This window comes from Carassius auratus, chromosome 50 (assembly GCF_003368295.1).
Source record: "Carassius auratus strain Wakin chromosome 50, ASM336829v1, whole genome shotgun sequence".
NCBI classification, from domain to species: Eukaryota; Metazoa; Chordata; class Actinopteri; order Cypriniformes; family Cyprinidae; genus Carassius; species Carassius auratus.
In genome coordinates, this window is record NC_039292.1 from 11,463,760 (window position 1) to 11,535,848 (window position 72,089).

A 72,089-nucleotide genomic window follows, 5' to 3' on the forward strand; every position below is an offset into this window, starting at 1 on the left:
CACAAAACTCCTGACCTCGGTTTGATTTTTTGGCACCGGCCACTGACGCACAGCCTCCACTTTGGCAGGATCTGCTTTCACCCCCTTTGAGGAGATGATGTGTCCTAAATACTGCACCTGAGTGGCAAACAAGTTACACTTCGTGGGCTTGACTTTGAGGTTAGCCTGGCGTAGTTTTTTTAAAACTTCATCCAGACGGCCCAAATGTTCCTGAAAGGTCCGTCCAAATATAATAATATCATCCAAGTACACCAGACAGGTCGTCCACTGAAGATCTGCCAGCACCAGATCCATCAGTCGCTGAAATGTACTTGGACTATTACAAAGACCAAAACTAAGGACATAGAATTCAAACAGACCCTGGCGAGTGATAAACGCAGTCTTGTATTTATCCACAGGATCCACCTCAACCTGCCAGTAACCACTGGCTAAATCAAGAGTTGAGAACCAGCAAGCTTTATTCAGACTGTCAAGAGCATCATCAATCCGTGGCAACGGATACGCATCCTTCCTGGTTACATCGTTTAACTTCCGATAATCCACACAAAAACGGAGGCCACCATCACGCTTGCGTACCAAAACTACCGGAGCTGCCCAGGGACTATGAGAAGGCTGAATTATGTTATTGGCCAACATTTGCTTTACATGGTCCTCTACCTCATGTTGCAAGTGGAGGGGAACACGACGGGGTGGCAACTTCACAGGCTTTGCATCCCCTGTATCGATCTGGTGCATTGTCAGGTGTGTTCTCCCCAAATCCCCCTCCCCCTCACTAAACACAGACATATTTCTTTGTAACAGCTCACGAATATCTCTTAAATCAGATGAAATAAAATTCTTCTGATGCAACCCAAAATGAGCAATAAGCTTGTCAACAGACCAAGGCTCATTTGGGCCATCCTCATCCTCACCCATGCCTACAGGTTCAGCCTTACAGCCCACCTCGATGACGGTATGCAAAGTTCCCAACCTCATACCCCCCTTTAATGTAAGGGCATCTTTAGTTACATTAATCACTCGTACTGGCAGTCTACCCCTCGCCACTCTACAGACCACCCGAGCTATCATTACATCACATTGATTTGATAAGGTGTCTGATGGTTCCAACATACCCTCACAACAGGCCACGAAGGAACTGTCCACCTTTCCAGCAATGATTGCCTCACTACGTGGGGGAATTACAGTATCTTCCAAGACAATCACGGTCCGAGGCGTATCAATATCTGCCGGAACAATCAGGGGAAGCATTTTACCCATAATTCGACATTCCTTTTTACCAAAATCCACAACGACACCATATTTACTCAAAAAGTCAAAACCCAAAAGAATATCCTGGGATGGCACATCAGCTACCAAAAACTCAGTGATTAATGCCAATGAATCAAACTGGCAGATGGTTTGCCATTTTCCCAAAATCCCCATCAACCCTCCATTAGCTGCCGACACCTCACCATGATGTCCAGACAGGTCTGTTCCCCCTTTAGTGATTTCAAGCCAACGTTGTTTTGGTATAACTGATAACGTTGCCCCACTATCTACCAAAAGGAGGGAGTCTGATGCACCTATTTTGGCTCCGATGTATCCAGAGCCACCCTGGTTGCTTGCAGAGGCCACATATGTACCAACACGCCAGGGGGCAGGCAGTGGGCCTACAGTACCTGCCCCCTGTAGTTTCCCTGCGAGTATGGGCAATCTCGTTTTATATGTCTAGTACACCCACACTCCCAGCAACCACCCCCCGCCCCTCTGGCTCGATCTATGGCCCCTTGTGAACCACTATTCCTGGGCTCTCGTACAGGTTCCCTAAAAAATTGAGGAGTAGGAGGGTTTACCATAGACTGTTGAATGTTGCTCACTGTTGTACGAAGAGATTTGACTTCCTGCCTCAATTCCTCCACCATTCCTAACATCATTTGCATTTGTTCTTCGCTTTTAGTTTTATTCTCTACCACTCCCCTTACTTTTGCATCAGACATTAGATGGGTTTGCTCCATATTCCGAAGAAGCTCTAATTCTGAAGCAAGATCAAAGATCAAGATCATCAGCTGTGGGGTAAGCTTTAGTGGCGAGACGCCGTAGGGCATTTCCGAATTCCCTTACAGTCTCATTGTGCATACGCCGGCGGGCTGTAAATGTAGCCCTACTCCAATCGCTACTATCACAAGGCTCGAAACATCTAGCCATAGCAGCTTTTAGCAGCCCATAATTTCCTTTAGCCTCAGCGGACAAACCACTATAAATATCTCTTGCACGCCCAGAGAGTAGAAGAGACATAAATTTAAGTTTTAAGGGTTCATCCCAATTATTAACATCAGCCGCCAAATCAAATTGTTCAGACCAATCAGACCACTCCCGGCCTACACCGGTGAAAGTTTCAGGCATAAATACTGGCCGTGCATTAGCTCTTAATGTTCCCATCTCCCTTACATGGCCCCCACCTTCAGGCCCAACATTATCATCCCCTTGTAGCATTTTTACAACAGTGTCTAGGTTTTAAGGTTCACAATAACAAAAAAAACAAAAAAAAAAAAACAAGATCCCACCGCTGCCACCAATGTAGTAAACCTAGACTTTATGTTGTGGCTAGAGGAGTCTACTCTACAGACCAAGCAACACCACAGGGGTAGAAACAGTAATCTTTATTTTATATAATTCATGCAGTTACCAAACATGTCAGACGGGGTCAGGTTCTGAAAGTCCCAAGCACTAATGTTAAACAAATCTGGGCGAACAACACCACCATAGAAGCTGCTAAACAGAGAACCGCAATAAATAGGCCATAAAAAACCTAGCGCACATGCAATAAATAGGCAAAAGTTATGAAACACATATCACCCCCGCAGGACATGGCACACGTTCACACAACACGTCACCGTCACACAAAAGACGCCATCAGACTGCCACATAAGAATTTAGTTCATCATAACCCTCCCACCCAATCATTAAATGGCTATACTGCTAGATTTAAAATTACACACACACACACACACACACACACACACACACACACAAAGAGTTAAAAACTTAACTCTCCCGGAATGCGAGACCCTCCCCCGGGGTCTAGGCTTTGCGCTGGTTGGTAGAGGGGAAAAAGCAGACACCAGTCCAGCGCTCGCGAGGCCTCCGACTGTAGCGAAAACGGAGCCCCCCCTTTTCTGAGAAGCCGCGTCGCCTGACGCACTCCTATACCCGGCCTTATCTACAGGTTAGCCCGCTAACTATCTTCACCGCCGGCAGCCCTAAACAGCATGCGAACGGCACCCACCCCCCAACCTTGAGTGCCACTCGGCGTTTAGCAAAAACACTGCTTCCCAGAACCTCTCATGCTTCGCTATGCCTCTCTATTTATTGTTCTCTCTCCTTCACGCTAATCAATGGTCAGGTGCAACAATTATTTACTCAACCCCATCTTCCCTCAAATCTCTCCCGCCCACACGCAATCATAACAATGCATCTTTACCACGTCACTTCATTACAAGTGCAACACAGTGCGCACAGCCTGGAGACAGATCTCGGCTTGTTCGCAATGCAGCCCCCATAAAAAAAATAATATATATATATATATATTAGGGATGGGCATTTTCCGCAAATATCACATTCGAATATTCATTTATTTAAATTAAGTTTAATGAGACAGACGTTCTTTTTCTGCAACATTTATTGTTTCCGTCATTTTGAACAAGCTTACACACAATAAGCTTGAACACATCGTGTTTTGTAGCTGAAAACCTTTAACAATGCGTGCAAACCAACAAAAGTACAGATTTAAAAATAAAATAAAAAAAGGGAACAAAGAAAAAACAAAGCAGCCTGCAGCAATAGGGTATTGTAGAACATAGCCTACACTTAAAGGGTTAGTTCACCCAGATAGCAAAATTATGTAATTAATAACTTCCGTTTATCTTTGGAACACAGTTTAAGATATTTTAGATTTAGTCCGAGAGCTCTCAGTCCCTCCATTGAAGCTGTGTGTACGGTATACTGTCCATGTCCAGAAAGGTAAGAAAAACATCAAAGTAGTCCATATTTTGAAGCATTGAAAATACATTTTGGTCCAAAAATAGCAAAAACTACGACTTTAATCAGCATTGTCTTCTGTGTCTGTTGTGAGAGAGTTCAAAACAAAGCAGTCTGGATATCCGGTTTGCAAACGAATCATTCAGTTCACCAAATCTAACTGAAACTCTAAGCATTAACCCACAAATGACTTAAGCTGTTAACTTTTTTTAATGTGGCTGACACTCCCTCTGAGTTAAAACAAACCAATATCCAGGAGTAATTCATGTACTCAAACAGTACATTGACTGAACTGCTGTGAAGAGAGAACTGAAGATGAACACAGAGACGAGCCAGATAATGAACAAAACATTGACTCAGTCACAAACATGACTCAGTCAAAGTTACTCTTCTATCAGCTTGAATCAGTCTGCCCATTCTCCTCTGAACTCTAGCATCAACAAGGCATTTTCGCCCACAGGACTGCCGCATACTCTATGTTTTTACCTTTTCACACCATTCTTTGTAAACCCTAGAAATGGTTGTGGGTGAAAATCCCAGTAACTGAGCAGATTGTGAAATACTCAGACTGGCCCATCTGGCACCAACAACCATGCCACGGTCAAAATTGCTTAAATTGCCTTTCTTTCCCATTCTGACATTCAGTTTGGAGTTCAGGAGATTGTCTTGACCAGGACCACACCCCTAAAAGCATTGAAGCAACTGCCATGTGATTGGTTGATTAGATAATTGCATTAATGAGAAATTGAACTGGTGTTCCTAATAATCCTTTAGGTGAGTGTGTGTGTGTACACACACTCACCTAAAGGATTATTAGGAACACCTGAACTAGTGCTGTCACGGTACCAAAGTTTCTGTTTTCAGTACCGATACCAGTGAAACCACACGATTCTTGGTACCAATTTCGGTACCAAAGCAAAACACAAAAACTTGCTAATTAATTTTTTTTACTATACTTTAATTTGATCCAAACTGTGTAGGCTACATATTTAATTTTAAAGGGCTTTTGAATTTTAAAGCCAAGAATAACAACTAAGTTAGCTAATAATAATCACAATAAAAACACACGTTTGTGACTGATATGACACAAACAATGTTAAGCATTTGTACATTCTCTAACACGCATATTTTAGATCCAGAATTTATGTAAAAGCCTCTGATGTGTAAAAGTAGTAAATATCATCATGTCCTACTGTTCAATCAGGTCCACTTCCGTCAAGTATATTTATGACAATTATAATTGCATACAGTTAGTGTTGGCGGTATGGTTAAGTTCTGGGCAACACTCCACATGCCTGTCCATGCAGCCATGCTTGGACAGAGCGGGGAGAGCAGCAAGACAAACCCCCCTGGGGCACAGAACATAACCATTATAAGCATATATAATTACAATTCACAATAACATGAGTTGTAAACACAATGTCATAGAGACTGTATGAAGAGACTTCCAATGAAGAGACTGTAAAGAAAGAACAAGTTAGATCGGATCACAGGTTCAGTTGGTGGAGTTGGGGTTGGAGGAGGGAGTTAATTGCAAGCAGCAATGCGATGGAAGAGACACTGAATAATGGGAATTTAAATAGACCACAGGTGATAGGTGTCAAGACTGGATTGGTACACGTCAGGAACAGCTGACGCAAGCGTGACTAACATGGCCTGACTTAACTAACGCGATGATCGATTTATAGGAGCATTAAATAGTTAATAAAGAAACTTCATTCTTATGCTCATTATGTTAGCGCTAGCCACGTTTATGCTAACGATGAACTACTCTAATAACAGCATTAACAGCCTGCGATCACAAACGCTGCTCAGGCATTACAGGCAAGATGAAATGAAAATGACAGCCATAATTAAGACAGTCGGATTCCTTCAGAAATACAGTGATATAAAAACACCTGCACCAGGTTTCGACTTTTTTGAAAGGTTCCTTTTTGAAAATCTATTTGTGGCAGTCAGTTTTTGGCGGGCACCACAAATAAATAAATGTATGGGAAACACAATAAAACGTACTTGCTTGAACTCTCTCATATGATGGGTGTCTGTCTTTAAAGTTTTTTATTAGTTTGGTGTGTTTCCTCCTTTTGATGTCACCACGCCTCATTGCTTTTATGAAGAGACTTTTCAGATAGCGCATCAAGAACCGGGTTGACCGGGTACTCGGTACTACTGGTACTTAAAAAAAACATGGTACCGTAACGTTTTTATTTTTTTAGTACAGACTTGGTACTGAAGAACCGGGTCTTTTGACCACACTAGGTGGCAGTAATGCACTTATAAGTCTCAGATCCACCATAAAGCAAGAAGAAGACGCCTCACGCAACCCCTTGAGAACGCACTAAGGAGAGTTCTAACAGCTTGAACATTGTGTGAATCAGAGGTAAAAATGATATAAGTACTGTTCACTTTCTAGCACAGACCATCGCTGCTCCATACTAAACTGTTATAAAAGAAGGTACATGTGTACACAAAGCCTTTCAGTTGAACAAATATAGCAACAATGCACTGGAACCATCAAAAATGATTAATACATGTAATCCAACATGTCTCTTTCAGTGGTGTTGGTGTATTTGTGAACCCTATGACAAGCCCTGTAAACACTGTTCACAAGCCAGGGCCCAGACCTGTCTCACCTGTCATGCAAGTTTAACCATACATTTCACGGAAAGTTCTGGGTTCTGGGAAAGTAGTTTAGTTTTTTGTGAGGAATAGATGGATTGGAAAAAAAGAACTAAAGACTTGGAAAAATAACTGGAAAAAAAATGGAAACCAACAGTTTAATTATATCTGTCTGTCTGAGACATCATTGCCATTGCCATTGGACAATGTAAAGACTTGTATTCCAAGTGTGAGTCATAAATTGATTGAAAACTATGTAACCACTGTCTGTTAAAACACTGTCACTAGCTAAAATGAAAGATATAACTCTCTGCAAGTCCCTGTTTGTTTCTGTTTGCTCAGCAGTCATCCATGAGGGGCTGCCATTCACTTTTTTTTGTTTGTTTGTTTATTTTGTACTTAAAATTTGTTTGCTGGTTCCTGCCTCATTCTTCCCTTGACACTGAACAGTGTTACGGTCACAAAACACACACTTACATTGTGTGCACTAATTTACTGCCGAAAAGTTATATATTCTTGATATGTTTATTCTTAAACACATGTATACATTTATCTGACATTGTAGAATACTGCTGAATATATGGCTATGCTTACACTGAAAAAATAAAAAATAAAAATAATAATATATATATATATATTTAAATGTAAATGTGTATATATATTTATATACATATTTAAAAGTACATTGGCTAATGGTGACAGTGCTAGTACTTACATTTTTTTTTTTTTTTTACTTGGTTACATAGACTTAAACATTGTAAACAAAATCTTTATAAATATTTTTGTTAATACAAATAAGCTTGTCATTGTACCAAATTCTAAAGAGAAAGCTTTTAAATCCCCAGTCCTGGTGTTACTGGTAATACTGGATTTGATGCTAGATTAATCCCTAGTCTAAACACATACTTTTCCAAGCTGTCACAAGGCAACGGAGACACACTTGCCCACAGATAATTTTTCTTTATGTCAGATTATGAAGCAGATCTTGCCTGTATGTGTTCACACAAAAAGTTGACTTATTCTATTGAGGCGGGGAGGTGGTTTGAAAGCAATTCTTTTATCTGATTTTTACAGATGCATATCAGTCTGAACTAGTGTCGTCACGGTACAAATATTTCAGTATTCGCTACCGATACTGGTGAAAATCCATGGTTCTCGGTACCAATTTCGGTACCAGAGCAAAACACAATAATATGCTAACTTTTTATCACTAAAAATAAAACTAATGTCATTCTTCATACTTATTTACAATTTTGTTTAAAGGTTTTCTACAAGTAATATCATTATGAAAAACAGTAAACAAGTTTCACCCAAATTTAATTTGCCTTTTAATTAATGAAATTTAAACACATTTTATTTTTTTGGTAAACAAAGGGGATTTGCTATTAAAATTAAAACATGGAAGAAATATTGTGATTTATTACTTTAAAAAGTTTTATGAATTTTTTCAACAGTAGCAGTATCAGATACATTTTACTAAATAATAGTAATATTTCACAATGCCTTTATGCAAAAATGAACTTATTTTGACGGGGTTTCCATGAATACCTTTAAATTGACACTGGTTTTACACAAATTAAACAGTAAAATGCTTGTGAAGTGACTCAGAACAGTTCTGGTGATGTTGTTTATGTATTTATATCCTCATTGAGACGGCAGATCCTGAAATTACTGCAAGCGTCATTGTGCTTCAGTCTATGTAATAAACAAACTCGCACGTCTCTGCCATTCCTTCATTCACAGAGATGCGCAGAATATGCAGGATTCATATTTCAACCAACTTTTGCGGCTTAACATTTACAGATACTGGTCCATATGGAGACTGTCCATGTTAAAATCTTAGTTTAATTTTCATGACTGGATTTTGAGATTATGTCTGTGTTTTCTTCTTTGCGGAAATCATAGCGCTGTATGCATGAAGAACCGGGTTGACCTGGTACTCTGTAACACCTGGGCTTAAAGAAACCTGGTACCGTGACATTTAAATTTTTTTAGTACCGACTTGGTACCGAAGTACCAGGTCTTTTGACAACACTAGTCTGTATGCTCTGGCTGCTCAAATGGGATTTCAAATGGTCTTCATCATTCTTAACATAACAATATTGTAAAAAAAAATAATGGTGATGCACGGCGAAGTCAGCCATGACTTCATGGACATCACAATATCTACCAGAGTTCTGCACCATGACTCAACATCCCACTTATTGATGGGAGATGATGCACCTACTGTAGCCGCACTAGGTTGTACATAATAATTAACTCAAATTATATATAGGGAATTTGAATAATTAATCAGGAATATGATTAATATATATCTCATATGACAGTTACACTAAATTTTATTGAAGATGAAAAATAGCTCAATTGCCTATACCAATAACTCATTACAGGGCACTGTAATTTACTCATTAATATGTCAATATTCCATTCTTCATATCAGTTATAGTGATATCTCTTACTGTAAATTACTGCAAATCAAACAGTGGTTTGTCCAGCAAACGGCCTTAAGATTAACTTATCAATTTTCAATAAAGTTATCACTTCTTATAATTCAAGGAAAAATATTCTCTGGCCATGAAAACATTATCCTATCATTATGATAAATTTAGTTACTCAATTTAAACAGCATGTAGCTAAGATCAGACACTTCATTGACTCGTAATGTGAGCGATTCGGAGGCAATCATGAATATATTGGTCTTTAATAATTGAACTAATAATACATCAAACTACAAATCACATAGAGTAAATACGCGTACGACAATACAGAGAGTAAACTTTGTACAAGACATAACGGAATCCAAATGAGGGAGAGAGAGAGAGAGAGAGAGAGAGAGAGAGAGAATGAATGAGAGAGGAAGGGAGGTGAGAGAGAGAGAGCATGGCATGGTCACAGAATGAGCTCAGTTATGCAAACTCACAGACAGTAACCTTGAAAGACAACACGAATCAAATCATAGACCAACTTTAAAGCAGCATTTAAATCTCCATAGAAAACGATACTTGCATGGCCCAGCGTGCATGAGCGTGGTCTTTTGAAAACAGCGTGCGTGTGCTGGAGCCTGGCGTGAGCGTGGTCTCTTTGTTTGTGGTTCAGGTCTTCCGGGGGTTGCTGCGGAATCGCGCGGTATTTGAAAGGTTTAACAAGGCAATGTTTCAGGATTCGTCTTCCTCGTGTGGAGAGGCAAATAGGTGAATAAACTTAGTAATGAAAAGAAAAGAAAACAACGAAAACGAAAGCTTCCAAAGGAGCCATGAGAGGGCTGAGAGGGACGGCGATATTAGAGTGGCCCGAGGCTGCTCAGAGGGACGAGCGGAAGCGACCAGGGTCGAAGCAGGAGGGAAGAGAGTAAGAGAACGTAAGCGAGGGCGGACATTCTGGGGTCAGCTCTTATGGCTTGAAATGGTTCACGCCTCTGTTCCCGTGAACAACCAATGAACGTCCGCGATCTGAAGCGGGAAAAAGTTCCTTTGTCTCTGTGGAAACACCCACCCTAATAAATTTGGGCTTATCAGATTTCAGCAGTGATATTCTAGCAAGTTCGTAATTCAAGATTAATACATTTTTCATTAATTTGCTTTAGATAAATGGGTCCGTCACAACGATTAAACAGATACCAAAAATAATATATATAAATGATTAAAACATGAAGTTACATTCAAATGCAGAATTACACACATTTAAAGATTTGATTAGCACATGATAAAACTGCAGATAGTCCCAATTTATATGGGAAACATCTAAAAAAAAAAAAAAATACTATATACATTTAGACTACATTTGAGTACATTTTACCATTCTTTTGTAAGAGTTAGCTTTCCTGTCCTGTTTCCCAGTGGGATCATAAAGTTTTATAACCTGGTCAGGAGTGGGGTTACAACCCATGGCTCTATTTGAGAACATTAAAATTAGGAGACATATTTCCAATTTATAAGTCAGCAACTTTAACCATTTACACAGGATTAACCATTTTTATGCAATACACAAACATTCAAAATACATATTAATAAAATGACGAAGATAAAGAACCTTAAGAAAGGTTTGTTTGTGTGTGTGTGCTTATGTGTGTGTGTTCAGGAATGTGGGTGGGGGTTTCGTGTCTCCTTTGAGGCTCGCACGGTTATCGTAAATAATTTAAGTCCAGCCAGGCTGGCGCCAGGCCAGGCATTTAGTGTAAAAAGGTTTCATTTGTATGCCTGAATTTATCCCATGAATCGATGACCTGCATATCTGTTACACTACATTTTGTCTGCATCCGTTATGGAAGCTTCATTACATACGTTGGTACCCAATAATTTAGTTATGTCTGGACACACTGATCTGTTTTGCTAATTTGCTTCCAAACAACAGTAATACAACAGTTACCATGGTTACCCATGTAAACAAAGCAGTGCTGTGAATCTAAACACTATTTTATTAGTTATAAAGGGAAAATGTGATTTTTTTTTTTTAACAAAACATTACCGAAGAAAGACAGTTATGCTTCCCCGTTTAAAGTTTTAAATGCTCTTCTTTCAAGTGGACATTTCTCTGAGTCAGCAGTGAGTGACACAAAGAGAACAAAAGCATTCAAGATCTGACAGAATGAAATTCATTTGTTTTCCTAGAAGGACACATGAGACTTTACAAATGTACACACAATCTTTCTCACTCATCTTGTTTTGTGAGCTTCACATTGTTCCTTTTTAATGTGCCTGATGTATTTATTTCTAGTTTTGCGGTTTAAAGCAAGGCTGAAATCTTAACTTGGGCAGCATCTTTGTACAACAAAAGTGAAGTGAAGTGAAGTGAAGTGAGAAGTGAAGTGAAGTGAAAAGTAGGACACAGAACAACACAACTGCAAACTCAAGTTAGACAGCAAGTTTATAATGCATCACATAAGTAAATCACCTAATTTAATTACATTTTTTGTGTCCCCATATCTGATGTAGAAATACTTTTTTTAAAAAGAATGCAGAAATGCTATTAATGGCAAACAGAGTGACATAAGAGAGTGGCAAAAGGTTCAAACCTTCAATACAAAGTCAAAACATACTTTAAAGCATTGGTTCCAAACTCAATTCCTGGAGGGACACAGTTCTGCACAGTTTAGCTCCAACCCTATTCAAACACCTGATCCAGCTAATCAATGTTTTCAGGATTACTAGAAACGTCCAAGCAGGTGTGATTTTTAAGCTGGTTGGAGTGAAACTTTGCAGAGCTGTGGCCCTCCAGGAATTGAGTTTGGGTCTCAAAGTTTTAAAGGGATAGTTTAGTCAGTATTTTTTTTTTTTATCCCTTTAAAATTAAACTCTTGGGCAAAAAGCCACAGATATGGTAACCAAAAGATAAGATCCTCAGTTTGTAAATCCATGACATGATGTGTTACAATCCTCTTTGTTTAACCATTTTTTTCTCTTATTTTTAAAACCTTTTTGTTACACAAAGTTTACTGACTGTAGTATCAGAAAATCAAACCCTCTAGAAAGAAAAAGCCACACCTCTACTGTGTTATAGTTATTATGCATTTTGGCAGAGGTCAGCCCTTCCTTTCTGTACATGACTCTCTCTCTTTCAGTTCCTGCCTCATTCTTCTGGTATTTTAACAAGAGAGGCTGTTTCATACCTTACTGACACAGGTTTCCTCTTGTACTTGTTTTTGGCAGGCAATAATCTTCAGGAACTCAGCATGGGACTTAACAATCAGAGGTTTATGAAAATAATCCCCATCCTTTCTGTGAGTATAACCATGTTTGTCATCGTGCTGAACTATCAAGGACAAGGGATAAATTGCCCTCATAAGGAAGAGTCAGTCTTCAATAACTTACTAAAGCAAGATGCTGGAGAACTACAAGCTTGTTCTGCTATTATCCAAGGAGACATGGATGGAGTGGACAAGGAGGCTTTCAGGAAACTCCTGGCCTCTAAAAAAAGAAAATCCCAGCTATCAGAGTCATTCTATCTCAATGCAACCAAGGATTGTCCATCCTACATCAGAGACAGAGGATTTCTGACTGTTTCTCTCAGTAAAGAGGAGAAAGATTTCCCCATTGCTTACTCCATGGTGATCCATGAGAAGATTGAGATGTTTGAAAGGCTCCTGAGAGCCATTTACACTCCTCACAATGTGTACTGCGTTCACGTGGACCAGAAGTCTCCTGAGATCTTTAAACAAGCAGTAAGAGCCATTGCATCCTGCCTGACCAATGTATTTGTGGCCAGCAAACTGGAGAGTGTGATTTACGCCTCCTGGTCTCGAGTTCAAGCGGACATCAACTGCATGCAAGATCTGCTCAAGTCACCTGTCCAGTGGAAGTATCTGCTCAACACCTGTGGAACTGATTTCCCCATTAAAACCAATACAGAAATGGTCCAGTCTCTAAAACACCTGAATGGAAAGAACAGTTTGGAGTCCGAGGATGTAAAGGGCAAACATTGGCGCTGGCAGTATCATCACAATGTTACGGACGTTGTGACTAGGACAGATGTCAAAAAGTCGCCTCCACCAATAAAGAGCCCCATGTTCTCAGGAAATGCTTACTTAGTGGTTTCAAGAGAGTTTGTGGGGCACATCTTCAAAAGCAAAGAGATTCAAAACTTAATGGAATGGGAGAAAGACACGTACAGTCCAGATGAGCACATGTGGGCTACGTTACAGCGGATGCCTTCAGTACCAGGATCCAATCCTCCAAACATCAAGTACCAACAATCGGACATGAACGCGATTGCTCGTCTGGTGAAGTGGAGTTACCATGAAGGAGATCTAAACAGTGGAGCTCCCTACCCACCATGCACTGGGATACATAGACGGGCAGTTTGTGTCTATGGAGCTGGAGACTTGAAATGGATTGTGCAGCAACACCATCTTTTGGCAAACAAATTTGATCCAGAAGTAGATGATGTAGCAATCAAATGTATGGAGGCATTTTTAAGGTACAAAGCTATTTATGGTCGATCATTATTAACAGTTAAAAAATCTGACATTATTTTATAATGTATTTATGCATATGTTTTTTGTTTATATAATATAATAATATTTCTATGAAGGTCAATGTTAATGTCTGTATAAGATAATATAATAAACATATGCAGGTCATATTGTTATTAGGATGTTGCAAATTGTTAAATAAAATTAATGAACTATTTGTACCCTTCAGAGAAGCTCTTTATTTGTTATGCATACTATTTCATATAAAAAAAAGTATCTATAAATACAGAAACAAGATATGATTTTCTTCAAAATGGAGCATATGCAGTGTGTGGTTAAATGTATGCATTTATCAGACGCTTTTATCCAAAGCGACTTACAGTGCATTCAGGCTATACATTTTTATGTATCATGTGATTTTTATTTTTTATTTATTTAACCCATATTTTACCAGGAATAATACCTTGAGATAAAAATCTCTTCTACCAGGGAGTCCTGGCCAAAATGGCAGCATACAAAATTTCACACATAAAATATTACAAGACAAACATTAAAGGAAAACAAAACAAAAACAAAAAAATCCTGTCACAAAAAATGTCCAGCACTCAAGATTAATGTAACATATAAATGTTAAGTAAAACAGGAACATGATTCTTTCAAATGTGACATCAAAAGGTTTCTAAAAATATTTAACGATGGCAGCATGTTTAGCTTCAAAATACTCTGCATTTCATTCCATAGTCTGGGCGCATAACAGGAAAAGGCAGTTTTACCAAACTCGGTGTATGATCGAGGCACAGTTAAAACTAATTTAACAAGAATGACAGTCAAAACACTAACAGACAGAAGAATCTTATGTCAAAATATGTCTGAAAAAAGTAAATTTGCTGTAATAAACAGCTTGAATGTTTGAAAATTGTTGTAGCGTGGTCTATGAAAAAGAAGGTTTTTAAAAACAATGACTAAGAATGAATGTGACACACAATGTACCAAAATATATCTATGTTTATAACAGTATGTGCCTGCAATATGTGCTAATCACTTTTACAAGTGTTGCTGAAGATATGTTACATTTGTACAGTCTTCGTACAACATTCCTGCAAAGATGACAAAATTTACTCAGCTGTTCTGCGGCAAATACAAAGGGTGATTGTGTTTTAGACCATACATGGAATGAATGACAAATACTCTCTGCATTGACAAACTCGAGTAGTGCATTGTTTGTTCAAGTTTGAGCAATGATTGTGATGGGTTCTTGGACAGGAATAGAGATCTGCTTCAATACTCACGAGGAGTTCGTAGGTTGATCTCTGCTTACATTCTCAATACAGCAGCAATCAGAGTAGGCATAATGTGTTGTAACACACGTTACTGTAATCTAATCTTGATCTTCCTTCAAAACAGCCGGTAAAAGAGTTGTGTGATAACGCGCATCATCACTATGACACGGCATTAGATCTGGCTTTTTTGTTCACTAGGTCCTCGACCCTGGTTCAATGCCGGAATCAATCTCGGGACATGTTTGCTTTCACAGTGCAGTGTGAAAGGGGCTGAAGTGAGCTGCACGCTGGACCGCTGACACGGGAATTGTCACTTGCACTATCGAGGCAGTGTCATATCGTCACTAAATTTTATAAATTGCATTTTTTCTTTTTAATTCTTGCCAGTGTTTAAACCATTCAATGCTCATGAGCCCTCCTGGCTCTCTGAGTCTATTTTTTGCTGTGCTGCATGTGCTCAATTAAAGTGACAGGTCATGGTTTCCAGTAAATATGAACATGCTTAGACACAAACATGTAGTAATTACACCATAAATGCATGCAATTAACGCCTACTGTGTTTCATAGCCAGTGTTGGGGAGTAACTAGTTACATGTAACGGCGTTACGTAATTTAATTACAAAATTAATGTAACTGTAATTAGTTACAGTTACTAAGAAAAAATGAGTAATTAAATTACAGTTACTTAAGAATTTTTTAACGATTACAAAGGGGATTACATTTGAATATTTACACACACATCCACATACAGATTTAACTGATTTCTTTCCCAAATTGCACTGACTATTCTAAGACATACGCCCTAATAATTTCCGGGATGCGGAAACACAGTCTGGTTCGTAGAATCCAGTCAGAAAAATGGAATGCCTAACGCGGACGGAATATGCCACATTTTGGATGACTAAATCAAAAGTAGGTCAGTACACTTGAATCAAAACATGACATGGACTGGTGTCTGTGAATATCAAGCCCCCAAAATGCAATATATGACTCCTGCACGTTCTGCGTGTCAGTTGAAATCACGCGCGGACTGGACACCGGGAGAACCGGGACAATTCCCGGTGGCCTGCCAGCTTCCTCAGTCTTCCTCAGTCTTCCTCAACTTGTCCCAATATTTTAATATCATTATGCCTGCCGAATGTACTAAAGCGATCATTTGCGAATCCGCCATTTGATAATTAAATCTCTAATAAATCTGTTAGTCGTGACTCGCGCGCCTCCGCCAAACGGTTTGGATCAGACTCCAAGTAGGCTAATCAATGCGAAAGAGAGATAAAAGAGTGCTGTGGAAGCGCACAGCTGGAACAGAGAAGCAGAACTACTGTTCAGGGTTTCAGGTCAGTTTAATCTGTAAAGATGCTTTTTTGTCTTTTTTTTTATTATCAAGCAGCAGCACGTTGTTCATCAGTCATCACTCAAAATATATAAAGGACATCATTATTATCTGTTGCAATGTTACAGTAGTAATTTAGCTGAAAAATAATCCGATTTTTTTTGGGGAGGCTATGACAGACAACAACACAACCCTTGCGAAAATTAACATTTTATTATTTTACTATAAATCCAGTGAAAATGGTTACTATTGTTTAACTGTGGTAACCAAAAATTTAAAGTTATTTTACAAATTTATTTATTTAAAAATAAATACGAATCCATTTGCAAAACAAAAAACCATACAAGGTTATTGTACTATTATATAGGCTAATATAAGCATGGTAAATTTTTGTAAGGGAAAAACATGACTCTTGTACAGTATTAGGATTTTTCTATAAATATATTGTAGTATTGTAGAGTATTGTATTGTAAAGTACAGTTTTGTTCAATCTTGAGTATTAAGATGGATAACGGGGCAAAATAATGAGACTGAAGAGAAAAATGGAAGTGAAGGTGCCGTTCAGGAGAGAACTTTTAATTATTTGACATGTCCCCATATTAAAGATTTAAACCTTTTTTATGTCAGGTCCATACAAAAAATAGTATTGTCCATGAATTTGTTTGTATGAGTTCGAATTTTCCATTCTGATTTTTTTTCCCAGTCTGCCCCTCCTGTAAATTAATGGCAAAGACATACAGTTTCATTTACTACACATAGGCCTACTGAAGCTCGCAGTGTTTTCAACCTCTGCCGTCTCAATATATGAGTACACGAGCACATACACAGAATTTCTAGAACTGCTCTGTCACTTCATGCATTTTACTTATTTTGAGAAAACTATCATCATATCATATATAAAGAGACAGCAGTTAAAAAAAAAAAACACCAATGTTTCAGGAGTTTATTAAACAGCATATGACACATGCTTATTAGATAACTGTATTTGAGTTGATATATATGCTTTTATTTATTATAATGTTCACAAATTTAGAAAAGTAATCAAAAAGTACTCAAAAGTAATTAGTTACATTACTTTAATAAAGTAATTGAAAAAGTTACACTACTATTACATTTTAAACCGGGTAACTTGTAATCTGTAACCTATTACATTTCCAAAGTAACCTTCCCAACACTGTTCATAGCCAACATATAGGCTATGTTTATTTATTTTTGGCTAGGTTTAAAGGAAAAGAGCACTCCCCACACATTCCAAACCACTCTATAAACAATGCAATTTGCTTGAAATCAAATGAGGCGAGCAGAGTGTTGAAGTCAGTAGCCTGGGGTTTATCTAGGTGGATGTTGAAGTCACCAAGCAGCAGAAATGCTCACAAGTCTCTGAGCTAGAGTCCAAGTCAAGTCTCAAGTCTCTGAGCTAGAGTCCAAGTCAAGTCTCAAGTCTCTGAGCTAGAGTCCAAGTCAAGTCTCAAGTCTCTGAGCTAGAGTCCAAGTCAAGTCTCAAGTCTCTGAGCTAGAGTCCAAGTCAAGTCTCTGGTTATAATAAATGTTGCATCACGTACAGCGACCCATCCAAGCTGCTTAGAACACTGCATAGCTATATATAAGGAATTCAAAGCATGTACTATGTTATTATGACAACTCTATCTATTAGCATACAATATCAACTTTGATTTTGGTATATAATCAGTGTAAACAGGCTATTGCAACATGACAAAAACACCAAGAATGCTTTACTTTTAAGTTAATATCTGTATTTATGCATTTATGGATTCAGTAATGGCCTTCTGTCTGTCCTGGCTGTAGCTGCACACCTCTTGTGTGGCTTAAGAATGAACAAAGCTACGCTGACTTATGTTATTCATACAATACCTACTCACAAATAAACATCAAAAACAAAGCCGGCTGCAATGAATTTCTGTGCAAAACAGCTTTTACTACAAACACTTCCACACAAGAACATTGTTATCACACAAGAAAATTTTGATAGAGAACCAAAAATATTTAAAGTAGATAAAATTAGAATAAATAAAATGGAAATGTCTACATACTATTACTACTGTAAACTTTGCAAATAGGACATCAGCCCCTTCAAGTCAATGAACAATAACAAAGTGGGCTGCAATGAATATCTGTGCAAAACGTCATGGCTCCGCTCCTACCCAATGACAGAGGCACGCAGGTTTTTTTTCCACTGGTGTACTCACGTGAAGGATGCGTGCACAACTAATAACTAATATCATCACGCTATAAAGGGTTGGCCTGCGCTGGGTGCGCCCCTCCCCCTATAACTGTTCTGTCTCATGGAGGAGCTCATTTGTGTGCATCTGTGTGAAACACGCGCTCTGAAACACGCATAGGAAAAAAGAGCGACAGAAAGAACGGCTCCCCTCCAGCCGTGACTCGGCTCCCATAGTTCATGTTTATGAGCCGTTCAAAAGAATCGGTTCGTTCGCGAACGTCACAACTCTAACAGCGAGCTCATCTGACGTTTACTAAAAATTAACATTGTTCACGAGTCCCGGAGCTCGAGTCCGAGTCGAGTCTGAAGTCTTTCGAGGACGAGTCTCAAGTCGAGTCTGAAGTCACTGTTTGTGCGACTTAAGTCGCACTCGAGTCCGAGTCTCAAACTCGAGTCCCCATCTCTGCCAAGCAGTACCAGAGGAATCCTCACCATCCTCAGTAAAGTTTGATAATAACACATCCAACTCCTCCAAGAAATTTCCCAGTTGACCTGGGGGATGATAAATGACCACAAAGTGAAGAAATCTGCTTTGTTAACAGCAGATTGGCAGTTCCAGAGACCAACTGGAATAGAGAGTAAAGTAGTAGAGGTCAGAGGGACAGGCAGTAGATTTTTGGTATAGGCCTGCCTTCGACGTACAGTGCGTGTTCTCCAAGTGTTAGTAATAGTAGAGATCTGAAAGCACATAGTCACTACAAGTGAACTAAAGAAGTATTTGAGAACAAGCTATACAAAAAGAAAAGATAGGGGAGAAAAGCAATGCTGAAGTGCATTGTCTGTGTCCTTGCGTGATGGAGTCACGTAGGTAGGTATTATCCAGGCTGCAGATGAAGCTCTCATCCCAAGATCCATTGAGGAGACAATGCCCATGATAGACCAGAGGATATCAGGATCATCAATGAGGGCCAAATAATCTTACAGTTATTTAGATAACTTGGCATTAGCTACCACACAATTCAAGTTTCCTTATGTCTTTTTGAGGGTTTTACAAATATTTAACCAATGAAAAAAAAAAACATTCAACATTCAAAACTTTGTAACACTATGGATCCTCACTCTGTCAGTGAAACCTCGTAACTTCACCCCTCCTCCATTCGGACAAAGCACCATGCAGTGCACACAGCCTGGAGACAGATCTCGGCTTGTTCACAATGCAAGGGTAAATAATAAATAACTGACGTTCGAATAAGTACAGGGTTTTCTTCACTGAAACACTATGTCTTTAAAGGCTAATGTTTGTGTTTGTGTTTGTGTTTGTGTGTGTGTGTGTGTGTGTGTGTGTCTGTGTGTCTGTGTGTGTATGTGTTTGAAGAGCGGAGAATAGCTTCTACCATCTAGTTGTAACAAACATAAGTAGGTTAGGCTACTTTTGTAGGCTACATTTTAAAAATCCAGGTGCATAGCTGTATATCGTTTCATCATCTATATATAGAGTGGTCTATATCTATATATCTATATACTGTATGACAGGTGAAATTGGGATCCCTACCAAAGCGCCATGGGTGTTGCCCCTTCCAGTGCTCTGAGCGAGCCACCTGTGCCCCTATTAGGTGTAGGCCGAGGCTTGGAACAAGTAGTTCCACTGACCATTGTAAAGCACTACATCACTGGGTGAGACTGAATAACACTGGGAAAACGTACCTGTTCCATTTAGAACAGGGATTCTGTGGAAGCCCCATCTTTCCTGAAATAGTTTTTGGGCGCAAATACACATATAGCATCTGTTTAGGTATATATGGAGAAAATTGAGGTGATTAAAACCCTCTTTGGAAGGTAGAAGTCTGCCGGGGAAAGACGGGCCCTAAGGCTATACTGTGGACTATACACATACGACTGCCGCTTAGGTCTCAATACGGAACCCAGCCTTTCATGGTTCTCACGGATTCATTATGAGTGCCTGTCGCCGGACATTCCGCCACATCCAGCTGCCTAGGGTGATGGAGGATCTAAAGAGGGTCTACAGTACGGACACTCTGGAGCAGTTTTAGCAAGCCGACACTAAGCGAGGCATCTCAGTGCCACTACCATTTTGAGGTGAGAACACAGGAGGATACATTCTACATGAAGGCTATAGAACTTAGCGAATGTGTTAGGGGTCGCCCAACCCACAGCTCTACAAATATCTGTCAGCGAGGCACCACAAGCCAGTGCCCAGGAGGATGCAACACTTCTAGTTGAGTGAGCTCGCAACCTGAATGGGCAGGGCACACCCTGTGCCTGATAAGTCAGGGTTATGGCATCCACAATCCAGTGGGCCATCCTCTGCTTAGAGTCAGCATTCCCCTTCTGCCAGCATCCATAACAGACAAAGGCTCAATTCTCAGACGGGACAGAGCAAAGCCAGGGATGGGTCTGCCTCCTCCAGGGGCAGCGCTTGCAGGTTCACCAGTTGATCTTAGGATGTAGTGCGATGTAGTGGGAACCTTGGTTAGTTGCCGGACCAGGACCTCAGAATTACCTGGGAGTCAGCAGGCCCAAACTTCAACTTCACCAAAAAAATTCATGCAGGTCCCCTACCCTCTTGATGGATGCCAGTGCAAGAAGGAGCAGAGTTTTCATTGAAAGAAACGTTAGCTCAGCTGAATGCAAAGGCTTGAATGGGTACTGCTGTTGTGATTTAAGCATTAGGGTCAGGTCCCAAGAGGGTACAGAGGGTGACCGTTAAGGATTTTATCCTCCTGGCAACTCTAAGGCAACTGATGACAAGATCATGCTTACCTAAAGACTTCACGGGGTCATGGTAAGCTGCAATAGCAGCAACCTGGTTTGCAGCTCCAAGACAGTCATCTTCCCGCAGTGGGGAACATGACTCATCCATGAAGGCCACCTCAGCGTGCTCAGTGCCCAGACATGTGAGGCAGCGATCGTGGACATCACCTGGTGCCAGGTAACGACCACACCCAGAAACGCACAGGTGAAACGGCATCCTTATAAGGACGATCTGTCATCTTTCTAAAGACGCACCCGTGGAGCTCTTTAGAAGAAATTGCTCTTTTGGAATTGGTCTTTTAGTATTGAGGCGCACAGGACAGATTGCCGCTTGCAGCATGACATGGGGAAGTGCAGCCTATCATCGATGTGACATCGAGAGTGAACTACTGAAAGGGAACTAGTGTTGTCACCGTACCAAAATTTCAGTATTCGGTGCTGATACCAGTGAAAACCCTTGCCTCTTGTACATTCCTTTGTATCTTAATATTTAAGACTACAGTATAATGCACATATGCACATTGCCTCTTGTATATCCCTGGGTATCTTAATATTTAAGACTACACTGTACTTTCTTGCACATTATTTTCCATTCTATATTTAATTCTATGGTATACATCTTTTTTATTCTTATATTTTTATTGTTTACTTTTATAGCTATAAAATAGCCTGACTCACATTTCACTGCTGGTTATATATGCTCTATATAACTTTGTATGTGATGAATAAAAATCTTGAATCTTGAAAACTCACGATTCTCAAATTTTGGTACCAAAGCAAAACACAAAAACATGCTAATTAAAAAATGTAATCTATACTTTCATTTAATCCAAATTGTGTAGGCTACATATTTAAAGGGGGGGTGAAATGCTATTTCATGCATACTGAGTTTTTTACACTGTTAAAGAGTTGGATTCCCATGCTAAACATGGACAAAGTTTCAAAAATTAAGTTGTACGTTTGAAGGAGTATTTCTGTTCCAAAAATACTCCTTCCGGTTTGTCACAAGTTTCGGAAAGTTTTTTTTCGAGTATGGCTCTGTGTGACGTTAGATGGAGCGGAATTTCCTTATATGGGTCCTGAGGGCACGTTTGCCGGAAGAGCGCGCGCTCCCGTATAGCAGAGCAGAGAGAGGCTGTGCACAGACAATCACTGATCAGAGCGAGAGTGTCGCGAAATGTCACAAAAGGAGTGTGTTTTTGGTTGCCAGGGCAAGACAACCCTGCACAGATTACCAAAGAAAAAACAGCATTAAGGGACCAGTGGATGGAGTTTATTTTTACAGAGCATCAACGGAGTTGTGCAAGTGTTTGTGTTTGTTCCCTGCATTTCTAAAATGCTTGTTTTACAAACAAATCCCAGTTTGACGACGGATTTGCGTATCATTTATTTCTTAAGGATGATGCAATCCCAACGAAAAAGGGTCACGATTGTGTGTTGGAACCACAGGCGGTGAGTAAAACTGCTTAAAATATCTCTGCCTCCTTGTTAGTGTGTCCGCCTCCCATAGGAGACCCGGGTTCGAGCCCCGCTCGGAGCGAGTCCTTGCTGCTGCTCTCGTTCAGTTTCAGCCTTCACAGCTGTCACAGCTTCCAAACGCTCTCAGCGCAACTGGTACTCGTGATTCTTTAGCTCCGCCCACACGTCACGCCTCCAGGCGCTCGTGTTTTTCCGGGAAAAATCGGTACAGACTATCTTTCACTTATGAATATAATAAAACTAAATACTTTTTGGAGTTATGAAGGATGCAGTACTACTCTATAGGTACTCAAGATTAACAGGATATTGAGTGAAAACGAGCATTTCACCCCCCCCCCCCTTTAATTTTAAAGCCATGAAAAGATTGGATTGCTTTTCTGACTGATATGAAACAAACAATATTAAGCATTTGTACATTCTCTAACACTCATATTTTAGATTCAGAATTCATGTAAAAGACTCTGGTGTGTAAAAATAGTAAATATCATCATTCCCTCCTGTTTTTTTAACATAATAAAAGTTATAGGAGCATTAAACAGGTAATTAAGAAACTTCATTCTTATGCTCATTATATTAGAATTAGTATTTGTATAACGATTAACTACTTTAATAACAGCGTTAATTTCAATCCCACATTCATCCACCACTTCCCCGGTAACGGCTGTAATCAAATAAGCGCTGAGCCTGCGATCACAAATGCTGCTCAGGCATTACAGGCAAGATGAAATGAAAATGACAGCCATAATTAAGACAGTTGGATTCCTTCAGAAATACAGTGATATAAAAACACCTGCACCAGGTATAAACTTTGAAACGTGCAGTGCTCATGTTTATTCACCAAATTCAAAGCCTTTTGGAAAATGTATTTGTGGCGGTCACTTTTTGGCGGGAGCCACAAATGAATAAATGTATGTGAAACACAATAAAACTTACTTGCTTGAACTCTCTCATTTGATTTGGGTGTCTGTCTTTAACCTTTTGAGCGGTATGGTCCCACATATGGGATTTAGAACGTTTGGAGATGTCACATAACTGCCAAATTCAAACTGCAAATTTGCTCATTGGTTGGCGCTGAGCCAGAGAGACATGCACAGCTATGTTGTGATTAACCACATAATGCATATTTTAGGTTTCAGACATTTAAATACACATAGTAAAATGATACATTTAGAGTTTGAAAAATACACGCATATGTATATGGAAGCAACAATAACAATCCATTCAAATTTAATTTGCAGATGTTTTTTATAGATAGTGTAAGTATTAAGTTCACTCTATTCTTCACCCAGTTCACCCACCACTTATAACTTGTATTTAGACTTAGACTTAGAAACTTTTATGTCCTCAGAGAGGCAATTTGTTATGCAGTACAGACATATCGACACATAATCCACAACACAAACATTATCCACATGCACAATATCATAAATAATAATAATAATCATAAAAATAAACTACTCCACATATGTTCTCCAGTCATACCCCTCCCCATACCTTATTTGATTGGGTTATTGCCATGGGAATGAATGAGATTTTTGCTTGGTTGGTTCTAACCTTATGGTATCTATAAGGGAGAGGCTTGAACTCCTCTGAAAGTGGATGGGTTGTATCCATGCAAACCTTGTCTGCCTTCTGTGCCTTCTCGTCAGATATAGTTGGTAAAGGTCTACCTGTTGTTTACCAATGATTATTCCACAGGTTTTAACAATCTTCCCCAATTTGTTCCTGTGGGTGATTTTTGAATGTCCATACCAGCATACAATACAGTAGGAGAGAATACTCTCAATAAAATACTTTTTTTTTTTTTTTTTTTTTTTTTTAAAGAGACAACATTTTGTTATCAACATTAAAATAATTAAGTTTTTGGAGAAAATATAAAAGTGTTGGCCCTTTTTAAAAATGGCATCAGCACACTGATCCCAGGATAATTTACGGTCAATGGTAAGACAAAGATATTTATACTCCATCACCATCTCTATCTCCTCTCCTTTTATCAGAGTTGGAGTGGGTGAGGGAGCCCCATGTCTAAAATCAAAGACCAACTCTTTGGTCTTGGACATATTCAAATGCAGCTGGGAGGCTTCACACCAGTCAACAAATTCATGCAACACTAGACCGTGTTCAGTTTCATCTCGCTCCAATAAACTTATCACAGCAGTATCATAATGTCCAGGGCAACAGCAGTCAGTGCACAGTGGGGGGGAGTCGTGTTCTAGTGGTTAGAGAGTTTGATTCCTAAACCTAGGGTTGTGGGTTCAAATCTCGGGCCGACAATACCACAACTTAGGTGCCCTTGAGCAAAGCATTGAATCCCCAACTGCTCCCTGGGGGCCGCAGCATAAATGGCTGCCCACTGCTCCGGGTGTGTGTTCAAAGTAGCCCCTTTCACACTGCACGTCGGACCCGGCATATTGCCGGAACATTGCTGGGTTGCCTTCTGTGTGAAAGCAACCACGTCCCAGGATTAATTCCGGCATTGAACCCGGTTTGGGGACCTAGTAACATTGTCTGGTTCAACCCGGGACGATTGCTGTGTGAACAAAAGCCAGATCTAATACCTTGTCAAAGTGATGATGCGCGTTATCGTGCAACTCTTTTACTGGCTGTTTTGAAGTTAAATCAACGTTTGCAACAAAAAAATATGTGCAAACTGTAATGAAACAGAGATCAGTTAGATCAGTTAGAACCCCAGATAATGTCTTCCCCACCCTTACTCTTTGTGGCCGCCCACTCAGGAAGTCCAAGATCTATTTAATTAGAGTTGAGTTTAGCACTACAATAGCATCGTCCGTCCCCCTCCCAAGTCTGTAAGCAAAATGTAGAGGGTCAAGAGCATGTCTACAGAAATTCATGATGTGTGTTTTAATAATACGCTCAAGGGATTTAACTTAAAGAGAGGGTAGGCAATGGGCCTGTAATCCTTGGATGAGGATGGATGGGAGACTTTGGGAAGGGGGTTCACAACTGCTGTTTTCCAAAGCAGTGGAACCACCTGGATGTCTATTGAACGTTGGAAGATGGAACAGAAAATTCCACTTAATTGGGCTGCATAGTACTTCAGCAATCTACCTATAATGTTAGCCGGCGCCGGGCTTTTTCATACGTTTAATCCTCTCAAACATTTGCTGGACCATCTCCTTTTTGATAATCAAAGTGCTCTCCATCCCAGCATCATCCATCACAATCTGTTGCCAGGCAGAGATATTAAATTCATTTAAGTTGTTGGCCAGAACAAGGGATGCTGCCGCACTCACACAAAAGTCTATATAGCCCGAGATATTCATGCAAGTTAGCTGAAGAATCCTCGAAAATGGTACAGGATGTACACTCCAGGCATCCTTTCAACGTCTCTATGCTGTCCTCATCCCACACCTGAATCTGCTTTTCCACAGGCTTAACCCTTTTCAAAACCTGTTTATAGTTGGGTCTTAGTAGGACAGTGTTGTGATCTGAGCCACCCAGGGGGGCCCTGGCACTGGATGAGTATGCCTTGGGGATGAAGCCGTAGCATAAATCAATGATTTTATTTTTTCGTGTTGACAGGTGACATACTGTGAATAGGTAGACAGAGTTTGTTTTGAGGGTACAGTTATTAAAGTCCCCCATTATAAACTTGGGCACTTCTGGTGAGATTTTATCCAATTCTCGGGTGATATTAAAAAATAATGTTTGCAGCATTGTTTATGTCTGCTCTTTGGTGTATATAGACAACAGTCAGAAATATTTATGTGAATTCACAGGAAGATATGAGGGGAGCATAGAAACTGATAAAAGTTCAATATCTTTAGTGCAAATCTTTTTTCTTACCACAGTTGTTTTGCACCATCTGTCATTGATCATGACGCACACGCCTCCTCTGTGTTCCTTGCCTGAAGCCATGCTGCATCGATCCAAACGTACTAAACTAAATCCTTCAGGACAAACTTCGGAGTCTGCCACAGTATCATTAAGCCAAGTTTCAGAGAAGGCTAAGGTACAGACGACTGGACGTTAAAGAAAATGATAGCTGGAAGTGGCACTTTTGTTTTCCTCTTCCCGAGTCTTTGGCGAACTCCTCCCCTCTTCCCTCATTTTCTCTTGTGTTCCTTGTCATTGACAGTTCTTTTTATCTCCGTGGGTATGTTTACATCATTATGATTCCAATAGCCCGCGTAGGTGCTCAGTTTTAAGAGAAAGTCTCTGTTGTAGCATACATGTGATTCCACATTGCTGGCCGGTTCACTTACCACACCGATAACAAACAGTATCGACACGACTATTAAAGCCAGCTCCCATACGCGACTCATAGTGACTATGGTAACAGTCTGTTAGACAGTGTACATGGTTGGCCAGTAGAACCGTGAACTAATACGCATGTATGTCTTTTGTAGTGCTAAATGACCTGCCCATGGAATGGTGTGTGCTAGATACAACACAAGGGGTCGACAAGACAAGGGTACAACCACACGTAGAACATCAGCAGTTTGGGCATACAAAATACCATCGTTTATCACATACTGTTCCTCCATCTTAGATTCCTTTAACCCTTCAGCTTTTTCGAACAAGGCTTTTAACGTTTCATCCCCCCTTCGCAACTCAGCCAGGTTTTCTGGGATCTGCCATTCATGAGTCTCAAGCCCTTTCGTATCGGGTTTGAAGACTGGAGTACCCATATATTTACATAGTCGCCTCTGACGACGTGTTTTTCTTGGGCCTTTGGTCCCGCCCTGCAACAGACTATTGTCTAAGTCTGGCAGAGGCTGCAGACCCGCCTTGGATTGAGCCCTTGTTATTACCGGAAAGGAACACATAGGCATGGTATTCCCCACCTCATTGACCTGGTTTCCCCTCTCATTCACCAGTTCACTTAAAATTGGGAGATCTCTCCCCAAAATCATGTCGGCCGGTAAGGTGTCAATTACTGCCACTCTTAAAAGATACATCTGACCCTGCACACCCACCAACACCTCAGCCTTTGGATACGGCTTTACATCCCCGTGCACGCATTGTACCTTAGTGGTGGTATCATAGTCAACATTAACAACATGGCATGATTTAATTAGAGAGAGTGCACTACCAGTATCTAGCATTGCCTTTAACGCATGTCCATTTACCGTAATGTCCAACAGCATGTTATTACCTTGCCCCAGCCCAACAGAGTCTACTTCCCCATCATTTTCTCTGGGCACATAGCAAAAGCCAGTCAGTTTGGCTTTACGTGCTGGACATACAGAAGCTTTGTGTCCTGGCTGTTGACATGCAAAGCAGATCAGTTTCGGTGTAGTAGCCAACTTAAGTTCATGGATAGCGTCTTGGGAACTATCTGTGTGTGCAAACCGTGCTTTACCTTTGACAGGTTGAGTGCGCGGGCCAGATCGATGGGCATTCTGGTACTGCTGGGCTAGCTTTGCAGCTGCTAATCCTGATTCTGGTTCATGCTCCTTTACCCAAGTACGGCTGTCGTATGGCAGTACACGAAGTAGCTGTTCCAGGATGATCAGCTCCCCGATCTCCTCTTTAGAATGCAGATCAGGACGCACCCATCTCTGGAAAAGATTCCGCAGACGATGGTATGTTTCGGTTGGTGACTCACCCTCTGGGATGTTCACTGCCCGAAACCGCTGACGATACGTCTCGGCTGAGATGTTGAACTTCTGCAGTAGGGCGTCCTTAAGGTGGTCGTAGCCATCTGCGAGATTCTCATCCATTGCGAGGTATGCCTCAAGTGCTTGCCCAGTCAGTAAAGGTACGAGTCGACAGCTCCACTCTTCCCTTGGCCACTGCCACGTTCGGGCCAATCGCTCAAACCTCCTCAGATAACTCTCGATGTCGTCCCCTGGCTGCAAGACAGGCACCGGTGTCTCTGATCGATGTATGGGCCCTCTATGCTGTGTTAGTGACCTGGTTGGTGATGTGGATATTCCTGAAGGCCCCGGCATTGGGAGATTCATATGTATGCTCCCCATGTCACTCGGAGTTGCTACGGTTGATCTCACAGTCTGCTGGATTGACTCACGAATGCCCTGCAGCTCCCGCACATATCTCCCCTCCCTCACTTGCTGTGCCTCAAGGAAATCTCTCATCAGGCTCGCCAGGCCCCCGCTGGGTACTGTGGATGGTCCACCGGTCGGTGCTAAGCCGGGTTTGCTCGACGATTCAGGAGGATCTACCCATGACGCCTCCTCTCCTTCTGATGTCAAGCTGTCTCCGGTCTCTTCCCCTTTAACCACCCACTTTACTTGTGAGCGCAGACCAGGCCTCTTGCCTTTTGGTGCTTTCTTACGGGAAGCCATCCCACCGCTGCCACCAAATGTGATGCAGCAGACTATGATAGGCCCAGAATGGGTCTCCTCAGTCTACTGCGGGACGTGTTAATGTTCAAAACCCCAACAAAACGAGACCAAAAGAGATGACTTAACCCGCAGATTTTCTTCAGTGTAACTTGGTGTTTTATTCACACGTGCACCGATAAAACAACAGTCCAGCAGTGTAGATATTGACCAGTGCTCAGTCCAAACCAATATGTATAAAAACAAAATAACAAAATAACGGTATAATAAATATACACAAATTTTCCACTTGTATCTACCAATATACGAAGGGGTTTTTCTTAGCTCACGGCACCTCAACAGCACGTCTGCTCGACTTGGTTAACAAGCCCCATCTGAAGTCTAGCGCAAAGATTTAAAGACCAGACTCCGCCCATTTTCAGGCACGACCCTTAATAGGTAAGTTCCACCAGTATTATTTAATCATCCACTTTAAGATTTATACAAAACTTCACTTGGTAATGTATTAAAACAAATCATCACTCATTTGCAACCACAATACAAAACCACCATATATTAGTTGTCACCAATCTGTTTCTATTTACAGATCGAAATACTCAGGTACCCCACCACACAAACAGACATGGTTTCACCGGATCCTAGGCTGCCGCGCTGGCGCGTCGTCAACCGATGACGTCAAAAGCGATCGCCTTCCAAAACCTCTAGTTCGCCAGCACGGCATCTAGTAACCCGGCTATGGGAACATGTAACGCAGACGATTAAACAAAACATAGAACAATAGACAAAGTTTATGTGTGATTTATATGGACGGCATGATAACTGAGGGAGAGAAAGGAGGGTGGATGACTGACCGAGTGCCACCAAGCAAGCGTGTGCACCCGCTATGCCGATAGCAGCACAAACTGAAACAGGAGGGGTGAGTAATGATTGTATATATGTGTGCGTGTTCATATAATACGTGCCAGTGCTGCCGCTTACAGCGTTGAAGAAGGTCACTTCTTCACAACATCTAATTATGGTTTATACCGAAAATGATTACAATGATCCCAACAAACAGCTGTCACTGTCACCGTGATCTCTGGGTTTTGCACTTTGTGGTGAAGTCTGTGTGTTTCGCGTCTGCACTGATTGGTTTGTGGGCGTCTCCGTTAATTGTCATCAGCAGCAGCTGTCACTCATTACACACTCCCTATTTATTGGCTTGTCTCACGTCTTGTGTTTGTGAGAACGTTGTTTCATGTCTGATCTCTGTCTCTTGCTTCTGTGTTGTTTGTGTTGGATGTCCGTGTCTTCTGCCGGAACCTCATCCACTCTCCGCACTTCCACAAGCATCATGACTTAAACCTCGGCTCGATTCCCCGCAGTTCCTGTGCCATCCTCTCCTGCTGCCTTCTCACCGTCACCATCCGGATTACTCACAGTCTCACTGCCATCTTGGATTGTCGTCTTCCCAGCATCGTGTTGTACTCTTGTTTGTTTGTTTCTTATTCATTAAACTGTTTAACTCACACTTGTTTCTAGCTCCTCCTTCACCACAACAGCTAATCAAACAAACAAAAAGACGAGACAGACCATCTGTACTGCTGGTCGGCACTGTGCAGCACCCCAGTTTTTGAAAGCATTTCGGGAGAGATTAATGAATTCATGTGCTTTAAATCCGACTAACAGGACTCTCTGAAATGAGGCACAAACAAACATGGTGGTGCCACATTACATATCAAGGTTTTTAAATTATAAAACATACTAATTTACACATATTTATGAATCGGAATATCATATTGTTTATGGCATGGTATGCAGGTTTGTGAATATAAAAAAAAGCTAAAACTAAATGAAAGCAATCCATCTGTCATACGATGTTATTGTAGACGTGGTGTGTCAACATGACAAGCTTGACACGTCGCCACGGAAACAGTAAGGGGAACGTTCTAAAATAACGGTCTTCTTAAACTCACTCTGGGGGGACTGCTAGAATATTTAAAACTAACTAAACTGAAAAGGTGAAAAGAGTGTTTTGTTAGTTTGGTGTGTTTTTCTCCTTTTGATGTCACCATGTCTCAGTGCTTTTATGAAGAGAGCACATCTGTTCTCTTTTCAAAGAACAGGGTTGACCAGGTACTTGTTAAAACATGCAAAAAAAATAAAATAAATAAACATGCCACTGTAACGTTTTTATTTTTTTAGTACTGACCTGGTATTGAAGAACCGGGTCTTTTGACAACACTAGGTGGCGGTAATGCACTAATAAGTCTCAGATCCACCATAAAGCAAGAAGAAGAAGACGCCTCACACAACTGCTTGAGAACACCGGGGGGCAGGGTTTCATATTTTATTGAAGCATCCCTGGGCGCCGCCATTGACTAGCGGACCCCCACCTGCTGTTAGCATTCAATTGACTCCCATTCATTTTGGCGTCACTTTGACAGCGTATAACTTTACATCTGAGGTGTTTAAAGACTCAATTTGTCCATTCATTATTTCTAAAGAAACATGAAAATGTATAAAAGGCCCCATTACCTTGTATCTTACGTTGTGGCCCCGTAGAAGCAGTTTTTGTAAAAATAGGCTAACGATTGCATCATAACCTCTGTCGCACAGTAGAGAAATGACCGTATGGACAGGAAGCTCGCAATCTTTTACTGTCTATGAGGCTATCGGGGGGGGACGTGGAGGCATAAAGTCAAGGGTGAAGCCCATAGAGAGTCCATAAAAGCAACGGGACAAAATTATTCAACAACGTCTGCAAGATTCGGTGGGTGATTCAGACAGGTCAGACAGGTTGCTCACGTGATATTTACGTCATCAAGCTCAGTTTGAGTCTGCGCAGTACGCTCGACCACCAGGAAGTGTCGCTGTGTCCATTTCTTTTACTGTCTATGGAGAAGGCACTCAGGAGAGTTCTAACAGTTTGAACATTGCATGAATCAGAGGTAAAAGATGACATAAATACTGTTCAGTTCCTTGCAAAGAACAATCGTTTTGTGTCTACACATTAATGTATCGACACAAGCTGTAGGGTTTTTTTTTTTTATGTTTTAGCCGTGATTCCCATCCACTTACATTATAAAAGTGATAGACTGCAACGGTTTGAGCTAAAAATCTTGGTTTGTGTTCTACTGAAGAAAATAAATCCTATATCCTGAAATGCCCTGGGGGTAAGCAGATAAACATCACATTTTCATTTTTGGGTGAAATATACCTTTAATACAACATCCCTTATGCACTAGTTTAATAAACCTGGTGCTGCTCCATACTAAACCTTTACAAAAGAAGGTATGGGGGTGCTACATGTGTACACAAAGCCTTTCAATTGAACAAATATAGCAACAATGCACTGGAACTGTCATAGATGATTAATACATGTAATCCAACATGTCTCTTTCAGTGGTGTTGGTGTATTTGTGAACCCTATGAAAAGCCCTGTAAACACTGTTCAAGGGCCAGGGCCCAGACCTGTCTCACCTGTCATGCAAGTTTCACCATAAAAATGTCACAGACAGTTACGGGTTCTTTTGCAGAGATACACATTTGCTGAATTACTTTGTCATCTTAATTTGTACTAGTTCAGCATGTACAGAGTAAGAATTAAATTGACATATTTAGGCTACCTACAGTTTTAATCATCATTTAGTTTTCATGTCATTCCAACCCAGTACAAATTAGTTCATTTCTTGAATATGTTAGCTGAATGTCACAAAATGAGAAAAAAGAACCATAAAAGTAGTTTAGTTTTTTGTGAGGAATAGATGGATTGGGAAAAAAAACCCTCAAAACTAGGAAAAATAACCTTAAAAAAAAGGAAAATAACTGTTTAATTATATCTATCAGTCTGAGACATCATTGCCATTGCTTTATTTTAGATTGTCTGTGTCTTAAAGGGTTAGTTCACTGTAGCAGAAATGACTTGAACCAGACAAATTAAAGAGTCGATCAGGGCTGTGGCTGAAACACGAGCTGAATTCCTCAGTAAGGCAACACGAAGTCATAAAACATTCTGTGCCACAAGTCCCAAGCAAGATAACCAACCAAGCAACGCTTTCACAGAACAGCTTTCAACATTAACACCACTAGAACAATTATTGACAATTTTAATTCAAGGAAGAAACTGTCAAATTTGTTGTTCGTAATTGATAAGCAACGCCGGACACCATTTATAAACCCATGAGAGTACTACACAAGATCTTTTGACTTCCCCCACCCAGCAGAACCAGACTGAAATTCCTAAGGGGGAAGGGCCTTTGAACCTCTGGTCTCCACAGAAATCTTTGTCAAGAGAATGGCAAAGAAACTGTATTTTCTACATATATATATGGACCAAAATGAACTCCAAAATGACTTCTAAATGAATATCAGTCCATCGCTTAACTCCATATTCATTTATATGTAACCCACACATTTGACTATCGTGTTATAATCACTTATTGTGTATGTCTTTTAATAACTATGGGACAGTAGTGTAGCCAGAAAAGAGACTCTGCAAAATTATGGGATAATATTTTTGTCACACTGCTTCCGTCCAACCATACTCCTAGTGTTAATTTGCAGGTCGTGTCAAAATGTAGTTAATTGTTAAATGTAATAATTTTCTTCCAAATATGATTATTTTGAACTTTAGCTATTTCATTTTGTTTATTTTTCATTACAATTTACTCAATTTAAATAAATTATAATATATAATTATAGGATTAAAATGAATTGTAGTTGCTCAATATAGATCTTTTTTTTTCATGTTTTTGTAATGTCTGGGAAGCCAGAATGCGCATGCATCAACAGAAACATTTATTAGCTGAACCCTGTTTTTTTTTTACGTGCCATTTATAGCAAGCCATATTACAGATGATATTACAGATGGTTTGTCAGATTTAAGTTGAAGCGCGTGCCAAACCGTGTGTGGTGAACCGAACGGTTTGGTTTTTTTATTTCAGCGAACCGTGCCATCCCTATTACCAGTATAATCAATCAATTACAGGCCTAAAACAATCATGCCCGAGCAGACGGATATTAGTACATCTCATCACACCGGCACCCGCGTCTAAATCAGTTGTATGGTCTGGTTTTCAGTTTAAAACAGTTGTGTCAAGTATAAATGTCTCGTCTGTTTCGGGAGGTGCGCGCGCAGTCAGCGGAGGCTCACACTTCCCAACTCGCACCGGAGGCTCGCACCTTTTTTTCTCAGATTTTGAAAAATCTTCGCGATCGACTTAAAATGCTTCCAAGATCGACTTGTCGACCACGATCGACGGGTTGGTGACTCCAGATATAGCGACCAACTTTTTTTGAGCAAGCATTGATTATGGGTGACAGTCTCAATTTGTGGGATGCATGTATTGGGCTCAAACGCTGTGCGCGCATGCGCTACGCGGGACGGGTGGTCACCCTACCTGGCACACCCGTCTAGAGTGTGTCCACCTTTGTGTGTGGGTCCATGTAGGCCTACATGCTGAATCGACAGGTAAAAAAAAAGCCTCAAGTCCAAATATTCATTTATCACCAATTAACTGTTTGACAAACACTTCCTGCTTCAATGTCCAGATCTGAATTTAAAAAATCTCAAACATGCTACGAAGTCCCGATCTGAATCAACCGAGTCGCAAACATGCTCCGAAGTGCCGTTCTGAATCAACCGAGTCGCGAACATGCTCCGAAGTGCCAATCTGAATCAACCGAGTCGCAAACAGGCTCCGAAGTGCCGAACTGAATCAACCGAGTCGCGAACAGGCTCCGAAGTCCCGATCTGAATCAACCGAGTCGGGAAATGCTCCGAAGTGCCGATCTGAATCAACTGAGTCGCGAACAGGCTCCGAAGTGCCGATCTGAATCAACCGAGTCGCAAACAGCTCCGAAGTGCCGATCTGAATCAACCGAGTCGCGAACATGCTCCGAAGTCCCGATCTGAATCAACCGAGTCGCGAACATGCTCCGAAGTGCCGATCTGAATCAACCGAGTCGCGAACAATATATATATATATATATATATATATATATATATATATTCTAAGTAAACAACAATAGCCCAAGTTTAGTAAACATTTTTTATTGAGACTATAAAAAAATTATTCTGCATCTATTTTTAGGTGTGCCAGCTGCCACTGTAGGTGGCACAGACACACCCTGGCACAGCCGTGGCTACGCCACTGCTATGGGATAGCTTAAGGATACATAGTCATGTCTTGTATCTATGTAATCGAATCTGCTTGCTTGAAATAGTCCAGGCCATCAGTTATTTGTCAAATGTGTCATATTCTTGTTATAGGAATCATGTCCAAAATTAGACCCTGCAAGAGCGGGAAAATTCGGACCACATGCTTGGTAAGATAAACATGATTTATGTTACCCCCGAGCCAAGACAATATCTGATTGGTCAAGACAACATTTGAGGTGTGGCCTGCAGGCCAGTTTAAATACTCAGGACACCATAAAATCTTGCTTTTAGTTGTTAGCTTTGCTTCTGCTATTAGTCATGCCTGCTTTAGTATGCTTTTAGCTTTTAGCTTTGCTTCTTAGCTTTAGCTTTTAGCCATGCTGTTTGTCATCACTGTTCTTTGAGCGCGGTTCCAGTGTGCTTCAGCCTGCATGCCTGCTGCTACTTAGCCACGATGAGAAGAAACACAACCTAGTCTCGTCAAACTGTACTTCTTTTTCTTTTCCGTTTGAGAGTTTCGTGTTCTGATTTAAGTTTTCTAACGACTGCCCGTTCAACTTCAACCAGCACAAACAACTCTGCACTTTCAGCCAACGCCCCACCACGGGCTTCCCAAGACGTCACTTCAACAACTACTGAACTTCCAGCCAATCAGCGACAACTTTACACAGGCAATGTACCTTCAGACATTTGTGCTGAGGTATCTAATATAATTTTAACCTCATTGAGGAACTCAATGCGAGGGTTAAAGCTACAGTAGGTAACTTTTGTAAAAATATATTTTTTACATATTTGTTAAACCTGTCATTATGTCCTGACAGTAGAACATGAGACTGGGCTCCTCCCAGTGGTCCTATTGCCATTTGCAGAAAGTCATCCGCTCCCGGTAAGAAACCAACCAATCAGAGCTGCGGTCCGTAACTTTGTTTGTGTTCAAAATGTAGAAAAATGTATATAATAAGCGAGTACAACATGAATCCATTTTCCAAACCATGTTTTTAGCTTGTCCTGAATCACTAGGGTGCACCTATAATAAGTGTTTATATTCTGACTATTTTAGATTGCTTCGGGGGCACCGCGGCGGAGTAACACCATACCTTTGTGATTCTTCATAGACATAAACAGAGAGAAGTAGTTCCGGCTACGATGTTCTTCCGCAAGACGCAAGCAGTTCTGTTTATTAACCGCTAGAGCATCAAAAGTTACCTACTGCAGCTTTAATTAAGTGATTGATGGTTGCTCATGTCTATGCAATTTCACGTATTGCTGTAAACTTGGGATTCCATATTTCCATTCTCTTAAACTCATCTTTCCCTAACTTTCGATCTTCCTGCAACTTGTGTGAATGTGTGCGTGCATGCGTTTATGTGTTAGATTAGTTTATATGTCAGATTAGTTTATATGTTTTAGATTTATCTAATAAAGCCTTAATCATATTGAAAAGAGAACTATCTTGTGTTTTGTGCTGACAAGTTAATGTCTTAAACTGCCGATCTTGTTACTGTGCTAATTGATAGTGTTTTCACTATACTTTTGATATTAATATCCAGCGCAGATTTGATGTTAAACGGCTCGTTCAGTGAATCGCAGGACGTCTCAGTGATCAGCCATGAAACAATGATTCTGTTCAAATTCCCTTTAAAATCTTAAATGATTCCCTTTGAGCTAAATTGACCTGTTTCCCTTACATCACCCAAAAATTTAATTTATATCATTAAAGAGCCAGTAAGATGAAAATTCTAAGCTTCCTATCACTGTTTATAAGTCCTGTACAATAGGTTTAAATCCATCCAAGGGTTACAAAACATTGTCATTTTGTCAAAATATTATTTTAAAATTACCTCAATTCTCAGATCCCCCCAAACGGTTCGCGCGAAGCTGTTCAAAAGATTCAGTTTCCTTAAACACCACCTTTCGGTAGCATACTGTGTTCTGATTGGTCAACTAACGTAGTCAGTTTTGATTGGTTGTTCCACACACAACTTCATGGTAAACAATGCATTAGCATCTTTTTGGGGTGAATTATGTCTTATTCCTCTCATCGCGAAGCAAACAGTAAAATAAAAAACTTGAACAGTCTCGCTGCTTTTTCTTCTGTGTGTGTGTATTCAAGCCGCGCGCTTCAGTTTGAATCTGAATAGCGCGTTCAGCGCGGGGGTGTGGTCACATTAGATATAATGAAGGGAGACGTGAAAAACTGACATCGTGTTGTTTTCATATGGATTACTTTATCAGAGAATATCTGTTAGCAGCACTTGTTACACTTCATTTTAATGACGTGTTTGTAAATGAAGATCAGCACAGACAAAGGCTACAGACAGCACACATACTGATAAGACGCTCGGGAGAATACAAACACATAACTTCATAATCATACTTCGCGTTGTGATTCGGAGATGCTTGTTGGTCTATATAAAGTTGGTAATGAGCCCTCTTTTATGGCCAAACGCTTTGAAAATCCCCCCCTGAACTCACCGAGATTAGAAAAGCAGTCATCAGTGAAATGTTGTGAACACAACAAAAGGGATTTGTTGTACTGCTCTGGTATTGTGGTAAAAATTAATTTTAGCCATTGGTTCTTCTGATCTTCATTCTTTGGAAGTGAAAATTAAACAAACTTGCCTTTACAATTAAAAACACACTGTCTCCTCGACATGATGCTATCACACCCACCAGAGCGTCTGTGTGGGGGGGGGCAGGTCAGAGTTCCGTTTCTCCCAACACGGTAGGCAGAGATTATTATGCAAAGTGTCGACTCCTTACTTTAGAAACCAATAACTTTATAAATCGTGTACTTTTTGGTTTAATTACTTTGCACATTGTTTACACTGATGAACAGCTACATCATACACTGTAATACAGGTAATTTTTGATTTCCCATCTGTGTGGCTCTTTAATGACTCGTTCCAAACCTGTAAAGACCTACGTTCAACTTCAGAACAAAGTTTAAGATATTTTAGATTTAGTCCGAGAGCTTTCTGACCCTCTATTGAATATGTATGTAAGATATACTGTCCATGTCCAGAAAGGTAAGAAAAACATTATCAAAGTAGTCCATGTGACATCAAGGGGTCAGGTAGAATTTGTTGAAGCATCAAAAAAATACATTTTGGTCCAAAATTAACAAAAATTATGACTTTATTCAGCATTGTCTTCTCTTCCGGGTCTGTTGTGAGCACATTCACCATACTGCAGTGACTGCTATGTGTTACATTTGTTATTGGGCGCACCAGAAAACACTTCAGCAGCGTTGTACACTCACAACAGACCTTTTTACCTTTCTGGACATGCAGTATCCCGTACATACATTTTTAATGGAGGGTCAGAAAGCTCTCAGCCTAAATCTAAAATATCTCAAACTGTGTTCCGAAGATGAACGGAGGTCTTATGGGTTTGATACAACATGAGGGTGAGTCATTAATGACAAAATTTTCATTTTTAGGTGAGCTAACCCTTTAAACTAGCTCAGATTTCATTGGACAATGTACAGTGAGACTTGTATTCCAAGTATGATTCACAAATTGATTGAAAACTATGTAGCCACTGTCTGTTAAAAATGCCTCATTCTTCCCTTGACACTGTGTTACAGTCAAAAAACACACAATTATATTGTGTGCACTAATTTACTGTTGAAAAGTAATATTTTCTGGATATGTTTATTCTTAAACACTGCATTTATCTTACATTGTAGAATATTGCTGAATATATGGCTATGCTTACACTGGCAAAAAAAGAAGAAAAAAAAGACTCTTGACAACTGACAGTTCCATCGTCTGTCAAGCAATCCCAGCTACAGTAGCCAGGGTGGTCATCTGTAGTAATGAGTAATAAAACCCCAAAGGCACTCCCTGGTGACCAGACCCACAGTATTTGTGAAGCTGGCTGCGCTGTAGGCGACTGCACCTAAAGATGCTGTACGGCTTTCTGTACTTTTGATAGTGCCTCTTTAAATATAATCACTGCACCTGTTCAGTATAAATAATAATAATAAAAAAAAAAAAACATTAAGACACACGTCATGCAATAAATGAAAAAAATCTGTCAAAAGTTTCATGTTTGGAAATGGAAGAGAGTGAGATTACTTAGCCTGATTGTTATACCCACAAAAAATAAGAGACAGCAACCATACTTACGGAAGTCACTATCAACCCAGCTAAAGTGTGCCTCCTGTTGAAAATACTCCTGACTGACAATTTTGTGAAATCTCTGGCATGAACAATTACATCAAATGGGTCAAGTTTAATTACATGACTGACATTGCATTGTCATCAATGTTAAAGCAATTTACTCGTTGCTGAAGGTGCCAAAAGTTGTGCTTTGTTGATCTGATGCATCTGCTGGGCTGGGGACAAAAAGAAGACTCATGTTTTCATTTTTGTCTTTGCACAGCAAACCTGGAACAAAACTATGTCTGTGTACTTACGTTATGTAAAATCAACAGAGAAAAGTAACACTTGATGTACATTTGATCTGAAACTAAAGTCAAACAATATAATAATAGAACAACAAAACAGACATAATAAATACGTACATGTTGATGTCACATGTAAAAAGACTTTGACTTTTAGTGGCAACATACATTTAAAATCCATCTAATAATTTCCTAACATTAAAGATTTAATTGGGAGAAGCATTCATGTGGGTTCTGTGAGAAAGATATCGAAACTGTAGAACATATGTTTTTTTCAATGTGAACTTTGAATGGCTTCATTCCAAACATACATCATCAATACACCCTTTGACTGTGGTCTCAATTAAGGTTGGAGTATTGTTGAAGGATAAGATCCTAGACTTGTTGATAAATAACTTAATTACTTTGTGCAAATACTATATTCATAGATGTAAGTATTTAAAGGTTAAACCTCACTTCAGTGGCTGGAAGAATGAACTAAAGATATTTGCAAAGTCTCTTCATTACAGTAACGCCCAGAAACTCTTATATGCTTTGAACTTGTTTTTGCTTTTAGAATTAGCCCCTTTTTCTTTTCCCGTTTTATGGTGTGATTTATAATTTTTTCCCACTTTTTTCTTTCTATTTTGTTGTATCAACACTAATAATATGTGTTCAGATGTTGAAGTGCCGTAAAAGTGTGTAATTGAACTTGATACCTTAATTCATAAAAATTAATCTAGAAATCCATCGTGTTTATTAATCCTTTTGTGAGAAATTTCATTCAAGCCCTGTGCATTTTGCTTACACTACACGTTACAACAGTGTCCATTCACCATTTTAGCAACGCTGAGATAAAATTACCTGAGTTTAATTTTGAAGAGCTCCCGGAAATACAACGGTTACCATGGTTACACATGTAAACAAAGCAATGCTGTGAATATAAAAACTCTTATTAGTTATAAAGGGAAAATGTGAAAAATGTTTACGAAACCTTAATGAAGAAAGACTGTTCATCCATTATGTTTCCCTGTTTAAAGTGGTAAATACACTCCCATTCCTTGCTCTTCTTTCAGGCGGATATTTCTCTGAGTCAGCAGCAAATGACACAAAGAGAATAAAAGCATTCAAGATCTGACAGAATGAAATGAATTTGTTTTCCTAGAAGGACACACAAGACAATGGTTTACAAATGTACACGATCTTTCTTACTCATCTTGTTTTGTGAGCTTCACATTGTTCTTTTTTAATGTACCTGATGTATTAATTTCTAGATTTGTGGTTTAAAGCAAAGCTTGTAAATCACTGAAAGCTTACAGTCATGGCCAAAAATTGGTAAATATGATCAAAGAAGGCGGTGAAAATGAATCAGCATTGTTAATCCTTCTGATCTTTTTTTTTTTTTAAATTACAAAAATGTATCCTTTCATTGGATAATAAGAATTTAAAATGGGGGGAAATATCATTATGAAATAAATGTTTTTCTCAAATACTCATTGGACAAAATTATTGGCACGCCTAGAAATTCTTTTGAGTAAAATATCTCTGAAGTATATTCCCAGTCATATTCACAATTTTGAGCACTCCAGTGTGATTATAAAGATGAAATTATCCAGCCATGGCTTCCTGTTTCACGGAAATATAAAGAGGAGGGAAAACAAAGCCCAAATTGTCTTAATCATCCATCAAAGTAAGAAAAAAACCAAGGAATACATTTCAAAAGAATACAAAAGATTACTGAGCTTCACAAATTAGTGTAGTGGCTTTAAGATATAGAGCAGTGAAAATTCCCATTTCCACCATCAGGGCAATAATTAAGAATTTCCAATAAACAGAAAATGTTACAAAACTGCCTGGAAGAGGATTTGTGTCTATATTGTCCTAATGCACAGTAAGAAGGAGAGTTTGAGTCTCCAAGGATCACAGCTGGAGAACTGCAGAAAACAGTTGAGTCTCGGGTTCAGAAAACCTTTTAAAAAAATGGTCAAACAGTACCTACATCACCACATGAAAAATTCACCTAGCTCATCCAAAAACAAACTAAAGCATATTCAGTTATCAAACATGACTGGAACTTCAAATGGGACTGGCTTCCATGGTGAGATGAAAATAAAAAATGAGCTTTTTAGCAGCAAACACTCAAGATGGGTTTGTCGAACACAGAGATAAAAAGTACCCAGTGTACGATGAAATATACTGCTGTATTTTTGATGTTGTGGGCCTTTTAAATACATGGTATCATGGATTCTATCAAATACTAACATATAAAAAATCATTAAGTGTCTGACTCAGTTAGAAATCTTATAATGGGCCATGTTTGGATCTTCCAACCATGCAATAATTCAAACACAAACCTCAAAATCAACAGAAAAATGGGTGACTGAGCACAAATCTAGTGAACAGATCAAGCTTCTGCTATAGCTATTCCAGTCCTCTGACTTGAACCCTATAGAAATGGAGAGGAGTGAACTGAAGAGGAGAAGCACCAACATGGACCTGGGAATCTAAAGAGTCTGTAGTGATTCTGGATGAAGGAATTGTCACTGATCCCTTGTGAGGTGTTCTCTAACCTCATCAGGCATTATAGGAGAAAATTTAGATCTGTTAAACTGGCAAATGGAGGTTTCAAAAAGTATTGAATAAAAGGGTGCCGTTAATTTTGTCTAATGAGTATTAGAGAAAAACATTTATTTCATGACATGACATTTTTCAATGACATTTCACCCCGTTTTTTAAATTCTTATCCAATGAAAGGATACATTTTTGTGGACTTTTTAAAATAAAATATCAAAAGGATTAATGCAGATTAATTTTCACAGCCTTTTTTTGGTTATGTTTTACCAAGGGTGCCAATATTTTTGGCTATGACTGTAACTTGGGCAGCATCTTTGTACAACAAAAATAGGACACAGAACAATTTTCAAACTCAAGGTAGACAGCAAGTTTATAATGAGTATAAGTAAATATAATTATAATAAGTAAATTAGCCAATTTAATTCAAAGTTGTTGTGTCCTCCTGTTATGTAGAAATACTTTTTTTGTTGTTAATTATGCAGAAATGCTTATAAACTGCAAACAGAGTGAAATAAAAGAGTGGCAAAAGATTCTAACCTCCAACACAAAGTCAACACATACTTTAAGACATTGGTTCCAAACTCAATTCCTGGAGGGCCACAGTTCTGCACAGTTTAGCTCCAACCCTATTCAAACACCTGATCCAGCTAATCAATGTTTTCAGGATTACTAGAAACATCCAAGCAGGTGTGATTTTTAAGCTGGTTGGAGTGAAACTCTGCAGAGCTGTGACCCTCCAGGAATTGAGTTTGAGACCACTGCTTTAAAGGGATAGTTTAGTCAATAAGTATTTTTATTTATCTATACCTTTAAATAAAAATCTTTTGTGAAAAGCCACAGATATCGTAAGCAAAAGATAAGACAACCTCGCTCAAAAAGGCCATCCTCAGTTTGTAAATCCATGACATGATGTGTTACAATCCTATTTGTTTTAACCATTTTTTTTCTCTTATTTTTAAAACCTTTTTTGTTACACAAAGTTTACTGACCGTAGTATCAGAAAATCAAACCCACTAGAAAGAAAAAAGCCACACCTCTACTGTGTAATAATTATTATGCATTTTGGCAGAGGTCAACCCTTCCTTTCTGTACATGACTCTCTCTCTTTCAGTTCCTGGCACATTATTCTGGTATTTTAACAAGAGAGGCTGTTTCATGCCTTACCACACTTGTACAGGTTTCCTCTCTAGGTACTTGTTTTTGGCAGGCTATAATCTTAAAGGACTCAGCATGGGACTTAACAATCAGAGGTTTATGAAAATAATCTCCATCCTTTCTGTGAGTATAACCATGTTTGTCATCGTGCTGAACTATCAAGGACAAGGGATTAATTGCCCTCATAAGGAAGAGTCAGTCTTCAATAACTTACTAAAGCAAGATGCTGGAGAACTACAAGCTTGTTCTGCTATTATCCAAGAAGACATGGATGGAGTGGACAAAGAGGTTTTCAAGAAACTCCTGGCCTCTAAAAAAAGAAAATCCCAGCTATCAGAGTCATTCTATCTCAATGCAACCAAGGATTGTCCATCCTACATCAGAGACAGAGGATTTCTGACTGTTTCTCTCAGTAAAGAGGAGAAAGATTTCCCCATTGCTTACTCCATGGTGATCCATGAGAAGATTGAGATGTTTGAAAGGCTCCTGAGAGCCATTTACACTCCTCACAATGTGTACTGCGTTCACGTGGACCAGAAGTCTCCTGAGATCTTTAAACAAGCAGTAAGAGCCATTGCATCCTGCCTGAACAATGTATTTGTGGCAAGCAAACTGGAGAGTGTGATTTACGCCTCCTGGTCTCGAGTTCAAGCGGACATCAACTGCATGCAAGATCTGCTCAAGTCACCTGTCCAGTGGAAGTATCTGCTCAACACCTGTGGTACTGATTTCCCCATTAAAACCAATGCAGAAATGGTCCAGTCTCTAAAACACCTGAATGGAAAGAACAGTTTGGAGTCCGAGGATGTAAAGGGCAAACATTGGCGCTGGCAGTATCATCACAATGTTACGGACGTTGTGACTAGGACAGATGTCAAAAAGTCGCCTCCACCAATAAAGAGCCCCATGTTCTCAGGAAATGCTTATTTTGTGGTTTCAAGAGAGTTTGTGGAGCACATCTTCAAAAGCAAAGAGATTGAAAACTTCATGGAATGGGAGAAAGACACATACAGTCCAGATGAGCACATGTGGGCTACGTTACAGCGGATGCCTTCAGTACCAGGATCCAATCCTCCAAACATCAAGTACCAACAATCGGACATGAACGCGATTGCTCGTCTGGTGAAGTGGAGTTACCATGAAGGAGATCTAGACAGTGGAGCTCCCTACCCACCATGCACTGGGACACATAGACGGGCAGTTTGTGTCTATGGAGCTGGAGACTTGAAATGGATTGTGCAGCAACACCATCTTTTGGCAAACAAGTTTGATCCAGAAGTAGATGATATAGCAATCAAATGTATGGAGGCATTTTTAAGGTACAAAGCTATTTATGGTCGATCATTACTAACAGTTCAAAAATCTGACATTATTTTATGATGTTTTAATAACAGGTTCAAAAGCCCTCTGTACATTTTTGTAAATAATGTATCAATCTTTTTTATTGATATGAAGTACAATGCTATGTAAAAGTAAGTGCATATGTTTTCTGTTTATATAATATTATATACTTTCTATGCAGGTCAATGTTTAATGTTTACATAACATAATACACGTTCTATGCAGGTTATATTGTTATTAGGATGTTGCAAATTGTTAAATAAAATTAATGAACTATTTGTAAACCTTCAGAGAAGCTCTCTTTCTGTTATGCATACTATTTCTTATAAACCAACAGATTTGCTAATAACACTAACATATAAAAAAAACATACATATCATTAGTCAGTCAGTCTACTAACAATAAAGATCTAAAGATAAAAACAAATAATGAATTTAAATAAAATATTATTTTTCATGCATCATGCATGATATTGTGCTCTGACATATAACAAATAATTTACATTTATGTAAAAATTTTACACAAATGTATCTATATATACAGAAACAATATATGATTTTCTTCTAAATGGAGCATACACAGTGTGTGGTCAAAGTATGATAACAAGAATGACAGTCAACACACTAACAGACAGAAGAAGAATCTTGTCAACATATCATGTCTGAAAGAAAGTAAATTTGCTGTAATAAACAGCTTGAAAGTTTAAAAATTGTTGTAGTGTGGCCTATGAAAAAAAAAAGAGGATTTTTAAAACAATGAATGTGACACATAATGTACTAAAATATATCTATATTTATACTGGTATGTGCCTGAAATATGTGCTAATCACTTTCACAAATGTTGCTGAAGATATGCTACATTTGTAAAGTCTTCATACAACATTCCTGCAAAGATGACAAAATTTAATCAGTTGCTGTTCTGTGGCAAATACAAAGGGTGATTGTATTTTAGACCATACATGGAATAAACGACAATTACTCTACCCTCTTCATTGACGAAACTCGAGTAGTGCAATGTTTGTTCAAGTTTGAGCAATGATTTACGTGAAGGGGTCATGGACTGGAATTGAGATCCACTGGTGTACTGTGTGGTAAGAGGTACAATCGAGTATGACGTGAATCTCTGAAGCACGATTCGTTTCTAACCTATGCTATAAATCACAAAGGAAACAATAAGTCAAACACATAAAGTGGAGATTTTTTCTTATCACTTTAATATTTGACACCCACCATATTGTTATCCAAATGTACACTACTGATCTGTAATGTTTGTTCATGAGCTAACTATAAAAACTGTTATGAAGGGCTGCCATATTTTATGAAAGGATTTATCAAACCAAAAATTATAGTAAATTCTCAATTCATATGCAATGGTAAATATAAGCATGGAATTGAAAGTATGCATAAAAATGCATTCGATAAAATCTCTTCCTGTTTAAACCACAGAACAGCAAAGTTTTGCACAAAAGTTAAAGAATAGTAAACCACAACTGTGTATAACTATAATTCCGCTTGTTATAATAGCATGTTTACAGAATGTCAAAGTAATGTAGGGGAATTTACAGTTAAACCCAAGGACCAGGTATGATGAATGAACACCAGGAGTCAGAGATGGAATTAACTGAAGAAAAATTTGTTGAAGAAAATAGTTTGCAGTTTTTTTCTCAGCAGAAATCAGCTTCAATACTCGCGAAGAGTTCGTAGGCCGCTCTCTGCATACTCAATACAGCAGCAATTATACTCTAACAGGAGGTCACTAACTACTTCCTAAATTAGGTAAGGGTCAATTCTGATTGGCTCAAATAGCATAAAAAACTATTAAAATCTTGACAGATGTTCATAAAGATAAAAGCGTATCATAGATAAGATTCCTAAGTTGCAAAGACTAAAGTCTCAAACCCAAACAGGAATTTTTAATAAAAGGTTAGACTTGTCCGCACCCTCCTAAAACGCCTCATTTAAACACACCCCTGTATGTCTAAGTCACTGTGTTTGAAGATTTGCATAATTCCGCCCAAATGTTCAAGCAAAGAAAGAAGGCGTAGTGTTGATTCTTGCTGTTGCCCCCAGCATCATGTCATGGAGACGCTGTTTTGTTGTAAAAGCAAAAATACTTTGTTTGGCCTTCCAAAAAAGGACACAACTACAAATCACTATTTAAGTTGCATTTAGAACACTGTAGCTGTAGCTGATAGGTCAGTTATGGGTTATGTATGATGTATTTGTAATATCAGGGTTTTTGGTATGTAGGTATTAGTATCTTGGTCACATGTTGATTAGTACTCCGTTTAATATTAAAAACAATGTGATATATGGTGAACAATTTGTTCATTCTAACTGAAGAGTGTGCAATTATGAATTGTGGGGATAGAATCATGTTAGCTGATTTCATATATTGTGTTGATGCCTGGAAATTTCCATTGATTATTCGAATTGTTGCATTCTATATGTTTTTCGAATAGATCAAAGGTAATTTGGTGGGAGTGTAGCTGACACTGATAGGTCAGTTACGGTTTATGTATGAAATATCAGGGTTTTTGCTCCTTTTAGTATTTTTATAACTATACAAATACATATGTGTGTCAACTGCATACATTCTGAAGGTGTTGTTTTTTTTTTGTGGTACTGCTAAGTTTGACTTAATTGAAGGTCATGTGACCCTTCCTGATTTAATTCAACCTGGAAGTGCAGCAAATTGAATGACGAGATTTGAATTTAGATGCACCTGTTAGAGCTCCTTACCGTTCTACTGCTGGTTACCAGGCCAGGCTGGGCAGGCTTTGTTGTGAAAAGCTGGCAACCCTGATCTGAATGCATGTGCTGGAGATATACTACTTATTACAGCATGAGGAGAGCCATCTTCATATCAACTGCCTCGAGATGCTGGTGAGATGAAGCTCTTCAATCCTTTCAGGTGATTCTGAAGGGTGCCACATCCTAGTCCAGTCGGACAGCATGACAGTGGTGTCCTACATAAATCACCATGGCGGCCTTTTGTCCAGCCGCCTCTGCGCACTGGCAAAGCGCCTCTTGGAATGGCCATTGCCCAGGCTGCGGTCGCTCAGGGTGACGCATATGCCTGGCAAGACAAATCTTGGAGCAGACATGCTTTCTCGGAACAATGTCCCCTCGGAAAAGTGGATGCTCCATCCCCAGACGGTTCTCAAAATCTGGGAAAATTTTCGGGAAGTCATTGGTCGACCTCTTTGCCTCAGAAAGCAACTCTCATTTCCCAACCTGTTTTCGAAGGACATAGATGTGCTAGCCCACAACTGGCCCAGCCTCCTTTTTTACGCTTTTCCCCCAATCGCTCTGATCCCTCAGGTCATCAGACGAGTCAGGGAAGACAGGCACAGAGTCCTCCTGGTGGCCCCACTCTGGAGGAGCCAAGTTTGGTCCTAGGAGACAAACAGGACAACCTGGCATCCACATTCTGAAGTCTGGGCTCTGCATGTATGGTCCCTCGATGGGAGCCTCCAAGCCTCCCCGGGGACGTGCTACCCACCATTGCTCAGGCGAGAGCTCCGTCTACAAACCATTTTGAGTGTGACATATCTCCAATACTGTAATTTCTCCAAGAGCGTCTAGACCCCTTCCACATTCAAGGTGTACGTAACAGCCATCGCAGCATTTCATGCTCCTATCGCTGGCCAACCTGTGGGTTGAAACAGCTTTATTATGCATTTCCTGAGAGGTTCTAGGCGGTTGAAGCCCCCGCCTCCTCTCACCGTTCCCACTTGGGGCCTCAACACGGTCCTTGGAGCACTGAAAGGACCTCCCTTTGAGCCGCTGCAGTCAGCTGACCTTCAGCCCCTAACTCTGCCCAGTAAGGGCTTTGAGGATATACATTGAGCGTTCACAGCCTTTCAGGCATTCTGACCAGCTCTTTGTCTGCTTTGGGGGCCACACCAAGGGGTCTTGGGTCTCAAAGCAACGCCTCTCACGTTGGATAGTCGACGCTATCACTTTATGTTATGCCTTGAGTGCCCCTTAGGAGTAAGAGCCCACTCCACTAGAGGGATGGCCTCTTCATGGGCCTGGTCTAGTGGTGTCTCTATCAAGGACATCTGTTAGGCAGCCGGCTGGTCCTCGCCGTCCACTCTTGTCAGATTTTATTTATTTAAGTTTGATACGACGGCCTCTATCAGACCCCGTCATCATGCCACCTCCAGGGAGCTAGCTCCCTCTTAGCAGTGTAGCATTAAGGGTTTGATGGCTCCGGCCTTCTCACTTATCCCTGCTTATATAGCCATTCGCCCGCCCATTTTGGCTGGCTTTGGCATGTTGCAGCGCTGTCATTGGTTTAAAAAGTTTACAGATTAAACCAATGGCAGTGCAGTTGCACTGCGTTATTGAAAAAAAGCTTCAGTATTGAGGATAAAAGAAGCTTTTTCCCATACGCAGTACTCGTTCCGTATCTCAGGAATCCAAGGTTACATTCGTAACCGAGTATGTTTTGCTTCAACCCTAATTAAACACACCTGAACACGCTAATCAAGTTCTGAAGGGTTAGCTAATCAAAGTCTAATTTTGACCTGATGTGAACTCGAAGTCTGTAACAGCAATGACAGTAGCCAAACTAAGTGGTGAGTCCTAGAGCAGGAATAAAATAATAACAGAATGTAACTTTTAATCGCCTGTTTTACTCTCTTTCATTCTTCAGTGAAAGACAAAATTAAGATTTTTTCTTGAAACACAATTCAATTCAATTCAATTCAAGTTTATTTGTATAGCGCTTTTTACAAAACAAATCGTTACAAAGCAACTTTACAGAAAATTATGTTTCTACAATATTTAGTAGTAGCTAGTAGTTTGTGCACATTTGACAGGATTTTAGAAAAAATAAAAATAATAATAATAATAATACAAGACGTAGTCAGCTAGACGATGAACTATCAATTTTATTAATTAAGTTATTATATGATTCAGTCACACATTTAGCAATAATTGTTAGTTCTGTTTGTTGATTCAGGGTTAGCATCATCTGAGGTCCTCTGAGGGTCAGCATCATCTCTTCTCAGGTGTTCTGGATCCAGACTGGAGCTTGTGTAAATCCTAGTTACCACGGGATGTAAATCCCGTGTCGAAACATAGAAACAAAATACAGACATCATTAGCATAGCTGCTGATCCAACAAAGTAAAATTAGTTTAACCCAAGCTAATGAATAAAAAAGCACCTTTGATCAGATGCAACTACACTCACAATTTAAAAGATACATTATTCGAATGCTTGGCGAAAGAGATGTGTTTTTAATCTAGATTTAAACAGAGAGAGTGTGTCTGAACCCGGAACATTATCAGGAAGGCTATTCCAGAGTTTGGGAGCCAAATGTGAGAAAGCTCTACCTCCTTTAGAGGACTTTGCTATCCTAGGAACGACCAAAAGTCCAGCGTTTTGTGACCTTAGGGTGCGTGATGGGTTGTAACGTGGTAGAAGGCTAGTTAGGTACGCTGGGGCTAAACCATTTAGGGCCTTATAGGTAAGTAATGATAATTTGTAACTGATACGGAACTTAATAGGTAGCCAGTGCAGAGACTATAAAATTGGGGTAATATGATCATATTTTCTTGACCTCGTAAGGACTCTAGCTGCTGCATTTTGGACTACCTGTAGCTTGTTTATTGACGAAGCAGGACAACCACCTAGAAGTGCATTACAATAGTCCAGTCTAGAGGTCATGAATGCATGAACTAGCTTTTCTGCATCAGAAACAGATAACATGTTTCGTAGCTTGGCAATGTTTCTAAGATGGAAGAATGCAGTTTTTGTAACATTAGAAATAAGATTTTCAAAAGACAAATTGCTGTCTAATATAACACCCAGATTTCTGACTGTAGAGGAAGTAACAGTACATCCGTCTAGTTGCAGATTGTAATCTACAAGATTCTGTGTAGTGTTTTTTGGTCCAATAATTAGTATCTCTGTCTTATCCGAATTTAATTGGAGAAAATTATTTGTCATCCAATCTTTTACATTTTTAACACACTCTGTTAGCTTAGATAATTGGGAAGTTTCATCTGGTCTCGTTGAGATATATAGCTGAGTCTCATCAGCATAACAGTGGAAGCTAATTCCGTATTTTCTAATAATATTACCAAGGGGCAACATGTATATTGAAAATAGAAGGGGACCTAGGACGGATCCTTGTGGCACTCCATATTTTACTGATGATAAATGAGATGACTCCCCATTTAAGTAAACAAAATGGTAGCGATCGGACAGGTAGGATCTAAACCATCTTAGAGCCTGCCCTTGAATACCTGTATAGTTTTGTAATCGATCTATGACTATGTCATGATCTATGGTGTCGAACGCAGCACTAAGATCAAGTAAGACTAGAAATGAGATGCAGCCTTGGTCTGACGCAAGGAGCAGGTCATTTGTAATTTTAACAAAATTTTCAGTCCCATTGAAAATGGCACCTTTAGGTTTTGAGCCTACTGTGAAAGCAACTGCATGTTCACTATTTCTTATATAGTGGAATTTGGGTGAACAAGTTTGAGCACTGACATAATTACAGTGCGCTGAGGCCAAGCCCAAGCATGGAAACACACAAAAGCATGTATTTTAATCAATATTATTTTGTCATCATATATATGCATTTTATCATATTTGTTGTTTTATGTTTAATATGATGATACAATGTATCGGTTTCGTGTCGTATTTAGAATGTAGCACATATATATATATATATATTTTTTTTTTATAAAGTGGAAATAATAAACTTTATTAATTACAATATTGATAGCAGCAAACAATGATTTTATACTTTTTGTGTTATATTACACAATTTTGTGGTTTCATTAATTACTAGGTAACTTTGTTCCAATTTTGTTGCCTATTAAAAGCATGCATTTGTTTTCTTTGGCACAATTTACCTCATGTAAAATGAAAATAAGGATACATGGAATTTGTTTTTGTTTTTTTGACCATTTTTTGTAGCCAGAATTTCTTCACTGAATCAATGGTATCTTTATACAACTGGCTTGGAGATGCTTTTACATATAGTCCAGATTAAAGGCATTGGTTTCCCCATTAAAACCAATGCAACAATGGTTCGGGTCTCTAAAACACCCGAACAAAAAGAACAGTGTAGAGTCAGTGACAGTCCATAGATGTCTCAAGAGATTACAAAAAGGGCCACTAACAGTTTTATCACAATACAATGTGATTCACACTAATGTTAAAAAGTCGCTCACAACAATAAAGACCCCCATGTTCTCAGGAAATACTTTGTGATTCTCAAGAGAGTTTCTGGAGCACATCTTCAAAAAGGACTCAAAACTTCAAGGAATAGGAGAAAGACAGATACAGTCCAGATGAGCACAAGTGGGCTACGTTACAGTGGATGCCTTCAGTACCAGGATCCAATCCTCCAAACATCAAGTACCAACAATCAGACATGAACGCGATTGCTCGTCTGGTGAAGTGGAGCTACCATGAAGGATATCTAAACAGTGCAGCTCCCTACCCAGCATGCAGTGGGATGCACAGACGTGCAGTTTGTGTCTATGGAGCTGGAGACTTTAAATGGATCATTTGGCATACAAGTTTGATCTACAAGTAGACTGTGTAGCTAATGAAATGCATGGAGGTTTTTTAAGGTACAAAACTATTTATGGTTGTTCATTACGAGTAGTTAAAACATCTAACATTATTTTATGTTGTCAGAAGTGATGTGTTCAATAACTGTCTGTGCATTTTTCAAAATACTGTTTGTGTGAATATTTTACTTATTTGGGTACAAATTCTGCAATGTATTAAGTTTCCAGGTTTTCTTACTGTAGGAACACACACATACATACATATTTTATAAAAATTTTGACATTGAAGAAATTTGAAGAACTATACTAAAAAACACAAGTTTCAGTTTTGTTCTTAAGGAGCTCAGTGTTGATACCATCAAAATAAATAATATATATATATTTTTTTTTTACCTTTTTCATGTCCTATTCTGTTAGGGAAATGACACATCATTGAACTGTTACAGTGTTGTTGAACATTCACGATGACAATGGGATTTTTGTGTGGAAGTTTACTTGCAAGAAATGACATACAAGAACCCCACCCTCCTAAACCGAGAAATGTTACTTTTGCAATACATTTTTGCTTTTCCTTTCTGTCTCGTTTGTACATTTCTCCGGGTTCTTTAATCATGCAAGACATTCAGCAGTAAACAATTTGTGGTATAACTGTGAGATGTTCAGTGAGCACATGACAAACAATGCCAGACTGTGGACTTAAAAATAACATTTCAGTCATAAAAATATATTAATCTTTCTCCTTTGTCGCATTTTGATATAAATATAGATATTTAAATGTAATGTAGAACATGCATCGTCTAGTTTTAAAACGGAGTGCCTTAACAAAGACAAACTAGAACATGTTGACAGAATCTACTTACTGAAATGAGACATAAAAAAGGTTATTAAAATGTTTAACACAGAAATCAGATGCCATCTGACAAATGCTTGGCACACAAATGCAACAGGGAGGAAGAAAAAAAAGTCACATAGCATAACAGTCAATCGAAGCCTTAAAGTGACCGCTAACCCACAAATAAAAATTGTCCTTATTTACTTACCCTCACATCGTTCTAAGTCTGTATGACTCTTGTGTGGTGCACAAAAGAAAATATTTAGCAGAATGTACAAGCTTGTTCATATGGGTTTTAAATGACATGAGAGCAAGTAAATGATGGCTGAATTTTCATTTTATGGTGAACTAATCCTTTAAAAGGCACTTTTCTGACATCAAGATCTTTCATTCTCCAGCTAAAAGAAGCCCTATACATTCTCTGCAGCCCCTCTGAATCATTCTGGCACTGCAGTGGTGGCGATCTCTACCTTCCCATGCATGTCCTGGTCAATCCTAAATGAAAAAAAAATATATATATATATTAAGTGTAAGGCATCAGAATCCAAACCATACCGACACTTCAATTTGATTCAGAAATAATAATTTATACATGAATTAATACACAGACAACATCACAAAAGTGTCTCGACTTTACACTCAAAGGTTTAGTCTGATCACAAAGACAATTTTGTTTATTTTTTAATGAGGTTAAAAACATCATTATACAAACACCACAAGCAAAAATATGATTTAAATCAATTAATGCGGAACTTAATTCAGTTGATTCTGCATTGTACAAACTGGCTGAAAAACATGAAAAAACTGAAGTGAAGCTTTTGCACAACACAGTTGCAATACGGTTGTTAAGACATTCAAGTGTTTTATGATATCTGATGTAGACTACACTCTACTGCTCCGTCATGACCCACTGAGGATTACACAATGTGTTTTGTCATATGTAGGTGTTAAGAATGTGCCTTGGACAGACATGCATTTGAAATACTAAAAACCACCCATGACTTTGCTTTTCAAATCCTTCACCATTAAAGTCTGATTTACTAGCATGGTAATACATAACATACTAACAACGGCAGAATTGAGGACAGAATGTCAGGATCTAAATCTGTGAGATATTCATTTCAAACACAAGCAAGATAGCCAAAAAACCTGAATGAAATTAATTAATAACAGTTATTGTGTTACTCAGATGTGGAGTTTCACTAGTCTCCATTTTTCCCTCTATACAACACACTTTTAGGCAGACCCAGATCTCACTGCAGACTCAAAAATGTGTGGGAAAAGCAAAATATTGATCAGATTAGAGCTAAATAAATGTTCCAACAGGATTTAATGAATAAATAGATTTTAAATATATATTTCTATTTAAAATGTATACATTATGCAATTTTATATTCAATATAAATTTATAAAATATAACTGCAAGCAGCAATTAGGGGGCCAAGCACTCCTAAGGCAAAATGAGGAGCTAAGCATGGCATGGAGCATCAGACCAAATGCAACAATGAGTACCGTAATAAAAGCAGTTTTAGGATGATTTTAATTGAAATGGCTGAAAAATCATAAATGCAACCTCTAGTAATATGATTGAATGACTTATCCCTTTTGTCCAACAGGTGGCGCTGCAATCAAATTATTTTAATGTGAACTGTGTGAGGTGACAATGGCACACACAAAGTTTGTTGACATTATGTTAAAGCTTTGCAGAGATACTGCCTCAGTAACAACAAAAAAACAGTTTTGTCTATCAACACAAAATCCATAAATTTTTGTCAGCAAAGTCTGTAGATGATCAGACTTGATTTTGGTGAAAATCGGATCAACGGTTGAGGAGGAGTTTGAAAAAGTAGGCAGGACAGGAAGTTCAGCTTATTATTGCATAATTGGACCCATAAATGACCCAATTCATATTTTGAGACCAGTTCCATTACAATAGGCTAATGCAATCAAAAGTTGAAAATTTTTGGAAATTTCATAATGAATGGATAGTGAATTGTTTATTACTCTTGACCAATAGGCGGCGCTGTTATCAAATTGATGTGGCATGGTCAGTGTGAAGGGACAATGCCACATTGCTTGTTAAATTTGGTGAAAATTGGACTAACAGTGCCGAAGAAGCATACCAAGCTTCATAATGATACATCATTGCAATCGTAAAATATAACATTTTACTAAAAAATTCAATAAAAAAAAAAAAAAAAACAATTTGATATCGTTCGATATCTTGGCACCTAATCTAATGAGACCAGTTGTGTGATTTTTGGAAAAACCATTCAGAAGTTATAAGCAAAAATATGCATTTGTCACATCTCCTGACCATTAGGTGGCACGCCACCATAACACTGCAGGTTTGCTCAGGTCCTGCTTGTTACAACACACACCAAGTATGGTCTCAATACGCCAAAACATTTCAGAGGGGAAGCCTCTTCTTTTTCTCAAATTTGTTCAAGTGTTATTCGAGAACGGTTTAATGAATCAACGTGAATTCCATAACTTTTTGCCAACATGGTCTGAAGATGATATGAGATAATTTTGGTGAGAATCAGACAAACCATATGAGTTTTAAAAAGTAGTTTTTTCAAACAACTAAAAATAGCGAAAAAACGAAACCTTGCTATTTTTTAATTTTGTTGTTCATTCGACTCTGCATGAGCCAGGGATTCAAAGGGAAAAAAATTCTCCTTCTGTGCCTTATGGTTTAAAAGTTATTAGCATAAACATGAGTGAAAATTTGGACATCTGATGGCACTACAGAGTTTGAGTTAGAGACTCCAAATATGCTATGTTTAATGTCGAGACTGTTCTCTATCAGTGTGCCAAATTTCACAACCTTCACGCAAGCGGGACTATGGGCAGCCATAGACTCGAGCAGAAGAAACGGAAACGGTAGAAGAAGCAATAAAAATGCCAACGGATACAATAGGTGCCTAATCACTAATTACAAATTGTGACAAGTGGGGCAGGGCCGAGAGCCATGGGAACGGAGCGAGGCCGGTGGAGTGATTGGAAATCAGCGACACCTACTCGACCCACCGGTCTCGAGTCCCACGTAAGAGATTGGAAGGATATAAAATGGGAGTGACAACAGTGAAGGACAAGAGAGGACCGGGCCTGGTTTTATTTGTGTTTTGGTTTTGTTTGTGCGTGGCAGTCGTCCGTGAGGGGGCTGCCGCGCTGTTTTGTGTTTATTTTATTATTAAAGTTTCATTTTGATTGTTTGCCAGTTCCCGCCGCCTCCTTCCCACGAAAGAACATTGTTACACAAATTATATTATCTTCATTGGCATATATACTTTCTGCATAATTTAAATCGAGTGTTTATTAAAAAAGACATCCTGCAAAATCAAAAAACTAAAAATTTCATTTGTTTTACATCATACCTTTACTAGTATCTTTTTAACTGAGAAAAAATGTTGACTAGTTCTTTGAAACCCACTGTACTTTATTTCAATGTTTTTAGTTATTTTTAAAAATAAAATGATGAGGTCTACCAAAATTAGTTGAAAATAAATTAAGAATATTTATTTATTATTTTACTTATTTGAATAAATTATGAATAACCTTACAAAAGATTTTAACTGCTTTGGATGGTCTTAAAACAAATTTTAGGGTGAAGACAGCAAGAAAACTGAAACTGCAATAGCGATAAGACAAAAACTACAGGAAATACTGATTTCCTCTGTAGATTTTACAATAAAAGGACAATGCTGTTGCTCTGGAAACATATTGTTCTCAACCAAAGATTATAGTAGGATGGCACACAGAAGGAATTTAGCATTTTGATCAAAATTAAAGCAGCAGCTCAAAAAACAACTTTTGGTCGAGTGACCAAGAAAAGGAGTACACTTATTAAAGCCAAACGATTAATTGTTAGTCTTGTGCAATTCAGGCAAAGGCAACAGAAATACCGCAGTGATCTCAGGAATGAAAATACAGATACCTTTTATGTTTTTTCCTATTTTTTTCTTCGTCAAACCTTAGAGGAAATGCAGGGAGAAGGGTTAGGGCATAGAGAGTTTCTGAAGATACCACAGCCAACAGCACTTGGGAGCGGATCAGACTTAAAATAATTACAAAGCTAGAATACTGATGAGAGAAGAGAGCAATATGGAAACTTCAGTACGTAAAGTAATCATTTAGCATAGCTTGCCAAAACCGTTTCAGAGTAATGAACGTACAGTCGAAACTGATAATTTCCTGTAAAAAAAGAAAACACAGGAGGCAGAAGCAGCATATTAAGGGGATACTTACTGTTTAATGCAGTCTGGTATGGAAACATACTCCATCGGGAGAAGCTCAGCCAGGTCTGTCAAGCTGTACACATACTTGATTTTCTGGCTAAATTTTGAGCTATAAAATGAAAGATTTACATTGAATAACGCATAAGCAGGAAATCAGTTCATATTAAAACATATCTGAAGGGAACTAGAAAAGGACTGACCTTATAAAAGGTTTTGTGAGAGTTAGGAGTGTGCGAATAAACCAGGACGGGTGCACAATTATCAATGATTTCAAATTCTTCCTTAACCTGTATCAGAACAATGTTGTGTGAATATAATATTAGAATTAACTGCAACTAAATATTTTACATACATACATACATACATACATACATATATATATATATATATATATATATATATATATATATATATATATATTCTGGGGTTAAAACTAAATAAAGACAGAATGAGTAATTTAATTGGATAGTTAACCCAAAAATAAAATAAAAAAACTTTGTTAGCCAATCCTATCAATGAGGTTCTCACCTTCGATCTATTTGCTGATAGCATTTTCTGAGCCAGCCCACACTGGGCATCTTTCGGCGTGAAGTGGCTCCGTTCAGGTATACAATCATGTAGTTCTCAGCTACAAGCAGCTCTAGAGTTCCTATGACATACCTGAATTATACACAATATATTAGTTTTAAAACCACCTCAGGTTTGAGGCATCAGGTGAGGACTCGTCTCCATCACCGTCAGCACTGCTAAAAAACTTAAGGTGGGCTTCAATATTAGTGGAATTTGGACAGAATTTGGGTCCGTTGTCTATTGTCAATAGTTCAGTCATTTTCAAACCAAGTAGCTTTCTGTTATCAACTGAATCCACATAACCCATTGCTAAAGATTATTATTGATATACTTCATCCATGAGAAAAAGTAAATTACCAAATAATGGTAAATGTGATCACTAGATATGCAAGTTAAATGGATATTTCACCCAAAAATAAAAATGACCCTATGATTTACTCACCCTCAAGTCATCCTAGGTGAATATGACTTTCTTCTTTCAGACGAATACAATGAGTTATATTGGAAAATGTCAGGAATTTACGCGACGCCTACATCATCTGCTTTAACATCACTCTCTCATGAACACACATACGACAGTTAGCAGAAGCTACCGATTACGGTTTATTAAGTTTTAAATATGGATATGTTTCTAACAGTAACACAACACTTCACTTCAGAAGTCCGTTATTAACCACCCCAAACCATGTGGAGCACTTTTTATGATGAATGGATGTACTTTTTTAGGCTTCAAAATCTTGACCCCCCATTCACTGCAATTATTAGGAAGGACATTTTTAAATATAACTCAGATTGCATTTGTCTGAAAGAAGAAAGTCATATAAACGTGGGATGGCTTGAAGGTGACTAAGTCATGGGATAATTTTCATTTTTGGGTGAACAATCCCTTTAAATCAACAGAAAAGCTTGAATCACTGGTCTCCCAAAAATGGACTATAATGGACTATGGAGTCAAAATGATAATGCATATTGTTAGGGAAAAGTAATTGAAAAAAAGGGAAAAAAATTATGTACGCTGTGATAGTTAACCAAGAATTGTGATCATTTCTATTTCTGTTTTTTTTTTTGTATATGAAATATTCACAGATTGAGTTGGAAGCAATAAGTAGCAACACATATTTGCCTTAATTTCATCAGTGCCGTCTGAACAATACTTTGCAGAGACTATCCTGCAATGAACGGCAATGTAAAAAATGGTTTTAAAAGCTGTACATAAAGTTTATTTTTTAAAAGATTATTGGAGTAAACTTTTACTAGTCGTTCTACTTCAAAATGTCACTTTTAATTCAATGCGTCACTTGCCATTTCATTGTAATTAGCCGAGAGATTTACTAGACATTTCTGAGATTCAATTGTTTCTACATCAACTTTTTTCCCCAGCATGGTCGCTTCACAGATGTCTCAGTTTTAAAGAGATCTTGACCAGAATAAGCCATGTGGAACAGCCATCTAGAACTTACTTGAAAAGATTCTCCATGATGTATCTGTAATTTGGTTGATTGCTCTCAGGCATAAAGCAAACAGCAAAGACAATGATGGCATTCAATCCATCGCCATAGTAACCTGCGAAAAGGGGAACCATGTTTGAAAGTGGCTACTGGCAAACGTTTGAACGTTAGTTTGCTCTTTTACAGCAATTACACAAGTTGACTGATCCAATCCATCTAAATCAACAGCTCAGTCTCTGTAAATGTTCATTATATAACAGCATGCAAAACAGGCATTTCGAATGAAAGCGACAGCTGTTTGATGGCAAAAGGGAGGGGGAGGAAGTGCAAAAAGGAGGAAAGACAGATGGTAAAAGGCTCTTCTGACTGAGAAATGATCTGAAAAAGGTATGTGACATTATAAAAAGACAGTAAATGCCACAGTACTGCTCTAAAAAACCAAAGCAGCTATATGGGTGAGAATGTTGCTAAACGCCATAAAACTCACCCACTGACAATTTCACTTCCTGAATGGTGCAAACAGAAAATGTCCTTGTATAGATAACAGACAGGACACATTGTTATGGAAAGGTGCGGTCACTGACCTCCATGGCTGATAACCCTCTTGTAGGGCTCAATGGCCTTCATGTCTACCCGGTGCTCCTGCTCTCCGATGCGGAAGACTCTCCAGCGACGGCCCTCCTCCCGTTCCTCCGTGCTGGTGAACTCCTGCACTGACTCCACTCCTTTACACAACAGGTCCGCATTTTTGGGTTTTGGGAGATCATCTGACAAGGGAAATACAGGGTTTATTTGTTATTTTTGAGAAAATACACCGGAAAAATAAAGTTTTGACTAAAAATCGCAGATAGCATCATATGTGCCTATCTTCAACACAATCCATTATAGGATGCTCTGTGAAAACGTCCATTAAATATGGCAGATTCAAGTGAATATAAATGCTTTTATAGAAGTATGACTGAAACGGCATTAATGGAAGGAAGGTAGCTTCCTATGTAGACAGTAGGTAACACAGTTAACATAAGGGCAGCTAGCTACAGTAGGTTTTGTAACAGAGCTAATGAGAATACAACGTACCTACATTAATAAGTGCTAGTTTCTACCAGTTCATTATGGATACATCTGTCATGAGAACCTTTGTGCAAAAGTGCACTTATTTGTACTGAATGTGCATTTGTATTGTACTGTAAATCTTAAAAGTAGATTAAAAAATAAACACATAGTACTGGTTATTATACACTGGCTATTACAAACATGGTTATTTTCCTGGTTATTACACACTGCTCTAGGTGTGTGTTTGCGGTGTGTGTGTGTGTGTGTTCAGGGCTGTGTGTGTGTACTTTGGATTAAATAAGAGCACTAATTCAGAGTTTGGGTCACCATTCTTTGCTGTATGTCACGTCACTTTCTACCTTCACCACAATAAAACCACAGATAATTTTCATAAGGTACTATGATACTATGATTATTAACACAATTAAGTACACTTTTTAAATGTGCACTTTGTAATAATCCCTGACAGCACACATACATCACGGAGATGTCTATCTGCCGTCTGCATTTACATCGGCAAGACGTATTTTAAAGAAGGTTGCTCATCTGCAATACATCTAAAGTACAATATTTAGAAAATGTCTTAAAGGTGTTTATGATTTATAATATATATAAAACTGACATCTTAGAGACGTCTATCAGATGTTTGCACACAGCAGATGCTTTCCAGATGAAGTCATCTTTAACAGACATCATGCAGACGTACGTGTGCTATCTGGGATGTCATATTAAACATTTTACTTCAAAGTACAATTTAAATTATGTTTAAATAATATTTTGTTGTAAAGAAATAAACTTATTTTGATGTGTTGACAAATATACTAGAGCACATTTAAATTCCTTTATTAAAATTTCAACTAGTGTTATTCAATATTACATTTAAAGTTAATACATTTTAAATGTATTCAGTTACAAATGGTAATTTTACAATTGAGCTTAAATACACAACAAATACATTTTTTTTAAGTATTAATTCAATTACATACTGTATAAAGACGTACTAAAGTCCTACTTAAGCGAGTCTGAATTTTTTTTTAACCACTTAAGTATTCTTTCTAAAAGTTTGCCTTTAAAAAGATGCTAAATTCAATTTTCGCAATTTTTTGGCACCGCTGCAGTTTTTTGCCTTTAAATTCAAAAGTGATTCATTTTGAGCTTTAGCGAAAGTGATCAGGACACCAAAGTGAGGCTGATTAACAGAATCAGATCTGATTGAGATTGGTGGAAAAACCATGCACAAATCAAAATCCAACCATCAACATTCTCCAATACGAAAACAATAGATAGCCTTTGATTTATAGTGCCATATCACACCAAAGATTGATATCGCAAAAAGAAAATGAAATCAATGCTGTAGGACTTGATCGGGGAGTAAAACATCCAGTCAGGTAACCTTACCACAAACCGCAGGCCAGCGGCCTGACGCAAACCAATGAGAAGAAACATTCCTTCCAGGAAAGAGAGAAGAGAGCAGCGGGACAGAAAAACAAAACAAGAACACACAATACTGTTTAACTAGGAGTTATTACACAAAGTCGGTCCATGAAAAGGTCTCTGTAATATTAGTGAGTAAGGAACATTTCTAAGGATCAGTATGAGTCCGAATGGCTGCAAAATGACTAATTAATCAGATTAGTTGCTGTTTGGGATAATGTAATAAACCATTAACATTTAAAGCACAATCATACCTTCCCACTCAAACTCGTTGCTGTTGTCTGAAGGGGTGTCTATATCATCCAGGTCCAGTTCTGTACTCTCATCCAGCTCATCTGACAGGATCGAACCCTCGCTGTGGTCTAGGTCGAGGCTGATGTCTGGAGCCAAAAGCTTCTTTTTGTGTTTTCTTGCACTGTTTAGTCTGTAAGACTGTGAAGCTGCAGTTAAAACATGATTGATTACAATGTTTTCTGAGCATAGTTACAAATGTATAATTGTCTCTAAATATTCAGTACTGCTTACCAGGTGCTCCTTCACCTGAAGAGCCGGTGAAAAGCTCCTCATCAAGATGCATATCTCCCTCTTCCGGGAGTGGCCTGGCACCCCAAATAAAACACACTCAAACTTACTGTGATATAATATACATATTTGCTATTATTTAAGCCAGATCATAAAAAAAAAACCATAAACCTACTCCATTAAAATGTGGTCACAGCACCACAAATGCAAGTTTGCTATTTTACAACTATTTTGAATGTGGCTCATCCTATTAAAATTGAAAATGTAGAATGTTTATTTAATAATAAGAAGCTATTTTTCCTCTGATGCCAGGTTTATTTGTTTGTTATGTATAACCTTACAATTTTGTGGTCCTACCTGGGGAAGTCCTCATCTTGCCACTCCTCCTTTAGCTCCACCCCCTCCAATCTCAGCCTCGCTTCTGTGGTAGCAACCGACTCCTGGCGCTCAAAACTGAAAGCATTTAAAACAATTGAGTTCACTCATTAGACAACGGATCTGGTTTTAAAACAACCCTAGTTCATAGCATTTTATTTACTTACTAAAAAAAACAATTCGTCCGAGTTGAAAAAGACAAGAAGTCCAAATCCAATAGTGGCTGATAGTCATTCATCACAGAGCTACAAACTCTTAGTTACTGAGTAATTAATGCAATGAGCTTGGAACTGCCTTATAAGACCACTGCATGTTAAGGCGGGGTGTATCATATCTTATTACGACATAAATCCACTTGAGCTTCTTTGGTGTGCTAATCTCCAATACAAAGGCATGTAAACTCCTGAGGACTTCATATGAATTCTTTTACATATACGAGATAAGCTCTTTTACAAATGGAAGTCGACAAGTTTCACCTTCTTTGAGGAAAGATCTGGGTGGTGACTCTGGAAAGGCCTGAAATTCTTGGGAGTGTTTTCAAAGTTAAGTGTTTTCAGCGAAAAGAACAAGCATGCTCTTATTTCTTGGAAACGAAGCAGATTAGGATGCCCTTCTTGCTAGAACTAAAGTCATTTCACAGCAAGATCGCTCTTTTAAGACCAAAAAATATATATATAACTAAACACTAGATTCAATGTTTGAATATATAAAAGTTAGACTGTGTTCAGGCTGGAATACTGGCATACTGCTGAGTGTGCAAAAATTGCGAAACAATATGAAATACACAATTTCATAAAGAAGTAAGCCAGTTATCACCTCAAAAGGAAAAATAGTAACATTTTCATTTTCTATGCTATGTTCACAATTTGACCAGAATTTGGTACATGTCTATAAATCGTTTAAAGTCTGATTTGGGTGATTTTACAAAAAATAAACATCAAAATTAAACAAAACAAACATAAAAACATTTTAAATAAAATCTATGGCAAAAGTGGTAACAGGGTTGTAAATGAATAGCTAATTTAGGTGCTAATTTAAATGTCTGTAGAAGTTTTATCTTGGTGTATGTATTTTGGTATGATAGCATTTATTAATATTTTGGATTATTTTTATATTTTCAGTCTTCATTTTTATTTTAGTTTCAATAGATGTGCTTTTGGACATTAACATTTGCATAACATATTGTTATAATGCTTCAATATATATATATATATATATATATATATATATATATATATATATATATATATATATATATATATATATATATATATATATATATATAGTAATTTTAATAAACTATATTCCAGTTAGCTTCCAAAACAACATTTCAAAGTTTTTCATCTAATATTTATAGTTTATATATATATATATATATATATATATATATATATATATATATATATATATATATATATATATATATATATATATATATATGTGTGTACCATGATGGTAGCTGAACAAATTCAGAGTTACAGGATTAGTTTGGAGTTGACAAAACCAAACCTCTTCAATCCGGCTTTGCTGGTACCATGATTCTGTTCATCAACTTTCTTTGTCAATTCAGGCTTTGATCCTGAGTTTGTGGAGCGTGTGCACATGAATGTTTGACATCACTGGCGAACAGCCAATCATGAGCCTTGCAATACAAAGCAAGTTTGATTTACTTCTTGCGAGAGACCCAGCGAGATTCAAAACTAAAGGTTAAAGGTTTTGCTAAAGGTTAAGAGATTGAAGAATATGACAAATTTAAATGTCATATGAAAAATGAAGGAGGACTAATAAAATAAATGATCTTGCTCCATCAGTGTAGTCACAAGTGGAACTTGTTAACTTAGTTTATACATTTGAAAATATATAGTGATAGAGACTTGAACATGTAAATTCAGATTTGTCATTTTTAAAATAGTTCAATCTTTTGATACTACAGCTTATTTATATTACATGATCTGTATACATTAATATTTATTTAAAATAATTTATAATAACTGTTAAACTAAAATTGCTTGTGTGTAAGAGATAAATAATAATATGAATCACAATAATTATATAAATCATAAAATGACTCCGTTATTATCATTAAAGCAAGACTTCTATTTTTTTATTTTTTTTTAAACATAAGTGACCTTGAATTTGGAGCAAGATAAACTGGAGTGACTTTGTGTCAGACATGTGTCACTTCTCTCGCATCTGATTGGTTCACCTTCAGTTTGAGATCTCTAACCCAGAACATTACCTGCCCCGGAGCAGGTTAGCCGTGCAGCGTAAGATACCATGGCAACCAACACCGATTAAAGCCGAGCTACTTTCATAGTACCTAAAACCCAGGGTTGGCGGAAACTAAGCTGAAACATAGCTGGCTAGTCACCTAATCCAGCTTCATGGTACAGCCACTGGTGTTCAGGGCTCGCGCAGAGAAAGGCGTCTCAAAACACTAGAACACCGAATTTGCTTATTTTTGCTCTTGTGCCGACAAATTCATACAAAATATGTCAAAATATCCACCTTGGAAATTATGCTCGAAAAAACTGTCAGTTATTTCTTAAGTGAAAGTAAACAGTTGAGGAAAAAATGGGATTTGTATTATATTGGATGCGTTCATCGTCTCTTAAAGTGGCCGCGTCTAATTTACCTACTGGCTGCTGTAATGTTAATCCAAGAAAATGAAAATGAAAATCACTCACTGCTCTTGACTGAATTTCTTTGTAGTTTTAACAGTCAAACCAAAACTTATTCAGAAACCAGATATAATTTTTGATATATATAGCAAAACTGTAATAATGTGAGAAATGTTGAAGGTGTCTGAATAAATGTAGGTTTTATTGTATATTTCATTTTTACATTGAAGACTATCCAGTGTTATTATGTGGTTTCTGTACCTTGACACCTACAAACTTGAAAAAAAAAAAACTTAAACATTGGTGTGAAACAGGAGTAATTGCACCTTGTGCAATGTGGAATTAGTTTACAGCTTTTTCAAGAACTTTGTGAAACATTTTGGAAACAGGAGATGAGCCCCTTTTCTAATGCACCACCTAGCTTAATAAACCCCTTCTCAAAGACTTACTGTTTGTCAATTTTATTTGGGTAACACATTCGATTGAGCCATTTTAATTTAGATTAATCTAGATTAATCTAGATTAATTTCAAGATCACAGTGAGATTAATCTATATTAAAAAAATTCATCTATGCCCACCTCTAATATATATATATATACAAAAAGTAGCATTTTACATGCATTAAGTATCATGAATTAACAATAAAATTGATTAATCAGTGTTAATTTTAATTAAAAAAAATCACGTTCATGCTAATGTTAACATAAAAAAATGAGGGTCCAAAACAACTTTGGACTCCACTGACTTAAACTGTATGAACAAAAACAACTTTGAATATCGTCTTTTGCATTCATGACATGAGGGTAAGTAAATGATGAAAATGTTATTCTTTGGTGAACTATTTCTAAGAGATTAGACACACCCAGAGACTGTTATGAATGTATCACCTGTAGGTGTAGGTTTTGCATGCCACCACATAATGGCACACAAACAAAAGGCACTGCACGAATAGGGTGTCAAATAAAGTCAGAAACTAATATATATATATATATATGTGGAGCACTAAATAAATAAAGCACTTTCAGTCATAAAAAAAATAAGTAAAATGAATATCAATTCAACAGATTAGATTGAAACAATTACACTGCTGTCTGTTTTTAATAGTTGAATACAGTTGAGAAGTTGAAGACCTCGGAGTTAGAATGGGCCAAAATTATTTATATGAAGTTACAAACATCTTAATCATGGATTTGTTTGTTAGAAACATGCAGCTCTCCGCTTTGCATGATGTCAATTGATGGACTTGAGTGGTGTGGATTACTTTTTGTATTTTTTACAGCTGTCTGCACTCTTATTCTGACGGCACCCATTCACTGCAAAGGATCCACTGGTGAGCAAGTAATGTAACGATAAATTTCTCCAAATCTGTTCCCTTAAAGAAACAAACACATCTACATCGTGGATGACCTGAAGGCGAATACATTTTGAGCAAATGTTAAGTTGTGCCAGAAACTATTTCTTTATGAAGAGAGAGACACAAACATTTGATGTATTTAGTTGTTTTTCTTGCTGTTAATTTCATGTTAAATAATACTCTACCAAAAGGTATAATCATTTTTGCTCAACTGCTGCCCAAAAATAGTTAATTAATAACCCCAAAGGTGTAGCATATATCCACTGACTGTGCCAGTGACAGTCCTGTCTACCTAGACCGCATGTGTTTTGAGGCACAGACAGTGTGCTCATTACCTTCCGTTGTGTTCAGCAGGAGAGGAGAGTGTGGGCGGCTCTCTCACAGGAGCTGAAGTCCTCACGTCTGGTTTTTGTCTATTGTCTGGAGTCGCTGCTTCCTGCGGTGGATCTCCTGTTCTGCCTCCGTTCTCCAGAGGATCATTCCCTGCTCTGGAAGTCTGAGGTGCTTCTTCCCCAGAATGAGCCGATGATGACGATAACGATAAACCGCTACTTATGTTTCTGTTTTGCGTCTCAGATGTCCGGCTGGGTGTGTCTGATTCGGGATTACTTTTGTTGGCGTTCAGATCACTCGAGTCTCTCTGGTTTGAGACTTCTTCAGTCGTTATTATATCTGTAGCCATCATCGATTATAACTTAATCGAGAACAACAACCTTTCAACTGAAAACAACCCTTAATATTCAAACAATAACGACTTCACATAGTCTTTGATATCGCTGATTAATATAAATACTTATAACAGATTATATGTTTAGATTACGTGCACTTATGTGCCCTATCAAGTATGCTGGAAAACAATCTTGCCCTATTAAATAAACTTCCCGTTGAGTGTGTTTATTTGCCAGCAGTGCCCAGTCTCTTCCTCTCCCGCTTCCTTCCTACAGCACAACTGCTGTCAGTTTAACGCGTATAACGACAAGAAATGCGTGTCGGTCATAGAAAAGCACGTGGAAATACCATTTAAAATAGTCGAGAGCAGTCTAGAGGGCAGGTTTGACAGCTGACAGATTCATTAGACCCATCTTTATCCGTTGCTTTACCCGGCCGTTATTCTTCTTTTGGAAGTCTCGACTCTCCGGTAAAGTGACTCAATAACACGCACCGCTTCCTGTCAACATGTTGATCTTATTCAAAATAAAAGTCTGCCGGTTTCTTTCTAAAAAGTCACGAATGGCTGTAAAAGGAGTAGTGGCTGATATAATACCAGTAAAAGTACATTAACATGAACGTATTTGTTTTAGTTAACGTAAAAATAAATAAAACATTCACACATTTCCATTACTAGAAATAAAAGCAAATGTTAACTGAAATAAAATATAAAAACGTATTTATTTCAGCTATAGTTGACGGGTCAACATTTCTAAAATAACTAAAGCTAAAACTGAAATGATAATGAAAAAAGCTATACGGACATAAAAAAAAAAAAAATTAAATGACAAAAATACAAAATTACAAGTACTTTAACCAAAATTTTATTTAATTTAGTAATTGCGTAGTTGTGAAGTTTCAATAGTGAAATTTACCAAAGACAAAAGCGTCCGCGAATAGCTTAAAATAAAAGTGGTGGGAGAAGAAATTCAAGGTACATATAATATTTAGACAGATTTATTTATTACATTTAGTCAAATTATGAAAGGAAGTGGGACATATGCGTTTAATTATGTGCATTAGCCTAGAATAGCAAGACTTCCCTTAACAGATGTATTTTCAATAGACATAATTTGAGACGTAATTGTAATGACAAGGACAAAATATTTTTGTTGTTGTTTTGTTTGTTTGTTTTTCCCTAACAAAATGGCAGTGAATTAATTCCTCTGTGACGCTGGCTATGTGCACTGTTAAATATTGTCAGCAGACGAATGAAATAGCCTAGTTAAATAATTTTTTGTATTTTGGTTTTTGGTTTTGTATTTTATTTAATTTATTTATTTTTTCAGGACGAAAGGTGTCCATAGTTAAGGAAACACCAATGTATGCAACCGACATTATATCTGTGATTCTGACATAACTAGTCGAATAAATCAATGTAATAACAGAAGGCTGTCAAGTATTGATCTATTCACTAGGTGGCGACAGAGCACTATACTAGACGAGTTCTTTCTGTAATTAATCTCTGAATAGAAGAACCCCCCCAATGATCGAAGATTAATGATTCAGTGTCAAGAATGAAATCACAATGAATCATTTTTAGATGACTGTTTTTTACGGCACAATATGGTAGAACATGAAAAAAAAAAACTTCCCACAGATTCATATTTATAAGACTGTATTAACTTGATTACTTAAGTACACCTGCTTATAAGTCGTTTGATGTTTTATTAATGTAGAATGCAAATCTTAAATATCTAAAGCAGAGAAGTTTTCATGCCAGTCTGTAGTTTTCAGCAACATAGACTTTAGTCAATAATATATGTATATATAGATAGATAGATAGATAGATAGATAGATAGATAGATAGATAGATAGATAGATAGATAGATAGATAGATAGATTGATTGATTTTAGTTCATTAAGAGTAATAAGCCTAGTCAAAGTTTGTGATTCGAATAGCAATGCTAACTTAATGCAATGCATATAATTATAACATAATATGAAACATCTAAAATGTTGATTGCTTGCTTAAACAGATCTCAATCCTAAAAAGGCAGTATAAAAATAGATAGTTATACATAATAAAACAGGCAGCTCTTCAGGCTGTGTTGCTGTAGGCTTAAATGTAAACACACTAATTAAAAAAATGCGGTCTGTATATTAGAGAGAGAGAGAGATGAACATTTCTGAAATGACATTTGTTTAATGTTAAAATCTTAAATAAAAACCACTGAAAATGTGCATTTTCAGAATGACAAATTATGAGAAAACACCTACAAATATAATTTAAATTACAAAGAGTTTTATTTAAAAACTATACGTAAATCATTTATTAATAATTATTAATGTCACAGGAGTAGAAATAATTAAATTTTTTGGTCTTTCTTTCTTTTTTTTTTTTCTTTTTTTTTTTGTACAATTATATAAAACAATCAATATTCCCCCAGGAAGTGATTCATTTAATGATGAAGCCCATGATTTATTGGTCATGTCTTATTATCAAATGAGGTCACTTCATACAGCATGATGAGAATGAGCAATTAGTGTATGCAAATGAGAGAGGACCCTGAGCTTTCACTAATTTTGTGACAGAACAAAGAAAATGTACAGAGCTTATAGGTTTGCGACTGCACACCACTAAAATCTGCAATGCAAAACAGGCACAATGTAAAATACAGAGATCATTTCAGAAGTTGCACTGATCTTAACATGATTTATCCCGGATGTGAACACACTATGTCTGATAGCTTCCGGCTATAGGAGACTGATAAATATGAACTGCTTCATAATACCACAGATATCTGAGATGTGTGCTCAGGATCACTGAGTATATTCACTAATTAACATACTGCTATTTGCTCTGTCTGATCGAACGGCCTCATTAAGTAACAGATAATCCCACAATATTCAAAGTTTACAGTACCTTTTTGTTTCTGCTTGCCGAGATGTTTGCCAAGGCCCCGTTCAGGCATTACACACAAATAAAGACCAGATGCTGACTTTGATGTGAGAAAAATGATGGTTAGTCCTGGATTTCTCATTAGCTAGAGTAAATTTGCTTAATAACTCATTAAATAGGTTGTTTTATACTTTCCCCCCTTTCTAATTATCAAATGTTTGTTGTCTGATATGAAAAATGTCTGTCTCCTCCATACAGATGGACTGAGGTATTTGTGGCTAAAAAAAACTTTAAGGAAGAATAAAATATTGATTTGCTTGTATGCAAATGAGCCTTGAATACACAAATAACCTCCTCACACATTTGTGAATCCTGTGTGTGATCAGGAGTGTGTTCAACGGGATTTGATTCGGCTGACATGACCCGGGCTGTGTATCTGATTCCCTTTCTCTCAGTTGGTGTTGTGAATGTGTCAAAAGCAAACTTTCTCTTTCCTGAGTCGGAGCGCGAGTTCCGCGCCCGAGATGTTTGATGTTTTCCTCTTGTGGAGGGCGGCGAGATGAAGTGACTTCTTAATTTATGAGGACATAACAAGGAAGCTATTAGGCAAACATATTTCCCTGCTTCGGCTGGCATGAAAGAGCCACTCAGGGCGAGACATCCAAGGCAAGATAATTGCCGAAATGTTTACAAGTTTAGCGAGAGTTTGAAACGGTTGCACTAACAAAGCATCATTCAAGATGACCGCATAGAAAGGTAGCACAATTGGTGTAATACCAAGAGGCTAAACCCAACTAAGCGGTGATATTGCCGGATTGAGCATCCAATTTCCACAAGTGGGGCAGTGGGAAGTATTCAGGCTAGTTGAAGTACACGTCTTAATGAGAAAAGACAAAAAAGAATGCATGTGCATGATTCATGCAGTCTGTTTCTAGGAGCACATGCATAATTATTTATGATTGCTGAGCCCGAGAAAGAGAAACTGGTAAAAAATTCAAAAGCTGAAGTAGTTAAATGAATATTTAAGGGACGATGAAATATTTAGGGGAAACAAATGAGAAAAACATTTAAAACAGCATGATAAATAATAGTGGGAGTTGTCCTTTAACATCCGCGTGGTGTCTGATCCCGGCCTCGGCAATTTGTTTTCCATATGCCAGTGGTTACAGGCTGGCACGTTGCAGGGGAATATTAGCTTTTTGTTGAGAGCGGTTGGATGGGTGCCATGGGCCAGTCACAATTTAATGTGTCGACTGGTCTGGTACAAGTGCAGGGCAGGACACTGGCATTGAAGAGAGGGAGAGATGATGCTTAATGCCAGAGGACCGGCCTCCAGCTGAAGAGGACAGATAAAAACCATGAAGAGTCCAGGATAGTGATGTTTAAAGGAGCACATTTGAACTGACATTATTTCTAGATAAGAGACCAAATTTAAGCAAAATCAGTGTTCAGAATTCACAGTTTCAAGCCCTGGATTTTGCTTTGAGAATCACAATGATAACTGCTTATCATATAAAAATATTGTTATAATCAAACTTTGGTAGTAATATTATAATTTAGTATTACAATAAAAAAGTAAAGGTATTATTAACATGATGCAGAATAATTTGGGGAAAAAAAACAACATGCAGCGAAAAACACATTGAAAATACAATATAATTAACATAAAATATAGAGTATTGAGAGTAGTCCAATTGGAATGAGCAGAATAAATTCAGTAGAGGGAATCTGGCAGCAATAATGTTTAAATAAAAAGGAATAAATAAGTTAATTTAGTGCAGTTCATTTCAATTTGGACTAAATTGAGCATTTATTAAATAAATGTACCATTTTCTGTTTATCACAAATAAACACTTTACATTTGTTCCATTTGTAAACATCAGTTAACTATATTAGTTAACATAAACTAATAATAAAAAAAAACAAAGATTCTAAAGCATTTATTAATATAATTTAATGTTGATTGCAACATTTACTAATACATTTTTTAAATCAAAAGTTGTATCTTTTAATGCTGTTTAATGGATCTAAACTAACATTGACTAACAGCTTTATTTTTATTAACTAATGTTAAACAAGATTA

The 72,089-nt window shown here is 38.2% G+C and overlaps 4 protein-coding genes across 6 annotated transcripts; 2 read left to right on the forward strand and 2 right to left on the reverse strand.

Annotated features, from left to right (window-relative positions):
* Positions 1-12,124: 12,124 nt before the first annotated feature.
* LOC113066459 (beta-1,3-galactosyl-O-glycosyl-glycoprotein beta-1,6-N-acetylglucosaminyltransferase 3-like) lies at positions 12,125-13,657 on the forward strand. The gene has a single exon (XM_026238345.1). It carries the CDS (start codon positions 12,305-12,307, stop codon positions 13,607-13,609), a length of 1,305 nt encoding a protein of 434 aa, XP_026094130.1. The 5' UTR covers positions 12,125-12,304; the 3' UTR covers positions 13,610-13,657.
* Positions 13,658-25,666: 12,009 nt separating this feature from the next.
* Positions 25,667-28,861, reverse strand: LOC113066406 (uncharacterized). Its single transcript, XM_026238304.1, has 2 exons — positions 27,365-28,861; positions 25,667-25,774 (listed from the first exon to the last, which is right to left on the reverse strand). Exons 1-2 carry the CDS (start codon positions 28,859-28,861, stop codon positions 25,667-25,669), a joined length of 1,605 nt encoding a protein of 534 aa, XP_026094089.1.
* Positions 28,862-43,106: 14,245 nt separating this feature from the next.
* LOC113066460 (beta-1,3-galactosyl-O-glycosyl-glycoprotein beta-1,6-N-acetylglucosaminyltransferase 3-like) lies at positions 43,107-44,730 on the forward strand. The gene has a single exon (XM_026238347.1). The coding sequence runs from the start codon at positions 43,120-43,122 to the stop codon at positions 44,497-44,499; it is 1,380 nt and encodes a 459-aa protein (XP_026094132.1). The 5' UTR covers positions 43,107-43,119; the 3' UTR covers positions 44,500-44,730.
* Positions 44,731-52,481: 7,751 nt separating this feature from the next.
* Positions 52,482-67,634, reverse strand: LOC113067018 (BCL2/adenovirus E1B 19 kDa protein-interacting protein 2-like). 3 transcript variants are annotated; one of them, XM_026239192.1, is made up of 11 exons: positions 66,792-67,634; positions 62,463-62,558; positions 62,109-62,182; positions 61,838-62,023; positions 59,681-59,863; positions 59,109-59,211; positions 57,607-57,738; positions 57,279-57,365; positions 57,089-57,187; positions 56,778-56,813; positions 52,482-53,332 (listed from the first exon to the last, which is right to left on the reverse strand). In XM_026239192.1, exons 1-11 carry the CDS (start codon positions 67,139-67,141, stop codon positions 53,275-53,277), a joined length of 1,404 nt encoding a protein of 467 aa, XP_026094977.1. In that variant the 5' UTR covers positions 67,142-67,634; the 3' UTR covers positions 52,482-53,274. The 3 variants fall into 3 exon arrangements, with proteins under 3 accessions (XP_026094977.1, XP_026094980.1, XP_026094979.1); XM_026239195.1 differs by lacking the exon at positions 66,792-67,634 and adding an exon at positions 62,648-62,759; XM_026239194.1 differs by lacking the exon at positions 56,778-56,813 and having other exon boundaries at positions 66,792-67,632.
* Between the last annotated feature and the right edge of the window lie 4,455 nt (positions 67,635-72,089).

Excerpts from the sequence above, each read along its gene's own strand:
- LOC113066459 (XM_026238345.1), top strand. The coding sequence starts at position 12,305 with ATGGGACTTAACAATCAGAGGTTTATGAAAATAATCCCCATCCTTTCT.
- LOC113067018 (XM_026239192.1), bottom strand. The coding sequence starts at position 67,141 with ATGATGGCTACAGATATAATAACGACTGAAGAAGTCTCAAACCAGAGA. Across the intron at positions 62,559-66,791 it reads CCTGCTGAACACAACGGAAG|TTTTGAGCGCCAGGAGTCGG; the intron begins GTAATGAGCACA and ends AAATGCTTTCAG. Across the intron at positions 57,188-57,278 it reads CTCACAAAACCTTTTATAAG|CTCAAAATTTAGCCAGAAAA; the intron begins GTCAGTCCTTTT and ends TTCATTTTATAG.
- LOC113066406 (XM_026238304.1), bottom strand. The coding sequence starts at position 28,861 with ATGGCTTCCCGTAAGAAAGCACCAAAAGGCAAGAGGCCTGGTCTGCGC. Across the intron at positions 25,775-27,364 it reads TGCCTATGTGTTCCTTTCCG|ATTGTGATGGATGATGCTGG; the intron begins GTAATAACAAGG and ends GCCTGGCAACAG.
- LOC113066460 (XM_026238347.1), top strand. The coding sequence starts at position 43,120 with ATGCCTTACCACACTTGTACAGGTTTCCTCTCTAGGTACTTGTTTTTG.